Source organism: Pyrus communis, chromosome 8, assembly GCF_963583255.1.
Source record: "Pyrus communis chromosome 8, drPyrComm1.1, whole genome shotgun sequence".
Classification (NCBI taxonomy): Eukaryota; Viridiplantae; Streptophyta; class Magnoliopsida; order Rosales; family Rosaceae; genus Pyrus; species Pyrus communis.
This window is the reverse complement of record NC_084810.1, coordinates 10,279,687-10,351,775: the sequence shown is the minus strand read 5'-3', so window position 1 is coordinate 10,351,775 and position 72,089 is coordinate 10,279,687. Positions and strand designations below refer to the sequence as shown.

The window sequence follows — 72,089 nt, the reverse complement described above, 5'->3', positions numbered from 1 at the left end:
ACAACACTAATTAACTCTCAGATTTTCCTAAGTTCATTGAAGTGGACTCAGCGACGCAACCAAATTATTCTTCTCAAGTTCCCTAACTATGAAAAGCATGATAGAGATACATCTCAAAGATCATTAAGTTTTGTGAAAATCATAAGCATTGACAAAGTATTTGTAACTTTGAAAAGCATGATACTCCTGCCAATAATTTACTTAACTCAATCATGACTAGCGACTTTTACTACTTACAAATATAAGTTCATAACGATTAGGTGAAATTCCTTTATATTCTAGCATCAAATCCTTGCATGCAAACTAAGTATGCATCCTTAATAAACATACATGAATAAGTTCTCTATAAAGCAGATAAGTAAATCGCATTCATCTCTTGTGAAACAATAACTAGATGTAATCAATTCATATAAAACATATGATCATGGCTTTGAATTCACCTCTAGCTATAAAAAAAAACATAGTTACACATGTTAATCATAACTGAAAAACAATCTAAAATAAATTGAAACTTAAAAAAAAAAAGATAGAGAGAACTCTGAAAATTCCAGCAACTTCAGTGGATGAATGGTAGGTGCGGTACACCCTAAATCACTGCAGGAATTTCATATATATAGGGGGAATGGTTGAATCCAAGGAGAAAAGGGATTAGGTGTTTTGAGTTATTTTAGGACTCTAAGAATCAGGTAGAAAGTGTTTGAATGTGATTAGGATTCTTCTTTGCAGCTGGAAATAAAATAAGATAATGTAGGATAAGATAAGATAGGATAAGATAGGATAAGATAATGTTCCTCTCCAACTAGGATTCCTCTTTCTTGTGTAATTCTTTGTCTTCCAAGCCTCAACTTTAATTTCTCCAGAGTTTAGCACGTGTCTAACACCATTTAAACACCAAAAATGTCCGCCCATATTCTATCCACGCAAGCTATCCAATCCAAGTCCAAAACTGCTCCAAAATGCTCCATTTTGCCATTTATTATCATCTTTACCAACTGGACCTTCAATAATATGAAAATAGCTTAAATTACTACAATAAATGGAGATTAACTAAGTAAATGCAAAGAAATAAGATAACAAAGTCGCATAAATATGCTTCTATCAAATTCCCCCACACTTAGCTTTTGCTAATCCCCGAGCAAAACAAAGAAAACAAAACAAAACCTAAACCTTCCAACAATTGTCTCAAGGATTTCTAATGAAACATGATATGTTAAAAACCACTACTCACATAGATTTTAGCCATCCTTACTCTTGAGCTTATACCTAATTGCAGTAACCACTCACTAGCTCTAATTTAATCAATTAAAACAACATTTGAAAGTAGTAACATGCCTTAGAGAATTCACTCAATTCCTCACTGGATATACTCTTTATTTTCACACAGATTTTCTAACTACACTCCTTATACTAAGTATATGTGAGAAGATTGATGTAAACATGTAAACTAGCACTCACATATGTTATAACAAAGAAGACACTTTTTGGAATTATTAATACACACATGTATATGATCTGATGAACCGAATGCCACTACTTAGAAGCGAGAACCAGGGATTCTATATGCTCATACCAATTTCAAACTCCACATATTAAAACAAATAACAATCAAGATAAAAGTCTAAGAGTTATAATGGGGCTAAGGTATTGGCTAACAAACAAAGGTTAAGGATAAACAAAGGTTCTTAAAGTGATAGTAAGCAAAGTAATGAAATCAACACTTCGAATTCAATTTTTGATTGTAGCACCCAACTTTAAACACAAAGGGAAGATTCGTACAACTTTAGGGTCAGATTCATAATTTTGAACCCTTCTTCAACAACCAACACTTATGAACTCATTCTCACTTCTTTTCAACCTTTTTTTTTTTTTTTCTTTTCTCAACTCTTTTTTTGCCTTTCTTTTTTTTCTTTTTCTTTTTCTTTTCTGTTTTTTTGAAACATAAAAGATAAGCACTACTTCACTGGATTCAAAAGAACAAATTCTTCCCCCACACTTGTTTTTCTGCAAATCATAGATCAAAATGAATTCCCAATAAGTCCACTATTCTTTAAGAACAAGGGTATGAATATTCCTATATTAGGCTAGGTAGAGATAATGCACGCTAACAAAGAAAATAACCTAAATAAGGCTCAAAGGTTAAACCTACAATACATATGCAAGGGATAAGGCTTTTTGGCTCTGGTGGTAACTAAACAACTTCATCTTGTTATTTTTCATGCAAACAATTTTATGCTTTGAATGAAACGGGCATAAGTTCTAGTATTTGGAACTAAAAAGATGAAAAAGCATTCTAAGTAGCAACCAAGCAAAGAAATAATGAGATCATGCAACGACTTTAGAAAACAAGAATATCATAGATTAATAACTTTCCAAACAAAGAATAGGCTCAAGTCTCACAGGGTTGTAGTGTTAGTTTGAGTTTCTTCCTTCAAGCATGTTACAAAAACTGATTTTTTTCTCTTTGTGATTACATGTGAATACGTAAATGACAACTACAACTAACTATTAACCAAATAGCATATCAAACTTCCACCCATATTTGTAACTTTCTTTAACAGTCATGCAATCATTGTGTTGGAAGGTACCCTAAGACACAAACAAGCAACAAAAATGACTCTTTTTGGTTTTTTCTCAAGCTTTTTCGTTTTTTTTTTTCAAATTTTTTTGTAACACAATAAAACACTTTAAAACAGTGAATAACAATATTAGTAGTGATAGGTGGTGAAATAAGAAGAGAAATCATGAAAAACAATATGTTTACACCCCCTCCCCCCAACCACTTAAACAAACATTGTCTTCAATGTTTCAAAAATAAACTTAAACAAGAAAGCAATAAAAGATAACTAGCTAATAAGACAATCATGGAAAAGTAAAAATAATAAAGAGAAGGGTAAAAGAAAGCCAATCTGGTTGTAGGAGTCGGAAATTCCAATGTCTCTTTGTTTGAACACATGGGTTGCCTTCCAAGAAGCGTTTGATTTAATGTCTTCTTGCCGGATGATACCTCCATTTAATCCTCACTAAGACCAGCGGCATGGAGTTGATCTTTGAATTGAAAGTGATACTTGAAATGTTTCGGTAATGGTTTAAATTCTAGAGTAGGTGCTTGAATCATTGAAATCAACATGTTAGTAGAAACCTTGAGGAGGCGGCTTACCTATGTGTTGTGACAAGAACTCAAGAACAAACACTACTTCGAAAGTTTCAGGAATGTTGCACTCATCCAGATTTGGTATGAGGGCAGTAACTTGTCCCGTGTTATAAAATTCAACTTCTTTGGGGATGGTTGCCTCCAGTACATCCTCTTTGATGAATTCTAGATATTCCCTAGCCACTTCTTCTCTTGAATCTTTGGAAAGGTTTCGAAGATGTCTTTCTTTCCCTTTTTTATCTTGGATTGCAAAAACCTGCGAGGAAAAGGTACATTTGGTGGAATGGGGTTAGAAAGGCTTGAATTTGGAACAACCTTACTTGAATTGGGTAGTGGTGGAGCTAGGGTAGCTGCGACAATAGGATTAGATCGATTATTGGGTGTTGTGACAAGGCTTCTTCTAAGTTTGCATGGCTAAGTCTTCCTCCTCCTCTTCGGACAACAACTTTTTGTCCACTTCTAGGCTATGTTTGGACATCTTTGGTTCAGCTCCAACCTCCATACCATTTCCCAAAGTGATAGCTTCAGTGGTTTCAAAATCTCCCTTTGGATTGACAATAGCTGAGTTGGAGAGTTTGCTTTGTTCTTGAATTTGTCCCATGAATTCTGCGATTTGTCCAAGTTGATTTTTCAATTCGACCATCTCTTTAGCTTGGTTTTCTAAGTCCTGAGTCAAAGAAGCACAAGAAGTATTTAGTGTTTGAAGAATTTTAACATGATCTATGGACATACTTGAATTTGGTTGGAATTGTTGTGGGGGAGATTGTGGTGGCTGCATAGGTCTTGAATAGAACTCCTTAGATGGCTGCCAATATCTTTCTTGTTGAACTTGTTGAGTTTCCCTCCACATAAAATTTGAATGATCTCTCCCACTTGGATTGTAAGTGTTGGAAAACAAATTGTTCATTGATTGATTATGGCCTTGATAACCCCAAGCATTGACACTATCCCAACCTCCATTCTCAATTAATTGAGGATGTTGATTAGTTTGATATCCTTTCCTATAGGACATATCAAATGTAGCCACACTTTGCATTGTGGACCTTTCGAGCTTGAAGATTAGCAATAGCCATGTCTTACTTCTCTAGTACATGAAATCAAAGAAATAAAACTAAATCAAATATCAAAAGAAAAAGAAAAAAAATGAAAAACATAGAGCGATTAGCAATTTTACTAATCCAGGGCAATGGCGCCAAAATTTTGATGTGGTAAAAACTAACACACAAATTAAACCCTTTAATTATGCAATCATAGTATGAGTAAATAGGGATCATTTTATTTCGGGATTAGAAGGGATGCTAATCAACACAAATTAAACTTATAAAATTGAAACCTAAGTTAAACTAACAACAAAACAATGATTAGAGGGATTTTGGACGAATTTAATTAAAACAAAAGTAAAGTGCAGCAAGTAAATTAAGTTGTGAATGAAATATGGATGAAAGGATAGCTAAAGGATTCTTCTTCACACATGAATCATATGCATACAAATCAATTTCCAGTTATTCTTCCTATAAACCATGAATGACAATGCCCTAAATTAACTGTGAACTGCACTAATTAACTCTCAGATTTTCCTAAGTTCATTGAATTGGACTCAGCGGTGCAACCAAATTATTCTTCTCAAGTTCCCTAACTATGAAAAGCATGATACTCCTGCCAAGAATTTACTTAACTCAATCATAACTAGTGACTTTTACTACTTACAAATATAAGTTCATAACGATTAGGTGAAATTCCCTTATATTCTAGCATCAAATCCCTGTATGCAAACTAAGTATGCATCCTTAATAAACATACATGAATAATTTCTCTATAAAGCAGATAAGTAAATCGTATTCATGTCTTATGAAACAATAATTAGATGTAATCAATTCATATAAAACATATGATCATGGCTTTGAATTCACCTCTAACTAAAAAGAAACATAGTTACACATGTTAATCATAACTAAAAAACAATCTAAAATAAACATTGAAACTTAAAATAAAGATATAAAGAACTTTGAAAATTCCAGCAATTTCAGTGGATAAATGGTAGGCGCGGCACACCCTAAATCACTGCAGGAATTTCATATATATATATATATATATAGGGGGAACAACTGAATCCAAGGAGAAAAGGGATTAAGTGTTTTGAGTTATTTTAGGACTCTAAGAATCAGGTAGAAAGTGTTTGAATGTGATTAGGATTCCTCTTTGCAACTGGAGATAAAATAAGATAATGTAGGATAAGATAAGATATGATAAGATAGGATAAGACAATGTTTCTCTCCAACTAGTATTCCTCTTTCTTGTGTAATTCCTTGTTTTCCAAGCCTCAACTTTAATTTCTCCAGAGTTTAGCACATGTCTAACACCATTTAAACACAAAAAATGTCCATCCCATATGCTATCCACGCATGCTATCCAATCCAAGTCCAAAACTGCTCCAAAATGCTCCATTTTGCCATTTATTATCATCTTTATCAACTGGACCTTCAATAATATGAAAATAGCTTAAATTACTACAATAAATGGAAATTAACTAAGTAAATGCAAAGAAATAAGATAACAAAGTCACATAAATATGCTCCTATCATGTCATCCATGCTACTTGCCTAATCACTGTCACAAAATCCAACTAGTTTTGGCTTAACATTTCTCTCATACAGAATGCCAAAATCTAGCGAACCTTGAATGTATCTCAGCATTCTCTTAGCAGTCCCAAGATGAATCTCAATTGGTTTACTCTAAAACCTAGATAACCGTAAACTTGCATACATAATATTTGGTCTTGTAGCAATTAAATACATCAAGCTTCCGACAATGCTTCTAGAGTATGAAACATCTACCTCATCACTTCCATCTTCTTTTTGCAGCTTCTCATTAGCAACAAGAGAGGGTGTAGATATAGACTTACATCCTCTCCTTCCATACTTTTCAAGGAGATTCTTAGCATACTTTTCTTGTGAGATAAAAATGCTATCATTGGTTTGGCACACACCAATTCCCAAAATGATGCAACACGCGTAAATCACTCATTTCATACTTGCTCATCATATCTCTCTTGAAATTAGAAATCATTTTTCCACAACTTCCAGTAAGCACCAAATCATCAACATAGATGGAGACAATAAGGATTTTGAATTACCGTCAGTTTTGGTGTACAAAGTAGCCTCATTCTTGCTCCTTTCAAAGCTATTCTTGATGAAGTAAACATCAATCTCCCCATACCATGCACGAGGTGATTGCTTCAACCCATGGAGAGCTTTCATTTCTTTATTTTCCATAACAAAGCCTTCCAGTTGATCAACATAGACTTCTTCTTTTAGAACCCCATTCAAGAATGCTGACTTGACATCTAGCTTATGCAAATATCAACCCTTTTGAGCAACCAAAACAATTTGGATCCGAATAGCCTCAAGTATTGCCAATGGTGCAAAAGTATCATGGAAATCTACTCCAAGTTTTTGTGAGTAGCCCTTTGCAACTAGCCTTGCCTTGTCCTTTTGGATTGAACTATCCAAATTCAACTTTGCCTTGTAAATCCACTTGACATCTATGACATCTTTGTCACTAGGTCTATCCACCAATTCCCATGTAGAATTCTTCTCAATCACTAAGATTTCTTCCTCCATAGCTTTTTACCAAGCTACATCTTGCATAGCCTCTTCAAAACTTTCCGGTTCAATGACATAGAAATTACAACTTGCATACACATCACCAAGTCGTCTCATCCTAGTAGGAGATAAACTAGGTGTAGACACTTGAAATTAAGACGGTGAACGACTTGCTCGTGATTGTGGTGATGAAGAGCTTGCTTCTTGAGGAAGAGATTGTGGTGGATCTCTATTTTCAATTTAAACTTCATTCTTTTCATTTTCGTTGCTATCATCAACTTGAAGTGAAGAATTTTTGGTGGATTGGTTCATCCAACCCCAAGATGCTTTTTCATAAAAAATATCTCTTGAAATGATTTTTTTTTTCTTCAAATCAAAGAGCCTATAACCCTTTGTATGACCATTGTACCCCACAAAGATACACTTCTCACTGTTTTCTTCAAGTTTATGCCTGAGGTTCTTGGGAACATGAGCATATAAAATTGACCCAAACACCCTAAAATGATTTACAGATGATTTTTGACAACTGTATATGGTGTCTTGTCATTCAATGCTTTAGTAGGAGACCTATTAGTTAGGTAGACAGTAGTATATACAACTACCCCTTCCCCAAAATTCACAAGGCATCCCCTTTTCATGCAACATTGACTTTGTCATTTCAACAATAGTCATGTTCTTCCTCTCAGCTACACCATTTTGTTGTGGTGAATAAGATGCAGTAAGTTGTCTTTCAAGTTGCATATCCTCATAGAATCTTCCAGACTCATTTGAGTTGTACTCACCACCTCTATCACTTCTAAGAGTTTTAATTTTCAAACCTTTTTTTATTTTACACTATAGATTTGGACTTCTTAAACACAGAGAATACTTATGATTTATGCCTCAAGAAATAAAGCCATGTCATTCTTGAAAAATCATCTACAAAAATCAGAAAGTATTTGTTACTTTTATGTGTGGCAGCTTTTATTGGTCCACAAGCATCCAAGTGGATGAGCTCCAAAGGTTTAGATGCTCTCCATGCTCATTCTCTAGAAAATGAGTATCGGTATTGTTTTTCTATAACACAACCCTCACATGCTTCTTGTGATTCATGTATTGTAGGGAGCCCATATACCATGACATATTGTTGAAGACGTTTCAAACTTTAGAAATTGAGATGTCCCAACCTCCTATGCCAAATCCATGATGAATCAGTTACATCTACCTTCATTGCCACCAAATTAGAATACTTCAATGTCAATGGAAAACTTACGTTCTCAGTCATTCTAACCCTTGCAATAGCTTCTTGTTTGTTACTATCGTTGCTTTCGAAAAAAAAAAAAAACAAAGAAAAAAGAAAAAGAAAAAGAAACTTCTCGTTTGTTTTCCTTATCAAATATCTCACAAAAGTCATCACCAAATTGAGTATGTTGACTACTCTTTAACAGTTACCAACACTAAGCAAATTCTAATCAAATTTAGGTAGAAGCATCACATCCCTGATAAATCTTCTACCTTTTTTGGCATTTGTCTTTTTTGTTTCATCAAACTCCACAAAGAGATTCTTGTTGCTAGTCATGTGATTACTACATTTTACTATATCCACTATTAACAAACCAAATATCACCTTCTTTGTCTGCAGTCATAGTTGCATGACACGCATAGAAAAGACTAGCATTTTTGTCTTCTTTTTCTACATAGTTTTCAGCTTGGTTGACCTTCACAATACAATCCTTCTGTATATGGCCAAGAAACCACATCTCTGAAACTTTGGTTTCCCTTTGAACCTACAAGTATCCTCATAATGATTCTTTCCATTACTAAGAAGCATGTTTATTGCACTTCCCTCTCGTAATCGAGCAAAATGAGGTTTGTATCACAAATCTATTAAAGTATCTATTACAAAAGCAATTTTTGAACCGGTGAGAAGTCATCAGTGCTTTCTACAACTTCATAACAAGATGCATAAAAAAAACTCAAAACCAAATTGACAGTGCATGTAGGTTAAGGAAAAGAAGACCCAAATTTTTTGATAAAGTCCCAAATCAAAAGTTCTCGTACGCACTATCGATATGGCAGCAAAGACTCGAAAATTGAAAACTCACTTAGTGGTTCAACAATAAAAAGGAAAAGGTACTTGTATAGCATCCCAAATTTTTTTTTGTCCCAAATAGAGGGGATGAGGAGTGGGAGGCATAAGGAGTCCATCAATGTTGAACACATGTAGCCAAAGGAAATAGGGTAGAAGAAATGTAAGCCAAAAAGATAAAAATTAATAAGATAGGCAGTTTGAATGCACGACCTCATCCAATTGAGAAAAGGGATACTGTTGACCCTAAAAATTACAAAGCCTACGTGGCGCGCAGGCCGAGTAACTAATGACCTAACTACGTCATTCGGTTGAATGCGGGGTGTGCCAACTCATCGACCGTGCTCGATCGAGGAGTAAAATTTGTTGATGCTGCGTTGAATGCACTGCTTACTTCTTGATCTTGCGATTGCGGCCGAGGAAGGAACAAATCTCGGCCTTTGGATTCTCGAGCCTGAAGACAAGGCTGCTAATTCTACGAAGTTCACGAATCGTCGGCACCAGATTCGGTCACAGTGATTATATTCGTGAGAGTATAAGCATGCCAAATCAACACCAGAATATATGGACACAAGTACTCAAAAGAGATGTATGTCTTGATGGTAAATGTGGTTCGGCAGTCAGAATGTCGAACTCTGAAACTTACTTGTGAGTATCTAATCATAAAACCACTCGGCGTTCAATGCGCCGAATGTAATAACTTGTAACACCTTACTTTGCTGAGAAGGCTAATAAGATGACCTCTGCCAATAAGGATTTGGAAACCCTTCTCCACCGAGACTTAGATAGATAACAAATCGGCCTCGGCGCAGTGCTGTTTATCCAAACTAAAGGTGCTCATTAGTCAACTGATTCTACGGCAACAGTGCTATTTATCCAAATTGAAGATGTTCGCTGGTTGCCTTCACAGTGATGTTTATCTAAACTGAAGATGTGTTGGCGGAAAAAGAAAATAAAAAAAATCTCAAGATGTTTGAGAGGTTTTGCGCAGGGCAGTTGTGTGTTGAATTCGAGGGGTTGAATGATGCACTATGCTATCTATTTATAGCAACAAATCCTTTTTAAGGTCGAGTTAAAACCATACTCGGACTAGGACTCCTCACCCAATCTATCTTATCTTGGCCAATCTTCCTCCCATTAGGATTTTGAACTCAACCCTTTATCAGGCCACATTCACTTCCAAGTTTCAGTGTCCTTATCCAACATAAAATCCTTACTGTATTAATACTCAACTTCTTCATCCATCTGCTTCGCAATAAGGCCCACCACTTCCTATTCATCTGGAGTATTTTTCCAAAACATAACTTGGCCGACCTTAGTTAGGCGGCCCATGAACTGGCTGGTTTGTAACAATTCTCGAGCAGAGCTTCTGGGTCGAGAATAATTCCATACTTAGCCCAGCCCAATAATTTTAGGTCCAAACATTGCCCCCTCGCTTCTGAGGTCGTCGACCATCAATCCTTGTTCGAGTCTCGACCTTAAAGAAACGAAAATGTCATTTGCCATTAAACTTAACCGTCTCGATAATCACCACCATGTGCATTTATGAAATGTGATTGAATGATCTTTATTCTTCCCAATGTCCTGCCACGTGTCAATTCTCCAGTAAACCTAGCAGCCCTTAATCATGGCCGTCGAAAACGTGCGACAACCAAAACGTCATCTTCGCATTAAATCCGCTGTAACATGCAATCGTGCGTCCTTGAACCGCGAAAACCTTGATCATTTCCCCAAGATCCCTTAGATATCCATAATGATTAGGAATTTCCTAGTTGACTTCGCCTTAAATTTTGAAAATCGGATGCTTTTGAAGATCAAACGATTAACCTTTCTCTCAATACGCCTATAAATACCTAAAACCTTCCCATTCATACATTACGCTTCCAAAACCTGTAAATCTTTGTCATTCTGCTTTCAAAATCCCAGAAAACCCAAAGACTTCTATCCTAGAAAACTTTCCAAGCTCTCCAAAGTGGCTTCCAACACCTTTATTTCCAAACTCTCCGACGAATGTGCCAAATGTCGGGTTTTTACAGACCGGAGTACCATAAAAAACCTATGATTTGAAGGTGACTCAAGCGCCTTTCATCAAATCTTGGGGCTATTTTTCAAGGACAATGTTCCGGCGTCTATTACCAACCTTCTCAAGGATCACTACCTGACACCCCTGCGTCAAGGTTTCGATTGGTCAAAGTGGGAATCAACTAATCCCCAAGGGGCTTGGCCTTCAACCACCGTGACCTAGGTAGCATGGGTCGAAAAGATGGAGAAGTTCTTTAGCAAAGAATGGAGGGTTCTTGGTATCTGCGACGTCATTAGGCTCTCAACCATCGAGACTGTTATGGACAAGAAGCTTCTTTTGGCAGCTCTGAGCTTTTGGTGCTTGGCCACTAATACCATGGTCCTTTCACTCGGCCCCATTGGTTCTACCACTCTTGATATCTCAGCCATTCTCGGGACCTCTCATTTGGGTCTTCCGGTCGACGTTTCTCTCTCTGGGTGTCCATCTAATCTCGACCTCAAGACGCTCTTCGACGAATGTGCCGTCGAATCGTTGCGGAAGAAACACCAAGAGCCCCTAAAAGAAGAATTTCAGAAACTACACAAGAATTTTTTCAACTACAACACCCTTATTCAACACTTCGCTGGCCAAGGCGAAGAAAACCTCAAGAAATGGGAGCATGAAGCCTTCATTTTCTATTGGTACAACAAATTCATTTGTTGTACCAAATAAAACAAGTGTTTGGTCGAGAACATGCCGGTTGCTGAGGCATTAGCCAGTGGTCACATCCTGGCCCTTAGCTCGGCTGTTCTTGCCCAGCTTACCCGTTGTCTGGCAGAGGCAACGATAAACAAAATTGATCCACATCAGACTGGCCCACTCTGGGTTGCTCAACTCTGGCTGTAGGTCTATTTCACCATCCTCAGGCCAGAAACCCCAAACTTCGTACCCACCAAAGTCTTGGGTCTTTAATTAGGCTCTAGACCTGCCCCTCCTCACTCGGCCGAAGAAGTCTTCAAATACTTTTTTGGCCTAGAAGACCTTTTTGATGATGAATTCTTGATCTGCGGTCATCAAGAATGCCCATTTTCCATCAAGCTCCATTCCTCGGCATGGGATGAAGTAGAAGATGCTGACCTTCGAAAGAGCTGGGGGTCATTCATTCTGACCTGTGACCTTCCTTTTGGCTATGACGCCAAACGTGCAAGTTGGGAAGTTTACCAACCCTACTTCACCACACGGCAACTTAGGTATCTTCAAGGTTGCCCGTTGCCCTTACTATCATCCCGTTCTATCCTGAGCCAAGGACGTCTTTTTGGTTCTTAGGAAAGGGAATACAGGGAAGCCGATCAAGAATTTCAAGAAAGATGTAAGAAATTCCACGTTCGGCCAAACGTTCCTAAGACTCTCAATACTGCCACCTTCATCGACTGGTGGGCCGCATATACTCAAGATTTTTTCGACGCTCCCGTCGAAGACGTTATCGAGAAAATATTCGACGATCGCCTGAAGAAAACTTCCGCCTCCGCTCCCAAGCTCAAGGTATTCGTATATCCATCTTCGTTGTTCAACTACCTAACTCAACTTTGCTAACTTGCTTTGGTTTCCTTAGACGGTCAAATGCTAAAAAGGACGAACGTGATTGTCGCGGCCGCGGTCAAGAAGATGTTAGTGCCTTCTTCCAAGAAAACCAAAACCATCGCCCATGCCCTGCTGAGCAAACGACCCTACCAGGATGCTGAGACGGGAGGTGAAGCTCCTCGACGTCCAAAACGCGTTAAGAAATTGGCAAAAAAAGGGGAACAGGAGATTTACGTCATCTTTAGCCAGACCACGGGAGTGACCGACCCTAGTGTCTCTCCTCCCATTCCAGTTGTCTAGGCCTTGACGGAAAAACGGTAACGCCATCCCACCAACCAACCGAACCAATCCCTGGGGTCGTGGCTGGACCAACTGTCGCTCCATCTGCAACTTCGGAGCCAGCCGTTGCTCCTGTCTTGGACAAGATTGCCACACCCGTCCAGACAACTCCCAACAAACAACCAACGATCATTTTGGAAGAGGTATGATTCTGTTGCTGGTAACTCTTTTCGTCTCATTAAATTCGCAAGTATTGACGGCTTCTTATTTCAGGAAGACGAAAACGATGAGATCCCATTGATAAACCGCCCTTAACCAACCAAAACCCCTATTGTAAATCCCCCTCCTATGGTTGAGGCGGTCGCCCCAATCTTCCTTCCTGTAGTAGATCGTGGGAAGAGGCTACTTGTCGAGCCTGAAGCAACGGCAGATACGTCGATCCATTCGCAAGATCATAACCTCGACATTCCTCCCCAATAGGTCACTTCGACTTTTGTAAGGCTCGAACCTCTTCTCTCATTGATTTTACTATAAACAATCTGAACCGAGAAAATATTAAATGTCAGGTGCCTGATAATTCATTTCACCGACAATTTTACGCGCCGAATGGTGTTTTCTATATTTCTTGGCCACCTCAGTGGCTGTCGAACGTGGATAACCTCCATCGGCCGCGTGAGTTGAGGAGCAATCTTAAATACTGGGCTCGGCCATTGAGTTTTCTGGGTTCGAGCAATGAACCAAAAGACATGGTCGAGGTCTCCTCTTGGCAGGTTTCAAACAAACGCCCTCTGCTATTTTTCTTCTAATTTCTTCCTACAATTCTTTCTATGCAGCCTTCGTGGGAAGTCGAGCTTGACGCTCTTCTTCAGAGCACTACTAGCATGGCTGGTTCTTCTGCTGCTTTGGCTGAGCCTACGGAGACCTTGGCTTCGTCCCATGCTTTTGTCAAGCTGCAAGAACTGCTATCCCTTTCCGCCTCTCAGGTCCTTCAATGCAAGGGCCTCGACTCCGTAGAGGAGTGCCTGAACGACCTCGCAATTGGCGGTTTCTTAAGCATGGAGAATGTCGCCTATTTGTCTGATCTTCTGGAGTGGACTTGGCAACATTTTACCACTTTTGAACAAGCTCTCCGAGCCGAGGACAACCTGAAAACGGCAAAGATTGCACATGAAGCCAACCAGTCAAAGGTTGAGGCAATAAAAATGAAGAAGGCGCAACTGACCGGTTTTGATCGCCAAATTTCTGAGCTTCAGGGTCAAATCGCCGAGCTTCAACAACAAAGGTTAGTTGTTGCTTCAGAGCTTGAGAGGGATTTCGAGGCAAATAAGGCTCAATTGACGACTTTCACAGTCGGTATAAAGTAGATCCAGCAGCTTCAACTTAATAAGAAGACAAGGCAGGCCGAGATCATGCTGAGCGAAGTGAAGTGGCTGGAGTTGAAGGCCACTCTTGAAACCTTTCTTTCCTCGACCCCTTAGATTTGTAGGAGCTTTTTATAAATGTATCTGTACACCTTTCAATACAATGATATTCATTCTCATATCTCCCACGTGATTGGATAATATTTCTTTAAAAATTTTCGGTTAATTGGCAATTTGTGAACTAAACCAATTCGGTCTTTAAGGTGGTATGCCTCCTTACCAAGAACTTTGTGGACGATAAATGGTCCTTCCCAATTCGGCAACCATTTGCCAAATCTGGGGTCCTTAATCCCCATGGGCAACACAGTTTGCCAAACCAACTCTCTTTCGTCGAACGTTTTTTGTCTGACACGCTGATTATAAGCTCGTTCGACAATTTTCTTCTGTGCTACTAATAGATTACAAGCGGCAAGCCGAATTTCTTCCATGTCTTCTAACTCTTGTTTCATGGCTTGACTGTATTCGGAACTGACTAAACTATTTTGCTTGATCACTCGTAATGAGTTCATATTTAGCTCGACTGGTAACATAGCATCGTGTCCGTAAGTTAACACGTAAGGAATTGTTTCCATTGCTGATCGGGGTGAAGTTCGGTAGGCCCATAATGCTTCATTTAGCTTTAAATGCCACATCCCAGGTCTCTCTCTTACCATTTTTTCAAGAATGCCGATCAATACTTTATTGCTTGCTTCGACCTACCCATTCTCTTATGGGTAGTACGGCATAGACTGCTCAAGTCGAATATTTAGATTCGCCGTGTATTCCTTAAACATGTCGGCTGTGAAGATTGTGCCATTGTCGGTTATGATCGTTTCTGGCATGCCGAATCTAGTGACAATATTTTCCTCTACAAAATTGCAAAATTCTTTAGTTGTTAATTAGGCGTATGACTTTGCCTCGACCCACTTAGTGACGTAATCGGTTGCTACTAATATCCACGCGTGTTTTGCTACTCCAGAAGACGGCGTGATTTTGTCGATTACGTCCATTACCCATCCTCTGAACGGCCATGGTTTGGTAACTGAGTGGAGTAATTCGGTTGGGACTCTCTGTATAGGTCCGTGAATCTGAGAATGTATGCATTCTTGGGCGTATTCAATGCAATCCTTTAATATACTTGGCCAGAAGTAACCGTGTCGGCGAAGCAATTAACGCATTTTACGTCTGGGTTGGTGAGCTCCACAAATCCCTTCATGTACTTCGTCCATTGCTTGGGCAGCCTCCTATGTGCCGAGGCACAATAACAACAAGCCATCCTTACCCTTTTGATATAACTCATTCTGATATGACACGTAATTCGTGGCGTGAACTCTCGTCCTTTGGTCGTGTTTGTTGCTGGGGTTATCGAGATATCGTATAATCGCCTTTCTTCAATCGTTTGGTAGCATCTCGACAGCATATACTTCTATGTCGCTCTAGTAACAACGGTAAAGACATTACTCGTGTGCGTATCACTTGACTGCGCTGGAAATCTTGCTGATTAACTAAGGCTGAGTAAGACCGCCATTTTGTGGGTGTTGCCAGTCTTAACTTGCCCCTTGGGAGTTGTGCTCCGGAGGCGATTTGGGCGAGTTCATCTGCGTCTGTGTTTCGAATGCGCGAAATGTGCTCAAATGTAATTCTTTCAAATGACTCAGCCAAATAGGTGGCAACCATGTGATAGGGCACCAAAGTGCAACTCATTCAACGAAAAACATCGTTTAGTTGGTTTATCACCAGTTCAGAATCATTAAGGACGAGGACACGGGCTGCTCTTAAGTCGTGGAGGACGTGAAGGCTGATGATGAGAGCTTCATACTCAGCCTAATTATTCGTACAACTGAAATCTAACTTAAGAGAGAAATACCAACAACATTAGTCGCGAGATGGAATGACGATACCAATACCAGCCGAGGTTGAGGTGCTAGAACCATCAAAATGCATCGTCCAGTAATTTTCTCGTGTTTTGACTAGACTGATGTTGACTTCGTTACCTCCGAAACCATAAGGAGAGGGTGTTGGGCAAAAAAATCGGCTAGAGCTTGTCTTTTGACGGTCTTTTGGGGTACGTACTACAAACTGAACTCTGATAATGCCATTATCTATTTCCCAATTCGGCCTTTTACAATAAGCCGAGTAAGCATGTAAAGCATAACATCTGTTTAGGCAATGACCTGTGTAACTGATGAGAGCATGTAATGCCGAAGTTTTGATGCGGCAAAAAACAAAGCTAATCAGAGTTTCTCGACGGATGAATAATTGATCTCAGGCGAATTCAAATTCTAACTGAGATAAAAGATAGCTTGTTCACGCCCATCATCATTATCTTGCACGATGAGGCAACTGATGGACTCGTCGGCTGTCGAAATGTACAGTGTGAGAGGCCTACCGCTGCGAGACAGTACTAACACCGGTGACGTGGTAAGGGAGACCTTAATTTGCATGAAAGCTGCCTGATGTTTGTTGCGCTACACAAACTTATCTGAGTCCTTAAGTTTCAAGAGTGTAGAGAATGCTTTCATTTTGCCTACCAAATTAGCTATGAAACGGTGGAGAAAATTTATCTTCCCGAGCAAGGACTGGAGTTGCTTCTTGGTCGTCGAGGGTGGAGCGCTAATGATTGCGCATGCTTTATTTTCGTCGACCTCGATGCCACGATGGTGCACAAGAAAACCTAAGAAGTTACCGATCGATACACCAAAGACGTATTTGGCCGGGTTCATTTTGAGATTATGCTGACGCATACGAAGGAAAACTTGTCGAAGATCATCCAGATGCGACATCATCAATATATACTTCTACCGAATGGCATGTGACGCCGGCGTTCTTGAGGCCCGAATAAACCCGGCTTTCAAAAGTTGAACTAATTCATAGCTCGTTGGTATGTGGCGTCGGCGTTCTTGAGGCCGAATGGCATAACTACCCATTCGTATATGCTGAGTACCCTGGGCAACGGAAGGCGATCTTGTGAACGTCAGCTTCAGCGATAAAGATTTGGTTGTAGCCAACATGGCCGTCCATGAAGGACAACATTTCATGATTGGCTATGACATCAATTAATAAATCTGAGATCGGCATCGTGTATGCATCCTTAGGAGTTGCCGTATACAAATTACGAAAATTGATGCAGATGCGTAGGGCTCCATTTTTCTTTAACATCGGGACGATATTGGCTAACCACTCGACGTACTAAGAGGTCCGAATAAACCCAGCTTTCAAAAGTCGAATTAATTCATCCTTTATGCCGAGTTGTACTTCTATCGAGAACCGACGAGGGGTTTGTCAAAAAGGCTTACAACCAACTTTGATGCGTAACTCATGTTCGACGAGGTTTCGGTTAAGGCCTGGCATCTCATGATAATTCCACATGAAACAATCTTTAAACTCGTTGAGTAATTTACTAAGCTCGACCTTCATGGGGGGTGGCAACAACGCACTAATAAACAACTGCTGAGGCTCATCGGTTGTGCCAACATTTATCTCTTCCAATGGGTCATTGACTTGGGGCTGATTGTCTTCAAGTTCAGTCGATGCGGCCAGAACTTTGTCTAACGATAAAACTGGGCCGTTATCTCCTTCGGCCAAAAATTTGATTAAGTTTATGCCTGAGTGTGGTTGTTTGGTAATAACATACCAATGAGCCAGCAGACGTTCCATGGTGATGAAACTGCGGCCCGACGCCTTTCTTGCTTGGCGGCGTCAGTCATTGGTGTTGGTAATTAGATATGCTAAGTCGAGTCTCGCCGAATCCTGCTGTACAATCTTGGCGCCTACCTCGATGACTTTCTGAACTGAGATTCGAGTCAGCCGTCTGTCCTTGTTAAAACCCTATAGGGTAATGTAGCAAACATGATCATCATAATAACTAGCCTGAATCATGTTGGTCTCAAATGGGTGATTATCGGCTGGATGGACTACTACCGATTTGCCGTCCCCAAAGATGAGAACTTGGTATAGCGATGATGGAATGCAACTTGTTTGATGGATTTAATCGCGGCCGAGCAATGCATTATAGTTGGTCTTTGAGTCAATTATAAAGAATGCAGTCATGTGGTTGCGACCTGCAACGCTTACTTCTAACGGGAACATTCCTTTGGTTTGAGACTTGTCGTCGATGAAGCTACTTATCGGCCATAAGGCCAAAAAGGGACACAACCGAGAAGACTTCGAAATGATATCGCAGGTACTAAAGGTCTTCAAGTGAAAAAGGTAGCTCGACAGTGTCTATGTCTGTGTATGGGTCGACCTCAAAGCCGAGGACTCGAGCCTCACGTATGTGCTGGAACCTAACTTTTATTGCCGGATTGATGGTTTTCTGAATAATCTGTTCAGCATCAGGACAAGTTAGTGCTAAATCGATGGCCTCCTGACATGCCTTGGCTAGTCCATACAAGTCATTGGCGAGATTTTTCTTATGAAATTCTCGCATGTATTCCAAGGATTCACCCAGAAATGGAGGGTGCAGATTGCGTCATACTTTTATTAACGGTTATTGCGGTGGTAATGGGGGAAGCTTACTTTCGGCTTCTTATCTGAAATGATCGAGACGAGTTTTCATCTCTTCGGGTTGAAGAATGAGCTTGATGCATTTTTCGGACTCTTCAATGGTGGTTTCAAAGTCGCGATCAACTGCATTTTTCTCATTAAGTAATTCAGCCTTAATGGTCGGGGTAGGTCGGTCGTCACCGCTTCCTGCTGCCTTTTTTGGCTACCATCGAGTGGTCGAATTAGCTTGTGCTTCTTATCGTTGGGCCATGCAGTTTATCCACTGGCAACGACGTTTTTGAGACTTGGATAACGCTGTATACATGCTAGTCGGAGAATTGTAACTGTACTAACATTGGTTACATGGCTTAAAGGTTTTTTTGACCCACCAATGAACTCGAACTGTTGGAGTTACATGAGTAATAATCCTCATTATAGAATGGTGCGTCGAAGTCAAGATGCCGCTTGACTAGGGTTGGATCTTTTGTTTGTACTGTGGGCCAAACCACTAGAACACCTGCCGGCGTTGGCCGATACCGAGTTCCTTCAGAGGTTTTGCTGCGGCCGTGGACAGCTGACATGAAGTTGGAGCTGGAGGTGTTGTCTCTCTTTAGGTTTGGTTAGGGCCATTCGTGTTTTACAGCAGGTGCACAAAACCATTGATTCATCAGTTTCTTCGAAACTAGAACTTGACATAGGTTTAACAATGGCCAGCTTTGAAGACTCCGTGGGTGGTCCATTTGAAAATAAATTAATCTTTAGTCTCGGCTGACCACTTTGCTTACGGACATGTTGTACTGGGACGAATTCGGCCTTCCCTTTTCCTTTGTTTTTAGGGAGATGAGCATCCACCATGCCAATTGTCGTCGATGGGAAGGGATTGGCGTCAACCGCCATCTGTTTCTCAGGAAATTTTAACTTGCCCTTCTCAATCCAACTTTGAATCGCATCACGGAACACGACGCAATTATTGGTAGCATGCTTGTTCGAATTATGGTACTTGCAGTACATTTTGCCTTTCAATTCTTCGGCCTCAGGAATGTTGTGTCCTAGCCGAAGTTTTATGATCTTTGCTAACAGCAACTGGTCGAAAATTGCATCGGCCTTGGTGATATCGAAAGTGTAAACTTTTGATGTTTTAATCATCTCTTCAAAGGCCGAGCGGGTTTGGCATCCTTGGGACTGATTTGAGTTAATGCCTTGCAAACGTATGGTTTTTCTATTCCTATTTTAGCTGTGTCCACACTGACGTATTGAGGATACTCGCTTTCGGTCAATGCGTAGCTAACCATGGGATTCTTGTATATCGTTCCCCGGGATCGGGACTTGAGATTTTTTCCTCCTAGAGCAAATAATCATACTACTCAACGTGCTAAGCCAGTTCGTACATATCTCGGATATTTGCCCCTAGGAATTTCTTTTTGTATTCCACGTCCAGATCGTTTAAAGCGATTCTGACGAATTCAACTTTAGGGAGAGGTACTCGGCACCAATTCCTGGCCGACTTGAATCTTGTTAAGTATTCCATTGGCGATTCGTTTGAAGCTTGAGCCATTCTAGCTAATGATGAAACAGACATTTCCATCCCTGGTCGATATAATAGTTCATGGAATTTCTTGACCAATTCCTCCCAACTCTGGATAGAGTTCGGTGGGAGGTTAATATACCAAGCAAAGGCTGAACCCATTAATGAGAAGTTGAATAGTCGTAGTTTATGGAAGTCGCTATTAATGTCTACACATTATGCAGTGAACCGAGCTACATGTTCTAGCGAAGATAAGGACGATTCTCCGACGAAAAGACTGAAGTCCGGGATCTTGAAGCCTTTAGGATATTCAAACCTTTCTACATAAGCCGGGTACGGATGGATGAACTTTGGGAAATTCGGCCCTTTGTTTAAGGTCGAATTGATCATCCTTTGGACCTCAGTCATATTGACGGATATTGCTTCCACTCCCTGGTCAGGCTTATCGGATCTACTACTTGATCCTCCTCTTTTTTCCACGTCAATTGGTTGGAGCCGAGCAGATCATTTCTCAACTTGTAATGTTCTTAAAGGGAAGCTGTTGAGGTTGGCCGACGTGGCCATCTTTGAAGGCTTTACTGACCAATAGTTTAAGCAACATGGTATGTGTATTACTATTGCTTTGTATTGCTTTAAGAAAATTATTCATTTTCCGACCAATCGACTGCTCGACCTGCCGAGATTGTTCATCAAGTCGTCTTCGAAGAAACGACCTAGTTGGGGGATCAGAATTTTCCCCACCATCTTCGTCGCAATCTTTCACTATTTTTTCGACGAAAACGCCTGCGATTTGGTTGGGAATTTCTGGGTTGCGAGGCTGTCCGCCGAGACAAATTCCTTCATTCGGTGTGTCACACTTATAGCCTCTAGTGGCATAACAATGAAGGGATTTTGTACCTGAGACAAATCTTGTCCAAGGCCTTGTACTGGTAAGTCGGTTGTTGACTTGCCCATGATTGTTTTCTTCTTTACGGACCATGTCTCAATGGTCATGAACTCCGAAGGTCTAGCACAAGGTCCCACTAGGCATGCTAAAATGTTGACCCTAAAAATTATAGCCTACGTGGTGCGCAAGCCGAGTAACTAATGAGCTAACTACGTCATTCGGTTGAATGCGGGGCATGCCAACTCGTCGGCCTTGCTCAGTCGAGGAGTAAAATTTGTTGATGCTGCATTGAATACGCTGCTGACTTCTTGATCTTGCGATTGTCGCCGAGGAAGGAACAAATCTCGGCCTTTGGATTCTCAAACCTGAAGACAAGGCTGCTAATTCTGCGAAGTTCATGAATCGTCGGCGAAGGTCACAATGATTATATTCATGAGAGTATAAGCACGCCGAATTAACTCCAGACGATATGGACACAAGTACTCAAAGGAGATGTATGTCTCGATGGTAAATGTGGTTAGGCCGTCAGAATGCCGAACTCTGAAACTTACTTGTGAGTATCCAATCATAAAACCACTCGGCATTTAATGCGCCGAATGTAATAACTTGTGACACCTTACTTCGCCGAGAAGGCTAATAAGATGACTTCTGCCAATAAGGATTCAGAAACCCTTCTTGACCGAGACTTGGATAGGTAACCAATTGGCCTCGGCACTGTGCTGTTTATCCAAACTGAAAGTGCTCATTGGTCAGCTGATTCTATGGTAATAGTGTTGTTTATCCAAACTGAAGATGTGTTGGCGGAAAAAGAAAATAAAAAAAAATCTCAAGATGTTTGAGAGGTTTTACGCAGGGCAGTTGTGTGTTGAATTTGAGGGGCTTGAATAATGCACTCTGTTCTCTATTTATAGCAACAAATCCTCCTTAAGGTCGAGTTAAACCATACTTGGACTAGGGTTCCTCACCCCAATCTATCTTATCTTGGCCAATCCTCCTCCCATTAGGATTTTGAACTTAACCCTTTATCAGGCCACATTCACTTCTAAGTTTCAGCGTCCTTATCCAGCCAAGAATCCTTACTGTATCAGGACTCAACTTCTTCATCCATCCGCTTCGCAATAGGGCCCATCACTTCCTATTCATCTGGAGTATTTTTCCAAAACAGAACTTGGCCGACCTTAGTTAGGCTGCCCATGAATCGGCTGGTTTGTAGCAATCCTCGAGCAGAGCTTCTGGGTTGAGAACAATTCCATACTCGACCCAACCCATTAATTTTAGGTCGAAACAGATACTAATAGATCAATAACTAGTTGGTAAGCTCGGACGTCCATCTGAGTTGTTAATCCACGACCAAGTTTATTCTGCGTTCTTCTGAAATTTATTGTCTCACACTATCATTGTTTGAATAAATAAGTACTCAACTTATAAGTCGTATAATGTAGTGAAATTTGATAATGTTTTGTATAAAAATAACCAAATTGCAAAACTTGTTTATGTAAAATAAAAAAATTTAGAACATTATGAATACCGTTTGTTAAATTGTCAATATGGTGTCACACAATTTACTTAACCAGTATTTACAATTGTGGTATATTTATGTAGCAGGTTAGACTATGTAACAACAAAAGAGTTAATTGACAAAAAATAAAAATAAAAAAAAAAATGAAAGGGAAAGAGAATATCCAATCAAATTAAAGAATGTGATTTGGTTTTTTATAAGCGGTATTGGGGGATGAGGGATTCAAACTCAAATATTTAATAAAAGGGTGAATACTTGTAACCAACTGAAATGCAAGTTTTTACGAATTATGTGACTTTCAACTATTTTTCTCTATTAAGCATGGCTTGGGTTTTCTAATCATGTCACTTGTGAAAAATTAGAAATTAAACCTAGTTTATGGTCCGAAACCCGAAACAAAAACTGAATTGCTTATGATATTGATTAACAATATCTCTTAGACTCTTGTACACATTGTTTATGATATTGTGAAACCCAAAAAGATATGTTATGGATATTAGTTGTTAAGTAATGTGTAGTGAGATAAAGCTAAGGTGCACAACTTATACAAAGCTCGTTTGAAGATGCATTCAAATAACTAAAAACGTCTTTTATAAAAATATTTTTGAAACAAAAAATATTTGTAAAAATGAGCACTTGAACATTGAAATTTTCATTAAAAAAATCAAGACTTTTTTAAATTTATATATATATGTAAAACATACTTATGCACAAAGGACTCAATCATTCATTAAGCCATCTGCCAGTGCTATCAAATGTCTGCCTTTTACTGATATCATTCATACACCAATAGATCAGCAAGCAAATACCTCTGTACTTGAAAATATTACGCCTTGTTTGGCCTCATTCCACCCCATCACCATTAGGCAAACAACATGAAATCACTTAGTTGTTCAGCAAAAAAAAGACACATCTAAAATCATGAATTCAATGATTTTACGCACACTATTGATTTGGTAGTAAAGACTCAAAAAATTGAAATCTCACTTAGTAAATGAAACAAAAAAACAATTGAATAACCTAGAAAAAATAATACTTACCCCTCTCAAGCATCAGGATCTGCATCTGATCAAAATAAACTTAATCAATGAATCTAACAAAAAACCTAATTAATGATTCGACACTTACTCAACGTTGATGTTGCAGAACTTGTGAATATGTGTCAGTTTATTCAAAGTCATCCACACTCCTACGACTAAGGGCGATATGATGACATTTTATACGAACGTCGAATCTTTCTTTGTGGTTTGAGAGTGCCGAAAATCTTGACCTCCCGGTGCGTTTAGAAAGCACCCTATGCCACGCTCCACATTAGCCACAAATAGTGCGTACGCAGCCCTCGGAAATGCCTGAACCCTTCTTTTATGGGTAACAAAGATACATTACTCAAATCTCCCACAGTCAATCCGTCAATTGGATTCGAAGAGATGACGAGTCAACAGTGGAGATGAGGCCAATCGGGATTCTCCCAACAAAGTCCACCACGACGTTCAACTATTTTCGGTTCTTGATTGAGATGAAGAGGTTGTCTTTGACTTGCATGGAAGGAGGCTCTATTGATCTCATCTACATCACATGCTCGTCATTTCTACGAATCCATTTTGACGAATCGACTGCTGGAGATTTCAGTAATGCGTTGCTCTAAATTTGGTGGAACAATTGGATTCACTAGATAGCTCTTGTTACCCAAATAAGACGGGTTTAGGCATTTGTGGTTAATGTGGAGCGAGTTACAGGGTCTTTTTTCGAACGTGCCGGGAGACGAAGATTCTTGGCACTTTCAAAGCACAGGAGAAGATTACGACAACCGAATTGAATGTCGTCATATCGCCCTTAGACGCACGAGTGTGGATGGCTTTGAATAAAACTTAACAGGCCTACAAGTATTGGAAGAATTAGCCGTCCTACAGCCGTCAAGCCGTCCTACAGCCGTCCTACCTTGTCCTACCTACACACTAGCCGTCCTACAGCCGTCAAGCCGTCCTACAGCCGTCCTACCTTGTCCTACCTTGTCCTACCTACACACTAGGACGGCTACCTTGTCCTACCTACACACTTGTATCATGTATATATATCCTTGTAATCTTGTAGAGAAATATAATGAGAAAAATCATTCTCTTCCATATTTTCCACAAAGCATTCTCTTCCATATTTTCCACATGGTATCAGAGCCGGAACCTTAACCGGCCTGACTCCATTGTTGTCCCTTCTCTTCTTCTGCACATTCGTTTCGATAATGGCAGAAGATAATCTTTTTGTCTCAGAAGCTGAAAGCTTCACAGCTCCTCGCCCTAGTTTTCCAGAAGCTGAAGTCAACCCAAACCAACGTTTGTGTTCTGTGTTGTTAAATGAGTTTAACTATCTTCCATGGTCCATATCAATATCTCTTGCCCTTGGAGGAAGATCCAAACTTGGATTCATCAATGGAAGTATTGAAGCACCTGACGTCGCATCGCCGGAGTATGAAGCATGGCTGTGCAAAGACCAGCTGGTCATGTCGTGGCTCCTCAACTCCATGGATCCTAAGCTATCTGAAATTTTCAGTTTTTCAGAATCCTCTAGTGCTCTTTGGAAGGCAGTCAAGGACATGTATGGAAATCAAAACAATGCTGCTCGAGTGTTCCAGCTTAAGAGGAATCTTGCAAGTCTTCAACAAGGTGATAAATCCTTTGTTCATCATCTCGGTTGCATGAAAAACATGTGGAACGAACTAGAAATGTATCGACCACACACTATCGATGCTGCCGTACTGTTAAAAAGGTCCGAGGAAGACAAAATCTTTCATTTGCTTACAAGTTTGGGTTCTGAATATGAAGATCTTAGAAGCCATATTCTAATGAATCCCGAACTTCCATCATTTGCAAGTGTTTGCACTACTATCCAGCGAGAAGAAGTACGCAGAAAAGTCATGAATGTTGACGTAAAACCTAGTGTGTCTGAGGCTAGAGCTTTTGTGACAAATCACAAGTCATTTGGAGATAAAGTATACAAGGGAAAAAGGCCAGATCTGAAGTGTCTACATTGTAATAATGTTGGACATCTAATAGATCGATGCTGGATATTGCACCCTGAGTTGAAGCCAAGGTTTGAGAACAAGCCTTTAAGAGATCATAAGGGCTCACACGCTAGACCACATATAAACAAGTACCATGCTGCTGCTGCTACATCCATCGGTGGGTCGATGAACTTTACAGCCAATCTGGCTGACTTGTTGAATGAGTTCTCAACCTACCTTCAAACCAGAAAAGGAAGCACAGGTGAAACGTCGACTGGGGAAAGTCAAACTGCTCTTCTTGGACAGTTTGCAGGGTTCTTAGCTGAATCTGGTCATGTACCTCAAGGAGACATTCCAGGTATCATGTGTGCTCTTTCAACTGCTCTAAATGTTAGTCACTCTCATGATTTTTGGATTATAGACTCAGGTGCCACAAATCACATGACAAATCAATATTCTAAGCTATACGATTTTGAAAGCCACACTAAACCATCACTAGTTTCTGTAGCAAATGGTAGAGGTGTGCCAGTTCTAGGTATAGGGAAAGTTAAACTGATCTCAGAAACTGTTGAGTCCACAGCGTTATATGTTCCATCTTTTCCTTTTCAATTATTGTCCGTAGGAAAGATTACAAACTCTCTAAACTGTCGTGCAATTTTTTCCCCCCACAATGTTGTTTTTCAGGATCTAGCCACCAAGAAGCTGATTGGTGAAGGTCACTACCTAAATGGGCTGTACTATTTTTCAGAGGACCTCAATGTTCCAAAGGGGTTCCAAGTCAGCTCAAACCTAGAACATCGGTTGTGGCATCAACGCCTAGCACATCCCTCAGAATTTGTGTTGTCTACGTTGTTCCCTAGTTTATGCAAATCCTCCCTTGTATGTGAAATTTGTCATTTGTCAAAATCTACTAGACTCCCATTCAATTCTTCCATGTCTAGGACTAGCAAGTTGTTTGAGATGGTGCACTCCGATGTTTGGGGACCTGCACCTCTAGAGTCTTTTGATGGTTATAGGTACTACGTTATCTTTGTTGATGATTTCTCAAGAGCCACTTGGTTGTACCTCCTAAAATTCAAAAGTGAAGTTATGGATGCTTTCAAGGATTTTCATAATCTTGTCATGAACCATTTTTCGTCCCAAATCCACATACTAAGGTCTGATAATGGCACTGAATATACATCCAAAAATATGACTAACTATTTGAGCACCCATGGAATTATACATCAAACAAGTTGTGTAGGTACTCCTCAGCAAAATGGAATTGCCGAAAGGAAGAATCGGGACCTACTTGAAAAAACCAGGGCGCTAATGTTGCAAATGAATGTGCCTAAGAGGTTTTGGTCTCAAGGAGTTCTTGCAGCCACCTACCTTATCAACAAACTGCCTAGTCGTGTTCTGGATACAAAATCACCATCTGAGGTTATGCAAAACAAAAAAAATTAATCTTTCCCATCTGAGAATCTTTGGATGTACCTGTTATGTTCATATTCAATCCCATCACCGAGACAAGCTTGATCCCAAAGCTGTCAAGTGTGTTTTCATGGGATACTCCTCCACCCAAAAAGGGTACAAATGCTACAATCCGTGCTCCAGGAAGATGTTTGTCTCAAGAGATGTACGGTTTGATGAAAACCAACCATATTTCAACAAATCATCAGATCAAAATCGTCAGGGGGAGCATTTCCTAGATCTCTTCCCATTGCCAAATTCAGTCGAACCAAGTGATTGTGTCCATTCACTACCTCACAACCGGGATTCTCATGCAACTCTTAATGACAACCTGCTTATTGGAGATGACACTGAAGCCTCAGAAGCACAAGTAGTTCCCCATGACCATAACACAACATTTATACAAGAGAGTGGAGCTGAACCTATTGTGATCCCAGGTAAAACCTGCAGGAATCCGACTCGAGATCGACATCCACCATCAAGGCTGCAAGACTATGAAACTTACCATGCCAGGTACCCTATTCACAAGTTTGTAAATTACTCCAAAGTCTCTCACTCTCATGTAGTTTTCCTCAGTAAACTGTCCTATGAAAGTGAACCAAGGAACTTTCAAGAAGCCAATCGTCAAGTTGTGTGGAGTCTAGCCATGGAAGAAGAACTCAAAGCCTTGAATGAAAATAAAACCTGGAGTGTAGTTCAACTTCCCAAAGGCAAGAAGGTGGTAGGCAGTCGATGGGTCTATAAAATCAAGTTTAATTCTGATGGCTCAATTGAACGACACAAGGCAAGATTGGTGGCTCGCGGTTTTACTCAAACTTTTGGAGTGGACTATAAGGAGACATTTGCTCCCGTGGCTAAGATGAGCACAATAAGGGTTTTGTTATCTGTTGCAGTGAACCATGAATGGCCATTGTACCAAATGGATGTAAAAAATGCTTTTTTACATGGAGACCTCAAAGAGGAAGTCTACATGCAACTACCCCCGGGTCATCCACAAGCACAGAATTCAGGTATGGCTTGCAAGCTTCATAAGTCAATCTATGGCTTGAAACAATCTCCTCGTGCCTGGTATGCCAAACTGAGCTCGGTTCTTGAAAATTTTGGGTTCAAGAGAAGTCATGCTGATTCCTCCCTGTTTGTTCGAATAGGATCAGTTGGCAAATTAGTTGTACTAATCTATGTTGATGATATCATCATCACAGGTGATAACATTGATGAGATTCACACTCTTAAACATTCTCTTCATCAACAATTTGCCATTAAAGACTTAGGAGTTTTAAAATACTTCTTTGGGATTGAACTGGCCACTTCCCCCAAGGGACTTTTTTTGAGTCAAAGGAAATATGTGATTGACTTACTTCAAGAAGTGAAGATGATGGATTGCAAACCAACTCGTACTCCTCTTGATAGCAAATTGAAGTTGGACTTGACAGGAGAACCTCTCAGTGATATCAGTTACTACCAACGATTGGTGGGTAAGCTTATATATCTCACCATCACCAGACCGGATATAACTTACGCCGTTAGTCTTGTAAGCCAATTCATGCATGCACCCACTGAAGCTCATTTAAATGTTGTTAAAAGAATTCTCAGATACCTCAAAGGCTCCATTGGTCGGGGAATCGTCATGAAAAACAATGGTCATACTCAAATCATTGCCTACATCGATGCTGACTGGGCAGGGAATGCTATTGATAGAAAATCCACTACTGGATACTGCACGTTGGTTGGAGGAAACCTCGTGACATGGAAGAGCAAAAAACAAAATGTAATTGCTCGCTCAAGTGCCGAAGCTGAGTATAGAGCCATGGCTTCCACTGCATGTGAACTCATTTGGCTCAAGGGCCTTCTCTCGGACTTGAGGTTCCCAATCAACACACCTATGTCTCTTTTCTGTGACAATCAAGCAGCTATGCATATTGCCTCCAATCCGGTGTTCCATGAACGCACCAAACACATTGAAGTTGACTGTCACTACGTTCGGGAACAAGTCCAGTCCAAGGTAATTCAAACCACATTCACTCGAAGCCAAGATCAACTTGCTGATATTTTCACGAAGTCTCTTGCTTCTCCTCAGTTTCAAAGTCTGCTCTCCAAGCTTGGATCAATTAACCTCCTTGATCCAGCTTGAGGGGAGTATTGGAAGAATTAGCCGTCCTACAGCCGTCAAGCCGTCCTACAACCGTCCTACAGCCGTCCTACCTTGTCCTACCTACACACTAGTCGTCCTACAGCCGTCCTACCTTGTCCTACCTACACACTAGGACGGCTACCTTGTCCTACCTACACACTTGTATCATGTATATATATCCTTGTAATCTTGTAGAGAAATATAATGAGAAAAAGCATTCTCTTCCATATTTTCCACAACAAGTTCATCAACATCAACGTTGAGTAAGTGTCAAATCGTTAATTAGGGTTTTTATTAGATTCGTTGATTAAGTTTATTTTGATAAATTGTTGATTATGTTTTGTTCAGATAAATGCAGATCCAAATGCAGGGAGGAGTTCAGACATGGTTGCGGCCGTGTATCTTTGATTTTTGGAAATTTTGGAAAATCTGTTGGAGGTTTTGAGACTCATAGTCCCACATTGGTAAAAGCATGGTTCACAATGACCTATATATAGGTCTAGTCCTTTATACTAGTACTTAGGATTTGAACTATTTGGAAAAGGATTGAAGGCTTGGTCCTTATGATTGTGTGGATTAGGCTTATGTAATATAGCCTAACAAAATTAATATTAATTAATCAAGGCAAGGGCCTTGGAAGTTAAAATTAATCAGAGTTCATTAATTTTAATTTCGAATTGAATTTTAAATTAACATATTAATTAAAAATTGTTTTGATTAAGAGATGCAACTTTTAGAAAGAGTTGTGCATTTTCAAATACGTTCAACAGGTATTTGAAGGGGTATGAAACAAACTATGTAATTACATTCTCAGTTTCCAAATAGAATCTTCTTTTTCATTCTTCTTTCTCTTCCGTTCAAAATCTCAAAGAGTAAACATACAAAGCAATTCGCCAGAATTCTATAATCCAGTGCGGGTTGTAGAATTAGATAGTTGTATCCTGATCAAGTAGAAGTCGTAGAACCACAAGCACAAGAGTCGGACGGAAATATTGTTTGAAGGACATAACTTTTGCGCTAGCCTCTATCTATGATTCAATCAAGTTAGTATCATTTTAATTCCTGTAATGATTTCATTTATTTCATTCTGTATTGTAAGTATTTTTCATTAATAAAGAATCAGTATTTATGTCATTTTTATTTATTTTCTGAATTATTCTCCAACAAAATCTGGTTCTGTAATAGTCGATTTGTTCTCTCTTTTTATTTGTGGAGGATAAACAAAACAAAAAAAAAATCAAAATACAAAATCCCCCATTGAGAGTTTTCTTATTTGAACCGTTTGAATTGCCACACTGGTGATCCTGGCTTTTTAGTGTGTGACCTGGCTTTAGTGAAACTTAACCCCACCGAAGCCTTTCGGCTTTCACGCGGATTGCCAGTGAAACGTCGGTTCATTAAATCCGTTTCTCTTTCTTTCCCACGATAATTAGCTCCAATCCAAACAAGGGTGTCAAATATTAAATTCTCGCCAATTTTTTTTTTGCAACTTTATGACAGTTTTTGTATCCATTTAGGTTCCTTTGCCAGGCACCAGTTGATTTGTTTGCTTGGGAAACTGAGATTTTAATTTAATTTTGGTTTTTATCACACTAGTCTTTTTATGTATTGCATGCACAGTTTTGGCCCGTCCTCGATATTTCACCTTACACATCAATTTCATCCTTATCGTTAGATATTTTGTATTTATGATCATGTGGCACAAATGTAGGGCCAACAAAACCAATCAAATTGTGCCACATAGATTAAAAAAATAGAAAATTAAAAACCATAAAAGAAAAGGAAATAAATACTATTAATTATAAAATTGGCTGTCATTTTTGTGGGGCCAAAGTGGGGAAATTCTTCCTCCTTGATCAGCCTAATCTCCTCTATAGGTTGCAGTTTGGCTATTTTCTTATGAAATGACTGAGTAGCCAACGCCATTCACGATACTTAGCTGGAATGCCCATGGCAACATGGTCCTTTTTCACGTCAGGCTTAGTCTTTGGAGTTGAGCCAAACTTTTGCACATGAAAGAAGATATTTAATACCAAAGCCAAGAGCAGCTCACTACTAGACTTCAAGCATGCAAGGAATAAAGCAATTCACTTACCTCCAATAAGCTTCACTGGGACGCATAGCTCAGCTGAAGAGTTGGACTCTCATTCACCACAGATCTTCTGAGTGGCTTTGGCCTATTCGTGGTCCCCCCCTACTTGAAAAATCAAAGAGCTTACAACACATAGACCTTAGCTGCCCCACGCCATCTTAATGACCAATTTCAAAGAACTATCAGAATTTGTTAACGGTTAAATGTGGATCAAAGAACCTACTCATGTTACAAAATTTCACCATCACACAAATTGCATTGGGAGAACACTACGCACAACACACTTCATAGAGCATATCACCTCTTTGTAGAAGCACAACATGGAAAGGTGAATCCCAACACAAAATAGTTTGAACAAAATTGATAGCTCTCCTCCATGTTTCAAGCAACTTTAGTTCATAGTTCATGATTACCTCTGCCTTTCAAGCGCCTCACATGAACTCCAGATGGGATTACATGCCTAAATTACTCTAGAAAATCCGAGAACAGCTCATCAGGGCCAATTACTTAAGAGTTTATTCATACTTAATAAAAGTATGAATAAACTCTTAAGTGTTAGTAAATCTATCGTTTTGATGGTATACGCATCCTATGAAATTAATTTCAACAATCGAACCATCAAAATTGTTTGTATATGCTTCGAGATTGCATACACTAAAAATCACAAAAACCAAACATTCAGAGATCAAGTAACGAAACAAAACTTTTCGACGATTATTAATGAAAAATCACGATTTAACAGTTATTTTAACTCCGATTTTGATGATTTTTTACGGCTACACTCCTTGATCCTATATGAATACAATGAATGAACTCAATCTTCAATTAAAATATTTACACTAGTGGATACCACAAAATCTTATGTTATACTTAATGAATGAAAGTATGAATAAACTCTAAAGTGTTAGTGAATCTATTGTTTTGATGAGATACACATTCTACAAAACTAGTTTTAATGATCCAACCGTCAAACATGTTTGTATATACTTCAAGACGCATACGCCAAAAATTGCAAAAAACAAACATTCAAAGATCAAGTAATGGGACAAAACTTTTCGACAGTTATTGACGAAAAATCACGATTTAACGGTTATTTTAACTCTAATTTTGATGATTTTTTACAGCTACACTCCTTGACCCTATATGAATACAATGAATGAATTCGATCTTCAATTTAAAATATTCACCCTAGTGGATACCATAAAATCTTATGTTATACTTAATGAAAGTATAAATAAACTCTTAAGTGTTAGCGAATCTATCATTTTGATGGGATACGCATTGTACGAAAATAATTTCAATGATCCAACCACCAAAATTATTCGTATATACTTCAAGATCGCATATGCCAAAAATCGCAAAAAACAAACATTCAGAGATCAAGTAACGAGACAAAACTTTTTAACGGTTATCAACAAAAAATCACGATTTAACGGTTATTTTAACCCCGATATTGATGATTTTTTACAGGTACACTCCTTGACCCTATATTAATACAATGAATGAACTCGATCTTCAATTAAAATATTTACACTAGTGGATACCGCAAAATCTTATGTTATACTTAATGAAGGTATGAATAAACTCTAAAGTGTTAGTGAATCTATTGTTTTGATGGGATACACATTCTACGAAACTAGTTTCAATGATCCAACCGTCAAACATGTTTGTATATACTTCAAGATCGCATATGCCAAAAATTGCAAAAAACAGACATTCAGAGATCAAGTAATGGGACAAAACTTTTTGACGGTTATCAACAAAAAATCACGATTTAACGGTTATTTTAACTCTAATTTTGATGATTTTTTACAGCTACACTCCTTGACCCTATATGAATACAATGAATGAATTCGATCTTCAATTTAAAATATTTACCCTAGTGGATACCACAAAATCTTATGTTATACTTAATAAAAATATAAATAAACTCTTGAGTGTTAGTGAATCTATCATTTTGATGGGATACGCATTCTACGAAAATAATTTCAATGATCCAACCATCAAACTTATTCGTATATGCTTCAAGATCGCATACGCCAAAAATCGCAAAAAACAAACATTCAGAGATCAAGTAACGAGACAAAACTTTTCAACGGTTATCAACAAAAAATCACGATTTAACGGTTATTTTAACTCCGATTTTGATGATTTTTTACAGGTACACTCCTTGACCCTATATGAATACAATGAATGAATTCGATCTTCAATTTAAAATATTTACACTGGTGGATACCACAAAATCTTATGTCATGATGATCGATGAAAATTGAAGATTTTGTAAAAGGAATAATATGCAAGCTTGGAGTTCCATTGGCAAGGTTTAAACTTTTGAGAAAGGCTTCACAACCTTGAAAACAAAAACTCTTTCATTTTGCATATCCTTGCACATTTAATATTTTGTAATAGACTAGTAGTGTATGGATGTTTGTTTATTAGGCTCTTATTTTCAAGTGTAGATGTAGTACTTAAACGACAAATGTGTTTTAATGTTTTAGAGTAATATTTATGTGGCAATGTGTGGTATGTGAAAATTTAAGAAAAAAATACATTTTTCTTAATGGGTCATAGCGGGTCATAACGGGTCGGGTCACTTTACCCGTTTAGTACGCCCCGTTGGGTAAAGTGACCCGACCTGTTAAGGACCCGTTAAGATAACGGGTGTGACACGATACGACCCGTTAAGATAACAGGTGTTACACGAAAATGACAAGAACACGACAGACACGACCCGTTTACCAGGCCTAAGCAGGGAGCAGCCTCATTCACCATGCACAACTGAGGTAGAGCAAACAGAGATCAACAACTGCTCAAGGCACCCCTGCTCGTAGGAAAAGTCAAAGGTATTTATGGTAGAATAATCCCTTATTCTTATCATAAATACATTCATAATCAAAGAAGACTTATTTTAAGTAAGTAATCCTAATCCCATCTATTTAGGATATTTACCTAATTACTCCAAGATATTTATTTGCACAAATATCTCGGAATATTCCCACTTAAACACAAGCCTAGGGCCGGCCACCCCTAAACCTTAGAAGGCCGGCCCATCTCCTCCATTTCTCCTATAAATACACCATTTATCTCCAAAGTTCAAGAGGCTTTTTGCTACCCACAAACACTCAAACACATTCTTTTCATAATTCTAACTTTGGCATTCGAGATTCTTCGGCCAAAGCACCCCAACCCCAATTCATTGTGGGCGCGTGAGGCTTTTGGCCTTAATCTTATGTGTTATTATTTTGCAGGTGCATTTTTTGTCAAAGGAAGAGACTGCGGAAATTTGCATGTGTTGTGTACGCACCATTTATGGCTGATGTGGACTGTTGCGGATGATGTTTTTCTAAACACGCCGAGAGGTCAAGATTCTTGGCACTCTCAAACCGCAAGAGTGTGGACGACTTTGAATAAAATCGCACATACTCACAAGTTCAGCAATGTTGAGTAAGTGTCGAATCGTTAATTAGGTTTTTTGCTAGATTTGTTGATCAAGTTTGTTTTGATAAATTGTTGATTAGGTTTTGTTCACACAGATTCATATCTTGATGCTTGAGAGGTATGTATTACTGTTTCTAGGTTATTCAATTGTTTTTTGCTTCATTTACCAAGTGATATTTCAAATTTTAAGTCTTTGCCGCCATATCAATAGTGTGCGTAAAATCAATGCATTCATGATTTGGGATGTGTCACTAATACGTCCACGTAGAATTCCATTTAGTATAACAGATGTTTTGCGCTGCAAATATAAACGCATCATAACTACGAGATACGAATAGGAAATGTAGATGCAAATAGTGAAATTAGGGGATGAGATTACACATGGGGAGGGCTCCCAAACCGATTCGGTTGTAACACAAATTTATGAACAGACTATAGTGGACATAGCCCTATTTATGGAAGAACCACTTTATATCATTGTGTCCATTTCATTTCAGTTCATATACCAAGCCCCCCATGGGTTCATTGTTCTAGTTTGTTAACCTTACAATTTTGAGCATTAACAGTTCACATTTTTCATTCCTAATTTTTCTTTCAGGTATGTATAAAAGGGTGTAATAGTAATTTAATTGGCAAGAAAAATACAGTCCACAGTACAAAATAAGTCTTACTACTTCATGTACCCTACTTTTAGTAGTTAGATGGTTTAGATTAGATGTATCTAAAAGTGGTACGTGGGGTCACTTAGTATTACGGTATAATGATATTCATCTTCACTTGTAAGTGAGAGGTCTTAAGTTTGATTCTCACCAAATGCGAGTTTGAACCACATTATTGATAATTCATTGTGAGACTAAGCTCATCCGATAATATCGTTTGTTCAAAAAAAAAAAAAAAAAAAAAAAAAAAAAAAGGATACACGTGGGAAATAGCAATCTGGGAAACCTGTTTTCCTTTTAATTAATGGACTTGGACAAACCGAACAAGACTAACTTGTTATACCTCTCTCCTTTTGAACTGGGGGGTTCGATGTATTTGTATTGGTATATATTTTGGTTTCTTTGTTGTTAATGAATACAGAAAACTATTCAACCACTGCCTGCAGTACTGTCACAGTTTTCTAAGAACATCTTCAACCAGGAGACAACCCCAACCGCTTGATTTGGGGTATTACTGTTTTCTCTTCTTTTCTTTCCGAGTCATTCAAGCGTGATTGGATTTTTGTGTTTTGGAGATAAATTTATTCTCTGGAATTTTGTTTGGGCCACTTTCAATTCCCTCCGCCTCGTGACTAGGCGGAACTTTTTATTCGTATCAATAAAATTCTCTTGTACCGCCCGCCAACGGAGGTTTGAATTACTTGCACTAGGCATAGACCATATCTTGGTTTGAATTATTTGTAGTCAGAAAGATTATTAAGAGGGAAGAAACGTTGCCCTGCCAGATCTGATGACTAAAAGGGTGCGCCCAGCCTCTCAATTGGCAGCCAAAAACAAGGTACGCTCTTTTTTTTTTTTTTTTTCCTCTTTTTTCTGGTTCCTAGATATCTATTTATTCATCCTTGAAATTCCGTAATCTTAACCGTTCAATTTCTCGCTATCTGTATTCATGGATCATCCTCTGAAAAAATCATTCGAGTCGAAGGTCATTTAGTCATTCTGATGTATAGAAAAAAACCTTGCGCTGCAGTTACCACGTCTAACCGTCCATTTATTTGATACATTTTGAATTGTGGATGACTAAACCATCTCCGTCAATTTGAAAGATTTATCGTCACAGTGATCTTTATATGATGATTAAGATATTGAACGGTTATAGGATTATGAAGTTTTGTAAGATGAAAATACCTTGTTTGCAAGGGTGGTATGCGTGCATCCTACTCGGGCTCGGGCTCGGGCTCGGCCTCGGGGGATGGAAGTATTATTAATAGTTAATAGTTATTTCCATGGAATCATGTATTTGAACGCCTCCTTGTATCACTCATTAGTCCTCACTTGGTCCGTTGTTGTTGTTTTTCCTTTGGGGGTGCCTGTTGTTCTATTAGAAAGATGAGCACAACTTTGGGAAGGCAACAAGAAGAGGAAAACACTTTGGGGAAAAACAAGCGCAACTGCAACGCGGTGGACAAAATCACTCGCTCTCCACATAAACTTGTATTCTCACTTTTTCGTGCTAAAGGGAGCGGCCTCTGCTAGTACTAGGAACCTTTTAAAAGGACAAAAGAAAAACTTGGGAAGAAAACAGAAAATTAAGGGCGAGAACAACTTGGTGGATAGAATTAGTGAGTTGCCTGATGAAATCCTTTCTAGTATACGTCGGTTCATTAAATTCGTTTCTCTTTTTTTTTCCGTATTAATTAGCACCAATCCAAACAAGGCGTCAAATATTAAATTTTCGCCAATTTTGTTTGCAAATTTATGGTCTTTGTATTGATTTAGGTTCCTTTTCCAGACATCACTTTGGTTTGTTTGTTTGGAAAACTGAGGTTTTAATTTAATTTTGGTTTTTATCACACTAGTCTTTTTATGTATTGCATACAGAGTTTTGGTCTGTCCTCGATATATTACCTTGCACATCAATTTATTCCTTATCGTTAGGCATTTTGTGTGTATAACAATGTGGCCCAAATGTGGGGCCAACAAAATCAATCAAATTGTACCGCTTGAATTTAAAAAATTAAAAACCATAAAAAGAAGGAAATAAATACTAAATAAATAAAAATTATAGCAATTGGCTGTCATTTTTTGTGGGAGCCAAAGTGGGGAAATGATTCCTCCTTGATCAGCCTCATCTCCTCTCTAGGTGGCAGTCCGACTTTTTTCTTATGAAGGGATTGAGCAACCAACACCATTCACAATACTTGGCCAGAATGCCCATGGCAATATGGTCCTTCTTCATGTCATGCTTAGTCTTTGGAGTTGAGCCAAACTTCTACACATGAAAGAAGATATTCAATACCAAAGTCAAGAGTATCTCACTACTAGACTTCAAGCAGGCAAATAATAGAGCAGTTTGCTTACCTTTAATAAACTACATTTGGACACGCAGCTCAGCCAAACAGTCGGACTCCCACTCCCCATTGGTCTTCTGAGTGTCTTTGGCCAATTTTTGGTCCCCCATGCTTGAAGAATCAAAGAGCTTATGACACGTAGACCTTAGATGCCCCACGCCATCCTTATGACCAATTTCGAACAACTACCAAAATTTGTTAACGGTCAAATCCAACTCAAAGAACCTACTCAGGTTAGAAAATTCCACCATCACACAAATTGCATTGGGAGAACATTGCGCTGAGCACACTTCATAGAGCATATCACCTCTTGGTAGAAGCGCAACATAGGAAAGGTAAATCTCACCATAAAATAGTATGAATGAAATTGATAGCTATCCTCCATGCTTGAAGCAGCTTCGGTTCATAGTTCACGTACATCCGTCTTTCACTCGCCTCACATAAACTCTGGATGGGATTACATGCTTAAATTTCTCTAGAAAATCCAAGAACAATTCATCGGAGCCAATCTTGGCTTGTACAGTTCTAAAATATCCTACACCATACGAGTAAATAAATACTCGTGACATCTTTTATCTCACACCATATGAGTAAATAATTACCAATTGCAACAACAGGAAATTGGAGCTAGATCCCTCCTACTTGTAAAGTTGTCACTTGCGTCCTTCGGTCAACGTCCGCTGGTTTTTCATTCATTTTCAGGGGCAAACGGTTCTACTCACACCATATATTGTTACCAAGTCCCTGAGTCTCCATTTTCTTCTCTTGTTTCTACTTCAATTTCGGATGACTTGAGAAGAAAATGACAGGTACGAGGTTAGGGAAGCAAACAACATGACTGAACATGTTTACATATTTTGTAAGAAAAACAACCATGACGGAATGACCAAATTGACACATAATTAACTGATGGAGGACTACAGACTTAAACAACCCTTATTTAAACTGTTTAGTCATACAAGGAAAGGAATAGAGGCAAAGTCAAACTCTCAATTAATCACAATGTTGTACAAGGCTCGCCTCAAGGCGCACCTAGGCACCCATGAGGCTAGGCTTGAGGATTGCCGCCTTTGTTTTGAGAAAGTGGGCGGAAGGCGCCGCCGGAACTGCCTAGGTGCACCTTAGGGGATTTTTTTTTTTTTTTTTTTTTTTTTTTTTTTTTTTTTAACTCCTAAACCTAAATTTTGGGTAGGTTTAACTGTCTCATACCAATTCCTTACACTATCATCTCTCTGCCCCCTTCTTTGCCTACATGCATTGTTATATGTGTGCTTTCATCCTCTATTTTATATATATAATATAATATATGTATATATATGTGTGTTCTCAAAGTAATTATTGATTAATAATCTTCTTTTCTTTTAATATAATATGTGTGTACTCTCAAGTATATATTAAAAAATTTAGGTTCCGTAAGGCTTTGCCTCACGTCTAGGCTGGACTATCCCTCGGACTCCTCACTCATGCTTTTAATACATTGATTAATCAGCACGAAAAGTAGAAGAAATTATAGTCAGATGAGCAGTCAGCCAGTTGATCACAAAATAGAGTCATGACCACAACAAAAAATGACCGGACATACCTGCGATTTCAGCACTGAAAGACTTTAATCAGTTGGGCTCTCACCCCTGCAAAGATGTAATCAGTTCAACACAGACCAAAACATCAAGCAACCACATCCGAAAATTGGGTCCGCAGTAATAAAGTTGGAAAATTGGGGAAACTTAATTGTCATCCAAAAGAGGTTGGTTACATTAGAGAGAAATTCATATTAATTGTGTTAACGTGTACATAACAAGCTGCAATCCTGCTGCACAACCTGAGAGTAGTTTCACATCAACTGGTTTAAAATTCAAATTTACTAGTTTACTTGCCAGCAAGCAGAGAGCGCTAACGATAAATTACATCCAGCTTACTGTGACAGACTAAATAGTACATGCAGCATTAACTTTAAGTAAAAAAAGCAAAAAACAAAGACAAATAGCTATTACTATGTCCATGCAGTCATGTTCCCTCTAATTGGTCAGGCTTCGACCTCCCCTTCCTTAGCAGTCTGGGTTTCGTCTTTCTCTGCATCCCCTTCTTCTTCGTCTTCTTCATCTGCCTCATCAGCCAATTTAGTAAGCTCTTCCTGGATCATGAGCTTTATGGCTGACTTTCTCAGGCTGAGATCTGCATCAAATTGCCCGGCTGAAAAAGAACGACAGGCAGGAAGGCAATAAGAGTTCATGAGTATTTATCTGATCAGGCACTACGTTTCAAAATGATAGCTAATCATTTCTTCAATCCTGCAGCAGATGAATGTTCACAATTTTTCTAGCCAAATTTCTTTGAAGAACCCATTTACAAGCTGAGACCAAATTAGTACCATTGGATTCACTAATATTTAAAAAGGCCATTTAAATTTTCAATAAAACAAAAGAAACGAGAGTGCATACCAAGTTGCTTCAGAATGTCCGTGAAAGTAGCCTGCAAAATATAGAGAACGCAACTTGTAAGTGTATGAGAACAACCATCACGTAATATAAAGTATAAACAATAAAATATGATGGTCTCGGATACTTCTTCTTTTGATTGCTGATCGGTATAATGTTCTCAGTATATATATGCAAACACCCTTTACAGCCAAGTTTACCAGTTCATTCAAGAATATGCCGCTACAACCATGTTTACCGGGCAGACAACTGGTACTCTAAGCTTACCGTATTGAAGTCAACTTCTTTAAGAATTTGACATATTGCATCTCTCAAATTGTCATCAGTTGGCCTCAATTTTTCTTCCTTGGTCTTGTCCTTACCTTTAGCAACTTTTTTCCCTTCAAATAAAGAATAGTATTATCAACAAGGATGAAACGACAGCTCCAATTCTTGCCAAAAAAAATCCAAAACAATCAATTGTTTATGAGCAATATGTATTAGACAACATTATCAAATCGTGAAAAAAAAAAATTGACCAGATAAATCAGTCCCTCAATATCTAAATAAGACGAGAAGACAACAAAGATGTACAATACACAGCACACAAATCTATAAGCTAAAGAAACAAAAACAAGGGAGGAGAAAAAAAAAAAAAAAACTAAAGCTATAATCTTTGAAGAAGTAAAAACAACAAAACTGAAACCAAAATTCCAAAAGAAAATTGTTTTCAAGAATATTTGCAACAATAAAGCAATGAACTTTCTGAGAGAAACAAATGGAGCAAAAAAATTTAGTAAAAAAAAAAAATAGAATTAAGTACTAGTATTTCAAAATCAAAAGTTATTAAAGAAAATGTATTTTAACCAAGATGGTGATGATGGTGATGATGGTAATGATAATAACAATAATCATGAGAGTATCAAATGGAACAAGAGATTTCAATTTATACCAGTTTTTTCCTTTGAGGCAGATTTTTTTGGAGTTGATGCTTTGGACACTTTCACATTTTTCTTCTTCCTTGAGGATACCTTTGGACTCGTATCACTGTCATCATCAACTGGAGTGCGTTTTAATGATGACTTCTTTTGTCTTTTACTAGGTGGTGGAGTAGACTTAGCAGAAACTGGAGATTTTTTTGTTCTAGCTTTTCCAGAAGATTCCTTCTTTCTGGATGACAATGATTTTGACCGTGGCTTCCTTTTTATCACTTCTTTGTCAGTATCATCGGAAGAATCATGTTTCTCCTCACTTTCTGAATGCTCAGGCATCACATCCTCTGACTTCTCTGGAATGCCATTTTCATTTTCGTCTTCATCATTTTCTTCTTCTTCTTTTACATCTTCCACCGACTCATCTTCTGTATCTGGTGTACTCTTGTCCTCCAATTTTGAATCATCATCATTCTTTCTACGACTCTGGAAAATTACAGAACAAATGTTCTTTTACATATACATAAGATAAAGAACAATAAATGGTAGAAAGCCATCAATAAATGGTACGAAGCCCTCTAAACAGACTGAAGTGCTAAAATCTAATGCAGGTTGCAAGCATGTTTCTTCTCTAGATAAATTCTCATGGTACTTTTTAAATCTCTTGAAATTGCAGTAAAATTTACAATCAGTAAAAGCCTCGGCAACAGTGTATATATAGATGCTCTTATCTTAAGATCCACCAATGCTACATAAACTGGAAAGAATTATGAAGCTACATTCTATACACACTGAAGCCATGGAATAGTACATCCATCACTAGCAAGTTTGACAAAGGAACAGATAACATTCATTAGAAGACACAAGTTATACCAAAATGGCGAGACAAATAGTTGTCCAAGTGCAAAAGATATATACACTACAAACGAATACAAGAACACCTACCTCTGCTGAAGTAGAACCTTTTACAGTTACAGCAAGACGACACAAAAAATTATTCGCCAATTAAGCTATTATACTAATGCTGATGTCACAACTTTATTTATGATATTAGAGGATGAGAAAATAGCACCTTTGCCGAGCGCTTTGAACTTGTGCCCCCAGAGGTTGAAGGACTTCCTTTGGTTGCCCTCTTGCGCTTTTTGCCCTTAGTTGGCTGACATTCAAACAAGAAACAGAAAGTTGTTAACATACTGTGCAAGAAAACAAATTTCTCCAATAGTGAAAAATTTGCAAGTAAACAAACCGTCTCTTTTTCTGCGAGGAGGACATCACTTGTAGCATGAGGAGCCACCAAAAACTCGATAAGCTTTGCAACTATATCCTCCTGCATCATTTTCCAGCTCATTTAAGCAACTGTCCTCTCAAATTTGACAATAACAAAATTTGATTTTTAAATTAGGCCGAAAATTCATTTCTGATATGCCTCGCCTGCTCTCAAATGAGAAACAAAACCAGTGTTTCCAATAATCCCAGGATGCGTCAACCCTTATTTTCTAGAGAAAACAAAATCAGATACACTGTTGCATCTGAGGTCCATTCACAGTTAGATTATCAATTCATGTGGAATATGAGGGCATACAATTTAAGTCTGGACTGAACAATGTGTATAATGTTAGTTAATCAACCAGTAAAAAACATCCCAACTATGAGATAGTTGCTACTTTAGTCAGTTAGTGATCAAATAATAGATTCGCCACAATGAACAGAAAGATTTGGGGACAAATTTCCAAACCAAAAAAGTAGCTGCGGCAGTAATAAGTTAGCAAACCTTCCTAGTAGTAGCTTTGGAAACTGATACATTGAGCAGATCACAGAAGTCCAATAACTTCTCTTTATTGCACTTGTCAAGTTTTTCTTTTACTTTAGTATTTTGCTTGTCCTGCAACAATGACAACATTTGAACCTCACTATCGTATCACAAGTAAATGCACGCTGTTAAAACCTTAGTGAACACCACCCTCAAAGCACTAAAACATGTCAAATGCATGCATCAAAGATAATGCATCTTTTACCTCATTTCCACGCCACACAAATCCAGAGAACCTGGATATATTACTCTTGACCTCAAGTGCCTGCAAAATTAAAGGAGAGCCAAATAGACACAACACCTCAATACTCAAAGACTACATATGAAGAATACTAGCTTTGAAATCTCCAGAGAGATTTTATTCATGCAGTTTAATTTTGCAGTAAGTACATTCTTGTCACCAAGTTAGCAGTAAATGAATTACCTTTCCTCTCCTTCCAAAAAGAATGGTATGAAGTAGCTTTAAGTTATCATCGATTTTCCTTCTTGACAACTTGAAAGCCACTGAACAAGACAAACATCAATAATTTGCATTGCCATAATTAAAAACTCACCAATTGCAATATCAGACTGTTATAAATCAAAGGGATAGTAATTTAGTATACACATTGATGTATATAATTAAAAGAATAAGGAAGAGAAGACCTAAATTCTTTGTTAATAATAAATTCGATCACATACAATGCATCACTTGGAAGAGTTCAATATGAATTTCTTGTAAGCAACTGGTCAAACAAGAATGTACTTGCATGTGATTCCTAATACGACTCCTAAAACCCTATTAGTGTAACCGGAGTTTCTTTCTTAACTTTCATTTTTATGAGCCCAGCTTCTCCTTATCTACCAACAATTTACATAACCAAAAAGCCCAAAACAGTATTTCCATATTTTGCTCCTTGTCCTGTATCAGGTTGTCCATATCATGTCAAAATATGAATAGTTAGACTAATTGTAGAGTACGGAGATTTTGACTACAATTCACCTGAAGTTAATACTTTCATTTATAAATGGTGGAGATTTTATGTCCGAGTATTAATGGTCAATACATGGACATAAAATCTCCACCATTTATAAATGAAATTATTAGTTGCAGGTGAATTGTAGTCAAAATCTCCGCGCTCTACAATTAGTCTAACTATTCATATTTTGACATGATATGGACAACCTGGACAAGGAGCAAAATGTGGAAATACAATTTTGGGCTTTTTGGTTATGTAAATTGTTGGTACATAAGGAAAAGCTGGACTCATTAAAATGAAAGCCCCAGTCACACAAACAGGGTTCTAGGAGTTGCCTTAGGAATCACAGATAGGTTTCATCACACAGTCCTAAAGAGAAAAATATGCTGCGCACTCACTGGAAAGGTCTCTAAATTCATTAATTTCATTGAATGAAAAAGGGCTTACAAGCCTTTTATAGAGTTGTACTAGGTTAGATACTGCATGTAATCCATGTTGAACCCATGGATACAGTGAACCAATATTAATTACTAAATGTATGAATCCTAGACACCACACTAACTCTGAACCAACATTAGTTACTATAGGACTACATATTACCCCAACACATGAGGTACAAACTTAGAACACTCTTCCCTGTTGCAGTAAAGACCCTATAACAGTAGCTCACATTCACTGGCTTGACCAAATAAGATTCCAGATAGGAATAGCATCATGATTATATCCTTCCAGATTCATAACCACCAGATACTTCACGCATCAAACAGAATGTGAAAATATCTTACCAAACAAAAGTGACCAATGAAAGCTTTGACCCCTTCACAACCCTATGAAGCTAAAAATATTTCAATGTAATTACTACTGATTGGAGTTTAAAACAGGAAAAGAATGTGTAAGTGGATTACCGGACTGATATAATGTCCATTTAAAAGAATTTAAAATGCAGAAGATTAACTTTCACAGAGAAAACCGAAGTGAGGTTCATTAACAGTAGTATAAAAAAGAAGAGAATAGGGCAGGAACCGTACCATAAAATGTAGAAGATTAACTTTCACAGAGAAAACCAAAGTGAGGTTCATTAACAGTAGGATAAAAAAGAAGAGAATAGGGCAGGAACCGTACCATTAGGTATGTCTTTCAATGGTGTACCGCGTCCCTACAATGTTTAAGGTAAAACAATAAACAAAATAATCCTCAGTAAGACATAACCAGAAACTGATATCTATAGAACAGAAAACAAATAAAAAGAAGACCTTCTCTATATGGAATTCCCTGGCATTATCCTTTTCAATAGTTGCCACCAGCCTTTCAACTGATTTCCGCTCACGAACAGGGCGATCAATAGCGGGAGTCCTTTGCTCTGGCTCCTTCTTTTCTGCAACTTTCCTTTTCTTCTCTTTGGTTTTCTCCGCACTTTTTCCTTTTCCACGCTTCCTCGACCCTTTCTCCATCTTAGCTTCTTCTTCTTTCTCTTCTTCCATCTCTTCTTCCTTCTCTTCTTCCTTATCCTCTTCCTTCTCTTCTTCCTTATCTTCTTCCTTGTCTTCTACCTTCACTTTTTCCTTCTCTTCCTCCACCTGAAGCCCATCCACCTTCTCTTCTTCCACTTCAATTTGCTTCTTTTCTTCAGTCTCCACCTTTTCATTTGGAGCAGTTTCTTCTTCTTTTTCCTCAACTTTGGGTTCCTCTGTTTCTTTCACCTTTTCACCTTTGCTTCCATTCTCAACTAGAGCATTCTCATCATCTTTCTTAACTTCATTTGGACCAATTTCCTCTTTTATTTCCCCAACCTTGGGTTCCTCTGCTTTTTCTTTCACTTTTTCATCTTTGCTTCCATCGGTCTCTTGGCCTTCATTCTTTTTCTCTGCTTCATCTTTCTCATCACCTTTCTTATATACATCTATTTCTTTTACCTCAACCTTTTCGTCCCCTTTTTTCAAAGTCGCATCTTTGCTGGTTTTCCCTAACTGGCTAGTCCCATTTGCCACTATTTCAGTGTCATTGGCCACCGTGTCTTCTTCACCCATGATCAATTAATCTAAAACAGATTATGGCCGTGGCAAAGTTGATTGGAAAAACTCCTGAAACAAATGTAGTATTCACTTAGGGGTGCACAATGTCGCATGCAAAAGAAACTCTCATAGAAACTTAGGGGTTACCACCATAATTTCAAACAAATAAAATGCCATAAGTTTGGAAATATTCAAATATAAATCATCAAGCTTGAAAACTCTGCAGCTACCGCTGATTTTCTCAAACAAAAAAGAATCCAAAGAGCAATAACAGAATCTAGTAGAAAAATGCATGACAACTAGAAAAATTAGAGTCCCCAGAAAAATGAAATTCCAAACTAAATCTGGACCAAGTATGTAACATGCAGAGCCCAACAGACAAATTTTGAATCTTCAGCTTCTACACTGCTTTAACAAAAGCAAGAACCTCAGTTTTTCACCATACAACGTCAATAGAACAAAAAATCAAAGAAAATCTGTTAATTCAGTTTGGGACCAAAAGACAAGCGAAATTCAAACTACAAATTAAACTCAAATTTTCAACTTTCTCGGCAACCAAACAGTAGCAAGAAAAAAATTCCAATTTTGCACAGTAATCAGTAAAAATCAAGCAAAATTCACGTTTGAAGACTGTAACAACCAGTTGGAATCCCTAAGCTCTGCACCTCAATTATCCCCAACTCCATAGCCAAAAATAACAAACTTTACAGAAAAAAAGAATAATTGGTAATTAAAACTGAATAAAAATTGATTTAGGTATGAAACTTACAGAGATTTGAGTTTTGTGTTGGTTGATTTGGAGCTCGGAAAAGTCTTCGAGTCCCACTCTCACTGCTTCTCTCTCTTACACACAATTATTATTATGCTTCGAATTTCTATTTTTGGTTTTGTTTTTTTAATTTTATTTGTGCTGTGGATATATACGTAGTCCGGACTTCAAACCCGGATTCAAAGTGCAGTTAAATACCACGTCAGTTTGAGTTCTAACGCGAAAGTGTCTCCACGGCCCAGATCTGGTTTGGGATGGCACCTAGCGAATCGACAGCCGTTGATTGATATTCATTCTTCTTTTTTTTTATTTTTTTTTTTTTATATATCAAGAAAGAAATTTATTAAAATTTGAAACCTTGAATATTAGGGATGGCTTTTTTGAGAAGTATTTATCAAATATTAGCTCTTAATTTTAAAAATGTCAGCTTTTAGAAAATTTATAAATATATTTAAAATATCACTTAATTTTTTCTCATCAAGGGTTTCTTTTTCTTTTTTAATTTATTTCATGTTTCAATCGGTATCTTTCTTTGGTTCTTTGATTTTGTTGATTTTTTGGAAAAAATAATATAGATAATACTTAAACTTGGTTTCGCTGATTTATGATTTTTTGCTATCAGTCTATATGTATTTGTCTCTGTAATTGTGGTGATTTGCCTAGGTACAAAAGATGAAGACATAATGCAATGGGAAAAAAATTAGAGTGATAAAAATTGTCAACATTTCACAATATCATTAAACAATTTCTTATTTATTCAAAGTAACAACATAATCACTTTTTGACTTATGTATTATCTTGGCAATATTATACATGGTCACAGGTTTTAATTAAGGTTCTAAAAAAAAACTAGGCGCTAGTCGGGCGACTAACTAGCACTAGCGCCTAGGCGGATTTACATAAATTTACATTATATATTATAAAATATGAACAAAACAAAATATAGATGAAAAAAAACAAAACAAATAAAAATAAAAACATAAAGTGGAGATGTGAAGGAAATATTTGTGAAAACAAGTTCATTTGAGCAACATCTATGCATGCTATTAACAATTAAAAGGCGGAATCATACTTGTAAGCACTCAAAAATAAAACTTTACCCATAAAATTCAAAGCCTAGTAGTTGGGTGAACCAAGACTCAACTCAAGAACAAAATGAGTTGAGAAATACTATACCTTTGTTGATTCCTCTTTGCATAAGCAAAAGCTAATCACCCAAGAGATAAGGCCTTCATTCCTTACTTCTTAGCTCCATGGATTTCTTGGATGAGGATGGTTGAAAGGATTCTCCAAGTTCCCAAAATTGAGAACCTCTAATTCTTCCACACCAAGGAGAGCTTTGATGAGGAGATGAGTGACCTAGGAAGATTTAGATGCTAGTAAAACCTTCCTAGGGTGGCCGGCCTCTTACAGAGAAAAGGGAGCTTGTGTTCTCATCTTTTCTCCAAAAGAAACCCTAAGAATGAAATGGCTATAAAGTTGCATTTATACCACCTCACAATGTAGTGGCAAACTTGCAACTAAAACAAGTTCACTACCCTTTCTCTATATGGCCGGCCTTAAGGGTTTATAGGGCTTTCAAGCCTTTTGTGTTTTCAAGTTGTCATACAACTTGAGTTATTAGACTTGACATTCAAGTCCAATTGGGCCTTGCGGCCCAAAACTAACCCTAGGTCTGAAACGAACTTATTCGTTTGATTAATCATCATATTAATTAATCCTTGCCATAAATAATTAAACCATTTAATTATCCTTACTCATCTTCGTTATTTCTTCAATCTCTACCTTACACGTTGTACGATCCATTAGGTTCCTTTTAGCGAGATAGTAGGCGATTATAACTCTTTATATCGATTATGAATTGAAACTTACTTTCAATTCTCCCTTTAGTGATTATACACATTTAGGGCTTCCACAAACCATGAGTGACAGCTAGCAGTATGTCATGGTTACCCAAGCTAATCAGAAGAGGTGGAGAACCTATTCAATTTAGGATTACAATGCAATAACGTCTTTCTCTAATACAATACTCTTGACCACATTGTTTGGTTTGATAGTTTATTCATGTCTACTATCCAATGTAATTCTTTTACTTATATGATTACCTTGAATGTGATTTGGAACGACTTCCTAAATCTCATTCATACTCTGGTTAGAGATTCTTAATCATATCATAGAGTATTCTCCCTTAAACAATTTGAAGGTTAGAGATCCCTTGTTGCGCATTCACTTGCCTCCATGGCTAAGTGGCTTAACCCCAACTATGTCGTGGACACCCTTTAATGGAGTGACTTTGACATAGTCAAAGCTCAAGGACTTAACCACAAGACAACTATGATGCCTCAGGTCAAAGGACTACTCTGCATTATCCCAACCATGAGTTCTCATGTGACATGAGTATAAGAACTCCTCGTTGATCGTGTTCAGTGGACTCATTCTCTATTGAGCACCTACATGCTTGTCTTGGTGTCAGTCACACCAATGACTCGAGACCAGCCACTCTCCCTAAGAGAAGACATAGCACGTACTGATCTTAATGGACTGTCAATGCCCAATTGGCAATCCTATGATCAGGAACGTTTAGGATATGTATACAAAAGAGAATGGTATCATGTATCTAACTTCTTTATATCACATTCTCCCAGTTGCATATTCCTTGGACTTATTGTTTAAGCATATAAAATTTATATGAGACGGCTTAAAAGAATAATCTTTACCTTTTATATTAAACTAGATTAGTTTAACATGTGAAATGTTCGTAAAGTATCATCATATTATTGGCTTTAGGGCACATTTCTAACAAGATGGACACGCCTGGGCTTATTTTAGAAATCATCATGAACACACCTGGAAGAACCTTTTGGGCTGAACCCAACCCCAAACTCAGGTCCAATAGCATACAAAAACCAATGGGATGGATTGTAATGGGATGCAGTTGGCATGTTATTGTTAATATATTGTTTGCTGGTTCCCTTTGTCTCAACCCTAAAGATGCCATCTCTTTTCTTTATTCCCTTGAGCCCAGAGCCGAATGGCTCTCTATCTTGCCATATCTCTCCCATTTCTCTCATTTCTAATTATGTTAAGAATCCTTAGGCCACTCTCTTTAGAAAATTAGAAATGTCTCATTTCTTTCAACCCTCTTTCTTAAACAACACACATCCTCGCTTTCACTCTTAGACGCTTATCCACCGTCTATATTTCTCCGACAACATACATCCTCACATTGTCTCTCTCTCTCTTTCTTCAACAGATCCCCTTCCCTCTCTACAGTAAAACCCAGATCCCCTTCTCTCTTTGCAATAAAACCCAACGAACGGATTATGTGTATTGTACATCCATGTATATTCTCAATCTACTTGGGTTCATGGATTGATGTTGGGTGCAAGGGCCCAGGTTTGAAGATTTAGGTTATGGGTGGTGGATCGTGCGGATGCGAAGGGAGATTTGCAGAGAGAATCAGTTGCATCGACTGCCGCCTAGCACCGCCTAGGCCGCCTTGAGCACCTAGAGACGTCTAGGCCGCCTTGAGCCCCTAGAGACGCCTAGGTGGCCGCCTAAATCATTCCCACCTTACTTGAACCATTTAGCCCAAATTGAATCGGGACTCCACCGTTGAGCGTCTAGGCTGATTTTTAGAATGTTGGTTTTAATTGGAACATCGGTGATTGCTATTGTTTGAGTAAATTAACAGAAAACCAATCTAATATCATGTATATTCTTTGCCTGTTATTTACGTATCTTATTAGTAGGATGTTAGTTCCCATTTTTTTTTACTAAAAAATTAAAATTAAGAAACCTGTGGTCTTCGTTTGACAAAGAAAATTAAAAAAAAAATGAGAAAAATATAGGTGAGAGCAACACTTGATTATAGCACAAGAATCTTTTAATCAACAACTAATTATTCACATAAATTAAGGGTATTTGTGTCTATTTAAGTGAGATGTAATGTTTTAATCAACAACTAATTATTCACATAAATTAAGGGTATTTGTGTCTATTTAAGTGAGATTTTAGATATGATTGAAAGTTTTATAATAAAAAAATAAAAAAACAAAGATATTTTCGAAATTAAAAGTGAATTTTTCGCATAAATACTCATTTTTTTAGTAAACCGCCAAACCCGTCAAAGCCACCCGTGACATAATGGGTTGGATCGTTTTGAAATTTATTTTATTGAGTTCCAAACTACGACCCGCCCGTCCGAGAATGAAATAGTTAAAGCATGGTTTGTAAAATTCCAACCCGTAGTGGACCAAAACGAAAAATTATTAGATAGTATTATACTACCACGTCATTCGTGATACTTCCATTTAAAATTAGCTGAACTTATATTTTAGAAAATTAAAAATAAATTAAATACTTGAAAAAGAAAATACAGCTAGTTTCTCCGCTAGTGGGTAAGACAATTGAAAGTGAGTTTTTTTTTTTCTTATTTCTTTGATTTTTTTAAGTAGCCAAATGAAGTATGTGATTTTTATTTGATGACATTTGAAAGCGAAAATAATACACATGTCAAATCCCCTTCCCAGTTCTCCAACCCATGACTCCAACCCCTTGCCTGCCATTGGTTTCCATCGCTGTGGACTATCTGCAATTTCCAATGGTGAGAGACTAGTAGTGTAAACTCCCAATAGATTAATCATATTGGTGCTTTGTGGCTTTCAATGGGTTTTGACAAGGAACACACATTGTATATTATATAGTTGAGTTTTAGCACTGCTCAGCAATGGTAAAAGGGCGGATTTGTTCTTCACTAGCAGAACATTGAGAAATAGAAAGTTGGAGGACTGGATGAACAAGTATTAACCCATTTTAAAAGAAAAGGTAAACCATGAAAATCCCAAAGTGATATCCCATGACCTACAACTATTTTCTTATCGATCAAAGCATTATTGGAAGCCTACTCGGAGTCTCCATCTCTTGGAAGGTATTTCTTTAGTTGTTATTAATTTTTGTGAATCATTTGATATGGGCTTTGTTTATTTGTGGGGTTAGATACATATTTATTGAAAACTTGATTTTAGGAATTGATTGATATGTTTGGTTTCTGGATTCTCTTTCTTTGTTAAAATTTTGATGTGGGTTTTATTTATTGATTGCAGTGTTGTATTAACTTGCGTTTTGTTTATTGATTGCAGAGTTGTATTAATTTGCGTTTGATTGAAAGTGTTGCAAAGATTTGATTCAAATTGGTGGATTTGGGTAAGAAAGAAACCTAAATCTTTTCTTTCGGTTTTAAGAGCTGAATGGACATGCTCTGTTTGAAATAAGCGTTTAGATTTACAAAATTTTCTTAACATGCATGCTTCAATGGTAGAATAGAGTGGACAGAACATGTACATCTAGCTTTTAGATCTTAATTTTCGGTTAAATAGTTATTTTCTTATATATCTTAATGGTACAGGGTCAACTTTAATAATTGTTAATCCCATTGGCTATATTATCTGGTAGAAACACTATCAAATTGTACATGCAGAGTCTGTTGCTGTAGAAGGAGGTTGGAAAGGCATTCTTTAGCAAAATTGTTTGTATAATTGGGCATATACATGACCCTTTTTTTAATATAGCCTTTTGTCGAATGAGCTTTCCAATTTATGATGGCTGCCTTTAGAGTTAGATTGGTTTAGTTAGCTATTCTCAGAGCTATGACAACAATATGCATCAGTTGAGTGGAATTCTGCTCTTCTTGAACATTTCATGCTTTATAGTCTTTGTACTTTGGTTGATAACTCTTCACAACTTTTGTCCTTCTCCTTAGTTTTCTTCAGAGATAGTGTCTGTGTTAGTGTAATTAGAGTTAATCATCTGATACCAACAAGCTAAAATTCTATGTTTGGAATGTTTGGATTGTGTAACAGTCACTCAATTCTGTGAATGCTGTATTTACTGGTTTTGTACTGCGATGATTAGTTGATATCCATGTTCGTTTCAGTGGTTCTGTTTTCTTTTGTAAATGAGTATATTGTATGTAAAATTTTTTTTAACGTTTTCTATGTAAATTTTAGTAATATTCTATGACACAATTTTTCATACAATTTTTAATCCCACAAATTCATAGTACTTGACATTGGTAGGTTCTTGAACTGTTTTCCCATTTCATTTAGTTATACTTCTGATCATCAATTTTGAAGTTGATTTTTTTATTTAGATGGGTGATTGAAAAAGGAAGTTTTTATAGTCAGAATGACTCACAATTTGCTATGAACTAAATGAGTTTTTCTTTATGCAGGTCAACATGACTGAACATATTAGCAGACTTGCAGTCATTGCATACATGGAATACAAGGAGGTTTGCAATTGAGCTTTGGTTTTAGTGACTTCTTAAATTTGGTCACGACTAACCCTTTTTTTTAACTCTACTTAAATGGTTTTCGGGGAACCGGTCATTTGTGTTGTTTCTTCTCTCAACTCTTGGCTTTTAGTTGTCTAACTGTTGGAGTATGGATCTTGATTGAATTGATTATTTTAGTCTAAACTATTGGTAGTGATCTTTTATTTAATTTATCATATTATTGAAAGAATCGCTTAGTACAATCAGGTTTAAAAAAATAACTTAATATCATTACTGTTTTGGATTGTGTAGTGTTGAGTATTAGTTGTTGATTCCGCTGTGCATTGTGATCAAATCCTTAATCACGGTCTCCGTTTCAGTTTGTTGAGAATATGAATCTTGATTAAATTGATTGTTTTAATCTAGACCATTTGATACAATTTTCAATTCTGCAGCAATGCGCAGACATAAATCTCTAATTATTATCCAAAACCAAAGTCCATCGTCTACCCACAAACCCGCCCAACCCACCCAAAAACATATTGGGTTGGGTGAGTCACAAGTATATTTGGTAGGTGACAAGTTGGTCAAATGATGGCCCGACCATCATGAGTCGGCTTACGGTTTAAGTGTCAATCCCGCCCAATCCGAACCCATGCCAACCCGATCAAATTTAAGGGCCTCCACAGCCGAATTTGGTAAACAAAACTCCCAGAAATATGGGTTTTGTTACGGTAAGGCCCAAGGGAGCTTAAAACATCGGGCACAAAGTTTGCTTTCTTAAACATGTGGTTCCATCTTATGCAAAGAAGGCCAGCCATGTGGTTCCATCTTATGCAAAGAAATTCAGAGGCCAGCCATCTAATATTCTTCACAATTGACTTAAAGTGCCAAGGAATATCCGAGCGCCTTAATTTTACTAAATAATACTTTGGAATAAAATATCGTGATACTCAATTTGCTAAAAAGTAAACAATATTTTCGTTTCCACGTTAGCTTGAGATACTGAAGAAATTTTTTCTATGTGCTAGAAACAATGCACGGTACACCAAGTGTTTCATATATGTGGTTGAAATTTTTTTGTAATATCCAACCACTTGTACTAAAGCATAGAATATTCGGATTCATAAAGGAATGTTGTCTGCAATGGGAGATCCTTATAATATAATCCCTAAATCTTAGGACTAAAATATTAAAAAATCATTGTTCATTTTGTTGGAGTATGGCCATCGATAAAAACTAAAAAGTTGTCTCTACTGTTGATTTCCCAACGTTTCAAAAATAGGGGAAGTTGTATGAATGACTAAGCATTCATGTATATGGGTTCAAAAAAACAAGGGAAAAAAACCTAAAAAGAGAAGTTGATGTGCAACATTCAACATGAGTGTCCACTAAAAATCAATAGTGGGTTCATTCTTCAAGTCCTTATATACATTCTTCTCATTTTATGGTTTTTTTAAAAGATCTGACAAGTCTCTATATATTAAGATACATTGAGAACTCCTACTTTGGGCCATTAAATGCCTTTTGTCGCTCTATTTGACTTTAGAGACTAGACTTCCTTCAGTATCCTATTAAAAATGCTCTAATGACCACTATTCTAAAAATCCATGCCTAGGCGCTAGGCGTTATGCACATGACCACTGTCCCGATTAATGACTAGGCGTTTGAAAATTAAGAAAAGATGCCTAGCCTGCTAAGGCGCTGCCTAAACCGCTTAGACCCCAGCACGATGCCCGATTAACGCCTAACGTCTTTTAAAACCTACTTGTCTACTGAATGGTTTGTCCAGCACATGAAAATTCTCTCGAGCCATAGATCGCAATGCTGCTGCGGCGCACGTCGTACACGACGGACACGGATCAAACACAGCAAACGGTTTGACGTCGGACTTTTGGATCTCGTATTGATCCAACAATTCATCCACTTGGATCGGATCAGAATTGTGCTTGTCGGTGAGAGCACGCATTCGCACAACCTCCTCTTTCCAAAAGTAAAAAGTACGCGCACAGAACAAAAACAAAATATTAATAAATTTAAGTAAGAAAATTAGTAATGGGACTGAGACTAGCGATTGAAATGTTCCGGACCTTTCCAACAAGTCTGAGTTGGCTCAACTGAGGAAACCAAAATCCCGACATGCTTATTCTGGTCAGTTCTCTGTTTTGTTTGCTGGTTGTTGTTTTTTCCATGTTCTGATTCTAGAGAGAGAGTGCGTGCGTGATCATTCTGTTAAGTTAGTTATTTCAGTTAATCCGAAAGCAATCCTCATTCCTCAGCTTGATTAAGCTTGTTTTCATTTCACTTGCGCTTCTACTACTGATTTTGTTTGTTTGTTTCATTATAGCAGTTAGAATATAGGTCATTGAAATAAATCCCTAGTAGTTCTAGAGCTAATATGTGCACTTGATCTGATATCCTAGTGGATAGGATTTCGGATTTCGTACTGGTTATGGGTTCTAAACTCTCCATTCCCCAAATTATCGTAATAGTTTCCAACACTTTTCCTCCTCCTAATAACAGTAAATTTCAAGTAAATAAAAAAGTTATTGAAGTAAATCAGATTCATGCCTACTTCTCTGTCTAACTCTCTTGATTTGACCTTTCCAAAAGGTTTGGAAAATATATCTCTTGCTCTTGATGAATCTACATTTGGGTATTTATACGTGTTTTAAGAAGATAAAAAAAATGAAGCTTACTTACAATCTGATTGAGTTGCCAAGAGGAAGTTGTTTACAAACAATGCTCCAGAAATGGTAATATGCTTGTTGGTAAACAATTGTATAAGCTAATCAATTAAAGATTGAAACCTAAAAGCTCAAAAAAAGCCGTCGAAGTGCAGGTGAAGCCTTCTCTCCACCTGCTCGACGAAATGTCCCAAAAACACTGTGTGTTGTGCTGCTACCTTGTGACACACACGGTCGCCCAAATTGAAGTACGTATGAGCGAGAATGTTGAGTATATATGGAAAGTCTAGTTGTGCTACATATGACATGGAAGAGACTAATCTAATAGTTTTGGTATGGGGGACTGAGAAATCAGAGAGAGAGAGAGAGAGAGAGAGAGAAGAAGAAGAAGAGGGTTGGGGGGGGGGGGGGGGGGGATACTAATCTAATAGTTTAATGTCAGAAATTTAGAATTCAGTGTCTGAGGAAGTATTTGTACAAAACTAGCAAGCAGAGCTTGGTTTCTGAGAAAATCTTCCATTATATAACACCTATGCTAACTTGGTTCAAACTTCATTGGGATAAGGCTTCCAGTCCCGCCTGATCTGACGTAGCATCTTCTTCATAATCAAGTCGGGTCTCCATTGTCTTCATAGAAATATAAACTAAAAACCAGCTAGGTTTTATTTCTTAGGCACTGCAACAATTACCAACATTTCAGAAAGAAAAATTTAATCATCTTTATTTTGAACATCCATCATCCATCATCAAGTTTGACTCTGTCATTTTTAAAGCTATTGCCCACTTCTACTAGGGCATTATCATGGTAAAAGAAACATGCACATGTAAACCAAATTAAACCAAAGTTCGTGTTTAATTAACACAACGAGTTAAAAAATTATTGCGTATGAAATCTTTAACAAGAAAAGACTCCTTATTACTTGCTTATATAGGTTATAAGGTGTGCAAACAACAGAAGCACTCAAAAGCATCTGTAATGGTGGAGCCGTTGACATTGCATGTAATATAGAAAAACATTTGAGAGCTTTCACACGTTGACTTGCCAGGAAAAAAAAATCCTGATTCCACCACTGGAGCCTGCAGTAGTTATTTCAGTTGATCTGAAATTAACCCCCAGCTTAAGGTTTTCATTTCACTGCACTGCAACTACTGAGTTTGTTTCTATCAGTACACTTACTTATAAGCTTGATCCTTTGTGCATTCTTTACCAAATAAAATATGATCAAAGGAATTGGTGGATTGTGATTTAAAGGTTTCATATTTCCTTTATAAGCTAATTGTTTAAAGAATAAAGATTGAAACTTGAAATGTCGAAAACTGTTGTCGAATGGAGGTACATCTGTCACGACTTGGCTAAAAGTGTCTAGCTACTTATTCCTATGCAGGTCTTCTAGTTTTCTGAATCATAGTAATGGCCTCGAATGAGGTTAGATCCTTGGTTTCAGGACTAATAGATCCTTTGTCTCAAACAAATAAAAGGAATGCTCTGAAGGGTAGAAGAATTCGCCGTTGTAGAAGTGCTCCTCTTTCAGAGTATATAAGGTTAGAGGCAGGCTTTGCCTCAGGTCCACGTACTGAATCCTTTTGTGGAAATATACACCCGAACTTTCTCTTTGTAGCTGCATTCTTGACTGTCTACTTAGGCATAGGAACTTTATGTTTCTACCTCGTCAGGCACCAGCTCAAGGGAGAGAAGACAAATGGATTTCTTGATGCTGTTTATTTCTGTGTTGTGACAATGACCACTGTCGGATACGGAGACCTTGTGCCAAACAGTGTTCTTTCAAAACTACTGGCTTGTGCTTTCGTCTTTTCAGGAATGGCTCTTGTTGGGATGATCTTGAGCAAAGCAGCTGACTATTTGGTAGAGAAGCAGGAATTATTGCTTGTTAAAGCCTTGCATTTGAGTAAAAAAGTTGGGCATTTTGAAATTCTTGAAGATATCGAGACTAACAGTCTGAGGTACAAATGTATTGTGGTCTTCATCTTTCTTTTGCTGCTCATAATTGGTGGCACAATCTTCCTAGCTACTGTTGAGGAATTGAGCCTTGTGGATGCATTCTATTGCGTTTGTTGTACCATAACAACTCTGGGTTATGGAGATAAGAGCTTTTCTACTCAAGCAGGGCGTGTTTTTGCAGTATTCTGGATATTGACAGGTACCATTTGTTTAGCTCAGTTTTACCTCTACATTGCCGACCTAAATGCCCAGAGCAGACAACGGGCGTTAGTAAAGTTGATTCTTACTAGTAGGATGACCAATGTAGATTTGGAGGCAGCTGATCTTGACGATGATGGCTCTGTTCGGTATGTGAATTTTTTCTTCAAAAACGTTTGTGTATTATGGGATTATTATTTCTGAATTCTTATCTGCTGAGATGGTTTAATATCTAAATTTTGACATGCTTCCTCCTCCTTCCTTTTACGTAGGGCTGCTGAATTTGTCATATACAAGCTCAAAGAGATGGGGAAGATTAGCCAGGAAGATATTAGACTTGTAATGGAGGAGTTTGAAGATCTTGATGTTGATCAGTCAGGAACGTTGTCAACATCAGATGTAATGCTTTCGCAATAACCTCAAATCGAGAAGTAACTCTGGCATCATGCTCTGAGTATTCTGAGAGGTGTCTTTGTAAGTTCGTGATTTGTATGATTGCTGACCCTTTCTGTGATGTGAATTTCTTTACTATGTCCAACATATCTCTTCCTATATAAAGACTAGGTTAAAATGGTTAGACTGCTTCTATGTTAGAGATCATTGTTGATTATTGTCCTACCTCGATGTTAGTCTCATCTGTCAATATTTCTCTTCTTTACCGTGGTTTACAGGGTTAATACAGTTTGTCTAATTAAATTGTACGATGACAGTCATGGACATAAAAGCATTTTATAGCCAAATACTTGGTTCATGGCTTCTAAAGTGTTTTATTTACATGGGGTTACAGTGAGCAAACAAACTTTGCTCCTCCATCAGATTGAAAAATGGGACTGCTTAGGTCCTGATTTCAAGAATATCATCAAATGTAGTTCAATTTTTTTGCATTAGGATAGATTTGGGGGCTGTGCGTACGCGATGCGCGTGTGGTGTGGTGAGGACTAGTGGGAGCAGAAAAGGTTAAATGTCGTTTAAGTATACATTATGACATATGTTGGTTAAAATATGGGTTTACTTCTGCAAATATTATCTGCTTCTGCATTGATACTTATCAGCATATGTGCAATGTTCATGTTGTAGCATGTAGACATTTATCTTTTGTTTCGTTTGAATAATGCATTTCTTTGTACCTTTTTTTGGGAGAGAGGCAATACGCCACTGTGGAATCTGAAACGAGCAAACACTACAGGACATGAGAAATTTAGTTTTTTCGGAAATGGCAAGATCTTTGGCGCAAGGAGTTGACCTGTATCCTCTTGACTTGGTTCTTTCTTGTTCGACAGAAACTCATTGATATACAATAACCGGATTGTAGCGGGTATAGTTTAGGGAGCTGAATTCTTTCCCCTCTTTTTTTTTCTCCCCTTCTCTCCCCTCCTATTTGAACGGTTAAGCCACATCAACATCTTATGTTAATTTTTTATAGAAAGAGAAAGGCAAAATAAAGAATTTGAGAGGAAGGGATGAAGGAGATGGAAAGAGGAGATGAGAGAATCCTAGTCCATAGTTTAGTGGTAACAATGTGATTCTTCACATGAAATCCTAGTACTCGTTTAAAATGTCAAAGTGGCGTACTGAGAGCGTAAGTCAGGTCCATTTTTGGGTTCTTTGAGTTGTGCCAGGCAATAGCAATCCAAATTTTGGATTGTGATTTTGGATCTGAGCCCAGGAAAACTCCGCAAGGCAGCTGGAAAACGCCAATGATATCAGAAACTGAAATGATTGTGGGGCCCACCATCATGTGGTCCCCACACATTTGGATGATCGTGCAATTTCTTGAAATCTTTCAGGTCGGCCAGATGGGAGATAATTCAAAGGATGGATCCACAATTAGGTACCATCACACCACAGGCATCCAATGCTCACTTAAAAGGAAAGGGACTCTCTCTTTCACCTAATCATTATCATTAAACAATTCTGATTTTTAAAATTTGATCCAACGGTTAAAGTTATTGTAACTTTTAGAGTGGGCCCTTGTTTTTAGCCGTTTGATCAAATTTCAAGGGTTCAGATTATTTGATGAGAAGGATTAGGTGGAAGAGATCCGGAGATGATTTATTTCCCACTTAAAATGCATGACATGTCCGGAAAAGGAGCCGGATCCTTTTCCTAGGGATCATGTAATCGTGTCCGTTCATCGTACATCATGCAGTCAGAAATCATTCAAAATTTAAAATTTAAAATTCAAATATAAATAGTACCTAACGAAAACTGACCGTACGATGTACGGACACGATTGCGGGATTCCTAGGATCCATAGGATCCTTTTCCGACATGTCCCACATTACACTTTAAAAACAATAATTATTATTAAGGAAGAGAAAAGAGTTCGAAAATTGAGGGGTTTCGATTTCGAGACTCAACACCCTATCTACTAGAATATTAAATTACATGCATAACTTACATTACACTTGATAGAATATAGAGTATACTATACAGAAAATGATTTTAACTCACTGTTTACTTTAATGAAAAACCACATTTTTACACTAAAAAATCAATCATGGTACTATTAATTTTACTCTTTATTTTGTCCTTAACATTAAAACTTAAAGTTTTCAAATCATTTTTATTAGTTTTTCTAATGTTTAATCTTCACTATTAGTGTTCTTTTTTTATCATGGCTATCATCGAAGCAAGATGTTGGAAAAAATACCTCAAAAGAGGCCGATGCATGGTAAGGAACCAACTGAGAAAAAAAGCGGGTTCGGCCTTTATTTTGCTTATAAAATAAAAATTTCTTGAATATGTCATTACACGTGAATAACTGGTACTCATACTCTATACCTGAGTGAAGTAGCACCATTGAAAGGAATGAAATAGCAAAAACTCAAAATCTTATACCTGAATATTGTAATGGCCCCTACTAGCAGTGATGCAGCGACCAAAATGCGAATTGGTTGATTGATAAATCCGGATGCCAATCCTTAAATGGAGAACTGATGTTAAAACAAAAATACACAAATTTCGTAACTTTTCCTTGTGGATTCGTTGATTGTCAAGGACAATACCAAACTTCACAAGTTCTAAACCTCTTGTTGATTCACGAAGAATGCCAAGAAGTTTACCACACACTTTGTTGATTCTTTGAACGAGAATAGCCAATGATCGTTGGGGTGTCTATACCTCGTTAATGCCGTTAGGATATCCGAGTGGATAGAACAAAAACAAGAATGAAAAAGCTCCCTCAAACTGCACTCAGCTTACAACTCAATTCATCGTAATCTTCCTCCTCCTTCTAGAACACAAAATACTCAATTTATAAAAGGGTAATGCTAAAGAGACTAAATTTTCAGAGTAAATGATGTGTCACCAATAAGAATAAGCACATTTATCAACATTTAAGTAATAAATCAATCATCAATTTTTATGTTCTTTAGTTTTTAAAACTTTGTCTACAAATTTAGTCTTCCTAACATTACCTTTTATAAAAACTCTAACTTCCTCTTAATATTACTCATAATTAATGCATCATTACCAGAATGAATAAACTCATTAAATTAACCCCACTTAATCTACCCACTAACATATATTTATTACATTAAATAAAGATTGAGTCATACTAAATCAAGTAGATTAATACAACAAAAACCTTTTGTCGGTGTTAATGCGCTTGTAACTATTCAGGAATATATGCAAAGTACACTGGTTTAAGGCTTATCTTATCTGTAACTGCAAGATTACAACAAAAACGAAGATAATAAAATGGCATTAAGTCCAGGTACAACCTTGGAGAAGCTCCTCACTCCATCAGACACAATTCAATCACCCCATCAATCACAACAATTTTTAATTGCACTGGTTCACGATTATCGTAACATTTCTTGTCAATAATACAAGCAGTTAAAAAATTAATAACATATGATTTTATCTATACTATTATTAAGAAAACCTTCTTTGTAAACCTTTATTTATTTATTTATTCTATTTTGTTAGCACTTTTGATACACACTATTGACAAAAAGGAGGGCAAAATAGTAATTTGAACATTTTGACAAAATGACAATCATATTCCTATTTTTCTTATTTTATCTTTTTTTTTTTTTTTTTGAGATAATGACAATCATATTTTTCCAATTTTACTCTCAATTTTGATGCACAATATTTAAATAAGAAAGACAAAACAGTAATTATGTAATATTAAAAAAAATATGCACTTATTAAGAAAAATTGTTCAAATATATATAAAATATATGCTCTCGGCTAGTATTATTTAACACAAAGCTTTTTATATTTGTGCCATATAATTTTTTTTTTTTTTCCAAAAATGCCACATTGCCACCAAATCAAAGATTCCCAGCCTTTTTTTTCCCATCTTTTCTTTCCTCTTTTGAATAACAATGGCATATCTTCTCCTCATCAATGCCGCAATGCCACCAAATCAAAACATTCCCAGCCTTTAGTTTCTCTCTTTTGAATAACCATGGCAGGTAAAAAGATGATTTTTGCAAATCTTTTTATTTCGCACACTTTTATTTATTTTTGTTTATTATTATTTTTATTTATTTAATTTGAAGACTAAAAACGAAAGATGCTGAGAGAGAAAAGGATGTGTGAAAATTACGTTTTAATTTTGTTTGTTAAGCCAATCAGCCAGACATTCTGACATTGTTGGCACGAAGATAATATGATGAGCAAAGGAGAAAATAAGTGTACAGATATTACTTTTTCAAATTTTTATGGTAAACCGATTTAACTCTTTCTACACTCAAATTCGAATCGCTTTAATATGTTACAGTTTTGTCTTGTCAATTATACCCAATATCAAAAGATTAAATTCCTTTGAAACTGCTTGATATATCTAGATTAAACCCAATTTCAGGTGAAAATTCACTCATAAGATAAATAGTTGGATCCAAAAAATAAATTTAGCTAATAATAAATTAAGAATGCAAAATTGAAAGCGACCCATATCTCATTGACCACATTATTCTTCCCAGAATTTTACAGGTCACATTTTTGTCAACCACAAACCAAAGAGGAGTTAGAAATTACAGAGATAATAAAAAATAAAAACAAAGATTACATTTCTGGTTCTTTCTCCTCAACTACTTTACTGCTGTGCAGCAACTCGGATTTGTAACTTTCTACGACATGGTCTGGTTGCCCGGCTACATAATCCAGGAGGCCTTCACCGGGTTTGTCACCGGAAGCGTCGGAACCCGGTATCGTGGTCTTCCCGAAGACGACGACGGCGAAGAGGAAGAGCGCGGTGGAGAGAAAGAGGGGCCAGAAGTAGGCCAAAAGGGTTAGAAATCTGGGAGCTATTAGGGTTAGAGAGTAAAGGGCAAAGCAGAAAAGGAGTGCAAAGAGGAAGTGGAACTTGAACTTGACAAGCTTTTCTGGGATCTCCATGAGTTGGGTTTTGAAGAGGAGATTGAAGGTTTGAGTTCGATTATGTAGAGAGAGAGAGAGAGAGAGAGAGAGAGGAGAGAGAGATTGTGGGGAGGTTATCTATCTCTCACAGTGCAGAGATTCTCTGAAGGGAAAATGCTTCGTCCTCTGAGCTTTTGTTTTGGAGTGAGTAAAATTGTTTATTTTTCCACAAAGGGTAAATAATCCTTTCATATTTTTATGGTAATTACCTTGCACCTTGTTTACCAAAATGCCCATCAAGTTTCAAATTCTTTTTCTACCTATTTTACCTAAAATGCTCTTAAAGCATCTTTATAGGAGGAGGGGCAGTCAAAAAGTTCACGTTAACAATAAAAGTGAAAAATACAACGTTTTCCAACTCAATTGTCAAATTTTTACATGGGATGACATGGATTGAAATCAAGGGTGGATTAACATCTATTTTTAGTGATTAATAAAAGCTTTTTACTATTTTTAAAGCAATAAATAATAGTTTAAATTTGACATATAAGGTGAAGAGTAAAATTAAAAAAAAAAAAAAAATCAAAGTGCCACATAAGATTTCAATTTAAATTTTTGGTGTAAAATTTGACACCTTCTTTAAAAATGTTATTTTTTCTTTGGGTTAAACTATTAATTGCAGTTTGCACCATATGGTTTGAGACCATTAACAGTTTGACTTTAGTCTTTTGAAAGTTAACAATATACATTATCCACCATTAAAGTTCATGTTACAACGTGTTACACCATTTGTTAATGTATCTGTGTGAATATCAAATTAACTACTATTGTCAGATATTGCAATCGGTGAACTCATTCTGTATTTACAGACATTACATTGCTATCACGTGGATTCATAGATACCCTCGACAGTAAATTAGAAATTCCGATACATATCAAGTGATGAAAAATTACACATGCGACACCAATCCAATGTTCATTTTAGATAAATCAAACCTCATCTATGATCACATACAAAAATTGAGAAGAAAAAGATGGAGGATCTCCGAATTTGAGTGCAGAAAGAAGCACATTGCTAGCTTTGGCCAGCTTAGTTAAATCCAATTCTGAATGTATGACATTATTTTGTTTGCAATAAACAAGGGATGTTAGGGGTTATTCATAGGGGTGGAACTTGGGTTAGGTCCAACCCAAATCCATCCATGTCCAACCTGGTTCCAAACAACTTGCCCAACCCTACCCAACCTCAACCCAATCAATTTATTGGGTGGGCTGGGAATGCTTGTCTGCCCATTTCAACCCAAACGCAACCTAATTTCTAGTCTGAATTCTCTCATGCACATATTACCTGTCCCACTTCATATTATATAAGCAAGGTACAAGTTTATGGATGACTATGAATGATAATGTTGCTTGTATGTTTAATTTTGTTGAAACTTTGGTATTCTCCTAAAATTTTATTTCAACTTCACATGGTTGACACATTACTGTTTAATTTAACTTTGTGCGGACGATGATGTAAAATTGAAGTTTATAATATATGTTGGTGTTGTTTGGTACAATACTTGTAAGATTGAACTTGATAAAATTGGGCAAACTCAAACCCAATCCCAATCCAAGTACCTGAACTCAATTTAAACTCAAACTTGAATAAACCCGCATGGACCCGAATCGAACCCAAACGAGAATAGTGAACGTTGAGTTAGAGTTGAGTTAACTATCTAACCCACCCAATCCGTCCAAGTTGCTCCCCTAGTCACTCGTCTTGTAATCGGGCAAGTGTGAATGCAGACTCTTCCTCCCGAAGCTCAATCAGCAAGTTTTAGGATTCATCTTTTCATATTATTGGTTTCTTATGAAAGTAAAAAAATAACAAAGGGTATTAGGGTCATTTTGGATGAAAACTAAGCGTATGGGTGTTGTTTTTCACAAATGGACAAATTGTTGTGCTGCTTGTTTTGAACCGAAGTCTTTGTTTGTTTCTGTGAAAGTTAAGATCTAACACATGACTCGGTGGGCACAAAAGTTTTTCAAAAAGACAATAATTATTCTCTACCTTTTGAAATTCGTTCTAACAGTAACAGTAACATGGATTAAATATTGAGAACTTTAACAAAAAAAAATCATCGGTACTGTTTATTTTAACGAAAAATCATATTTTTAAATTAAAAAATCAATTCTGATACTATTCATTTTACGTTTTATTTTGTTTTTATCGTTAAATTCAAAATTTTTAGATCATTTTCATTAGTTTTCTTTTAAATATTAGGAAATCCATTTCAACCTTCCTTTCTTTTCATGGTGCTGACTGTGTCAAACAAAAACGGGTCAAGAAAAAGTTCGTTTAATTTTCTACATTTTTATTAGCATTAGAATTGAAGGGACACAGTTTTTGACACACTTTCTTTGAAAAACTACAAGAAACTAAGGCTCTGTTTAGTATTTTTCTTTTCCATCAAAATTTACTTCACTTTAAATTTAACAATTAAAAAGTATTTGGTAAAAATAAAATATCATTCTTATTTTAAAAGTAATGACCTTCAAACATCAGCTTTTAAAAAGAGTATGTATGTTGCTTTAAAAGATGCATTAATGCAGAGTGATGCATTTAATAAATATTTTCAATTGTTGTAACATCTTCATTAATTTTTTGAAAATGATATATTTACCCTTCCACACACATTTTTATCTCTTAGAGAATAAAGTGATTGCTACCACCTCCGACCACCATTGTTGCTTCTACCACCACCATAACCACAACCTCCGCTACTGTGACCACAACAACAACCGTCACTATGACCATTGCCACATCATCATTACCACCACCACCGCCATGTCCACCATAACGATAACCACCATCACTATCACCACAACCATAACCTCCACTACCACCATTGTCACCACCATCATTGCCGCCATCGCCACCGTTGCCACCAAAACCATAGCTACACCACCGGCGCTACTATTGCCCCTACCGCCATTGTTACCTCTGCACCCCAACCATCACATCCCACTATTAGCACCACCACCGTTCTTCCACCATTGCTGCTACCATCACCACCATTGCAACCACCACCATTGTCCCCGCCATTGCTATCGTCACTCTTACTCTAAACGCTTTTACACTGCTTTTAAAACTCACAATACTTTTAAAATACAATTAATCAAACACTCATTTATTTTACTTTATAACTGATTATTTATAAAGCATAACATAAGCAATTATTATAATTTTTTTTAAATACAGCAATCCCAAACTGACCCTAACACTCGGATGCAATTTGAAGAGATGCATTTGTTGACTCTTTAATAAAAAGACTAGACGAGGTTGAAAACCAGGTATAGGAAGCAAGCACAGGGACAATCCTTTTCATCAAATGAAAATCTGTGCTCTCGTTTCGGCCCCCAGTCAACCGGTCCAGTCCAACTTTGCTATTTTCCTAATGCTCATGTGGTCGATTAGAAACGCGCATGCAGCTGTGGAATGGTAAAAGCGGGATGCTTGATAAGAGCCGGCAAAAGCACCCAGCCCAGAGACTAGGAAATTAGCCATGTTAACGACGCAAGTACGTACAGCAGCATTACAGACGACGATTCTCACTATATAGGCCAAAAGAAAGGACGGCTACTTAATGTGCATGGACATATATGGCCGTTCTGCATTGTTTACACAGCTTCACCTAGAAAACAAAAAACAAAAATGATGAGTTAGCTACATACCATTTGTGATAAAAGTGCATAGACAATAATGGAAAACTTAACGGAATTGAACGGTATGGAGATAAACATAAACAACGACTTTGATATATCGAATGGCATAGGAAGGAGGGGCAAGAGATGTCCAATAGTGAGAGGTATTTCTTATTTTTCGGTCAATAAATAGTGTGAGGGTTAGCGATGGCTGCCACGCACAAGTGTTTGATGTTGAAGATAAAACGGCCTTGTGTTTGCAATACAATGTGATTTGTTATAATTAAGATTAAGAAAACACTTCCAACACCCACCAAATAGCTTCTCTCTCTACGTTTCTGCCCTTTCTCCTTACATTTTAGTGGCATCAGAAAATACAGAAATCGCCAGCTCCTACAACTTCTTGATCAGCATCAAACATGGCAATTCAAGGCTAATTAAGGTACGTACTTTGCTTAATTTTTCTCCAATTTCCGATGTTTTCTTTTATGTTCATCTCACCATTTCTTAGGCTTTTACCATTGTTGTGTCAAGGTTTTTCTCCACCATTTCATTGATTTTTAACTTTTTATTTTATAAAAAAATTTCTTGATGTGTACGATTGTCTCCAAGGTCGGCCCTGGAATTTTGAGAGTTTTGGGTGAAACTTAATAAAGACCTTCACATGATTTAACACAATTAAGAATAGTAGAATTTTTTTATCATGCATTATGAACGTTGTTTTTGTCTAAAAAATGTCGTATAATGATGGTTAAAAAAATTGTATATGCAACTTAATACGATTAGTATGATACACTAAGTTACAAGAAACATAATTTACACAAAACCATTATACATTTCCATATATAATATTTTTACATATATTTCCTAATTTTTCACTTTGATTTAGAACAAGGTTTTATTGAATTTTTTTGTAAGAACTTCACATCATCTGGCTAACTATTTTGAAGGATCCAAGGGATTGACCATGCAAATTTTTCTGTAATTTATTTACTTGGTTTCCGTTAAATTTTTATTTTAGTTGATGAAGGATGCTTTTTGTGAAACAGATCACCCTTGGAGCTTTGGGAGATGCAACAACAAAAAATGGAGCAACCAGAAGAGGAGTTGAAGAAGGTGAAGGCGCAATTGCAAGCAGTGGAGGTAGAAGGAGATGGAGCTGTTGATGAACATCGAGAGATGAAAAAAGTGGCAGACGAGGCCAACGTGAGGCTTAGTGAAGAGTTGGCAACTCAGAACGATGTCAGGAACGACTCAGAATTAAATTTGACGACGGAGTTGTTGTCGAATGCAAGGCAAGAACTGAAGAGCAAAGAGGAGATTATTGAGTCTTTGAAACTCGAGTTAGGGAAGGCCAAAGATTTGGAGCTCAAGTTGAGTGAGAAAGTAAAAAAGTTTGAAGCTCAAGCAAAGAGTTTAGTGTCTCAAAACGAAGAAAGAATTCGGGAGTTGGAGATCAAAGCAGACCATGCGAAAATCTCCGATGCTCATACGAAAGCTTTACTGTCCGAAAGTAAAAAAAGAATTCGCGAATTGGAGATGAAACTGGCGGAGAATATGAAGTCCACCGAGGCAGAAGCTCACACAAAGGCTTTGTTATTCACATGTGAAAAAAAAGTTCGTGATTTGGAGCTAAAACTGGCAGAGAAAACGGAAAACTCTGATCCTCACATGGAGGCTTTATTACTCAAAAGTGACGAAAGAATTCGGGAATTGGAGCTCAAACTGGCAGAGTATATGAAGTTTTCTAACGCAGAGGCACAGAATGCGGAAACCTCTGAGGCTCAAACGAAGGCTTTATTGCTCAAAAGTGACGAAAGAATTCAGGAATTGGAGCTCAAACTGGCAGAGAACGTGGAAAACTCTGGGGCTCATACAAAGGCTTTACTGTCAGAACGTGAAGGAAAAATTCAGGACTTGGAGCTCAAACTAGCAGAGAATGTTAGCGCCTCCGAGGCTCACACAAAGTCTTTATTGTCAGAAAGTCAAGGAAGAATTCAGGAATTGAAGCTCAAACTGGCAGAGAAGATGGAAACCTCGGAGGCTGACACGAAGGATTTATTGTCTGAAAGTGACGAGAGAATTCAAGAATTGGAAATGGAAATAGATAAAAGGAAGCAATCAGAAGCAAGAATTCTTGATTCATTGATCACCCAAACAAACCAACTTGAGCAGACCAAGGCTTTACTTGTAGAGGCAAAGTTTGAGATTGCCTCCTTTCACAAGAAATTGGATAAATGCGAAGATGAATCCGATGAAAGTAGTCAAGATAGTAGTGCATCTCAGCATCATGATCAGCCCGAATATAATATTTCCATGAAGGAGGAATTAGAGAGTCTCAAGTCTGAGCTTCAGATGACAAGGGAGAATCTGGTTGATGTCCAAAAAAAGGAGCAACTCTCTACCTCGAAGGTTGAGAAGTTACTTGACGAGATGAAAGTACTTAAACATGAATTAAAGTTGGCAACTGAAGCCGAAGAAAATGGGAAAACGGCGTTGGATGATCTGGCTTTTGCACTGAAAGAAGTTGCGACAGAAGCCAACCAGTTGAAAGATAAACTTTGCATGAGCCAAGCAGAGTTGGAGCACTCAAGAGCACAAGAAGAACATCTAAATGCGATGTTAAAAAGCAACGAGGAAAGTCATAAAATACTACTGGATGAAGCAAGGAAAGAAGCCGAAAGACACAAAAACATTGCTGCCAGGTTGAAAATAGAACATGAAGAGTCAGTTTTAGCATGGAGTGGGAAAGAAACCGGCTTTGTTAATTGTATTAGAAGAGCCGAAGAGGACAGATGTGCTGCACAACAAGAGAACTTTAGATTGCATGAGTTGGTTCTAGAGACAGATAATAGAGCCATGTTATCGAAGGAAGAAAATAGAAAGTTGCGCGATATACTTAAGCAGGCGTTAAATGAAGCAAATGTTGCAAAAGAAGCTACTGCCATTGCTCAAGCCGAAAATTCTCGACTCAAAGATATTCTGGCTGGAAAAGAGGAGGCCTTGAATTTCCTTACTCAAGAAAACGAAAATTATAGGGTAAATGAAATAGCAGCTCATGAAAATATTAAGGAGTTAAAACGGTTGCTTATTGAATCGTCAAAGAATGAGGAAAAAGAGAAAATACCAACAAAGGAAAATGATTGCAAGAAAGAGGAGAAAGAGAAAACGCTGTCAAAGGAGAAAGACTGCAAGAAAGAGGAGAAAGAGAAACCATTGTCAAAGGAGAAAGACTGCAAGAAAGAGGAGAAAGATAAAACGCCATCAAAAGAAAAGGAGTCGAAGAAGGAGGCTAAGGAGAAAACATCGTCATCAAAGGAGTTGAAGAAGGAGGTCAAGGAGAAAAAACCACCAAAGGATGTGAAAAAGGAGGATACGACGAGTAAAGAGAAACCGCCATTAGCGGGGGATGCAAAAAAGGAGGATAAAGAGAAAACATCGTCGAAGGATGAGAAGGACACTACAACATCTCAAAATGGAAGCATATTTGGCAAAGTTTTCAGTTTCAATCTTAAGGAGCTCAAAATTTCAAACACGCATGAAGAAGAAGTTGTTGACGGCGATGATGAGATTGAATTAGACGAGGCTCTCAAAGGGTCGATATTTGAGGTAGCCTCTCCGGGGTCAGCTACACATCACCGCAGAAACTCTTCTTCTACGTTCACAGACGATGGAGAAGGATTCCATTCAGATGATTGTGATCATCTAGATGGAACTCAAGGTGAAAATTCAAGGAAAAAGAAAGCATTGCTACGAAGATTCGGAGATCTTATAAAGAGAAGCACTACCTATAGTACCAAAAAGGAACCATCGCCGGATACGAAAAAGGAACCATCACCGGATACCAAAGAAGAAACATCACCAACCAAAAAGGAACCTTCACCAGAATAGTTAAAGCTGTATTTTTTTTGTATTGTTCTTCTAGTTTTGATACTCAGTAGTTTAATCTGATTCTTTCTGTAACATATACATCTAGAGTTTCGTTTAGATTTTCTGTACATATTCATCTAGTTTGTATTATTTGTACTTATAATTTGTTGTAATCATATAACGTATTTAGTTTTTTTTATCACAAAATATATAATTTTCTCTTTTCCACCACAATATTTTCTCTAACTTGAAGTGCATACAGGTCATTTTTGTTGTCTCTTAGAGAAATTGACTAACTATTATTCACAAGATTATACAGTGATACAATGATTCTTATCTACCAATGATTCAATTTTTAAGAGAAAGGCAACCATGTTTACGAAGAAATGGAGGAAATTAATAAAAAAATCTAAACCCTAAACCCTAAGTCCTAAACCATCTCAAATTGTGTGTCATTTCTTTGTCCGCATAAGAAATGATAAGGGAACTCTCTTAAAGTAAGATTCTTCAGGAACTCTCTATCATCTTACATTTTATGTCAATTTTCGTGTCAATAGGGTAAGACATTTGGCACAAGATGACATAGTGACAGAGAGTCCCGCTTTTGAAAGAGTCACTTTAATATTTTTCTTCTTTACACTCAAAAAGGAATCCGCTGTGAATATGTTGTGGAAGAAAGAAGTAGAGAAAGGAGGGGAGAGAATAAGAGCATTTCTAAAGGAGATGTTAAAACTATCCCATAGACATACAACAGTAGAAAATGATAGCAAACTCTCTCCAACCGAGCCTTCTATTTTTTGCATGGCGCTGAGTTAATCGAAGGCAAAACCTTTTGCTATCAAATTTGACGACAACTATTAAATTCATTCAATAATTTTTTAATGGATGTAATGCAATATATAATAAATGTTGTGTGTTTCAAGTATGGATCTGGATCCTCTCTAGACCAAAAGAAACTGAACCCACTCATCAAATGATTCGTGCTATTGAAATTTAATTTAACGGCTACAAACAGGAGTATAATAATTTTTGTTTTTAGTATCAAAAGCTGTCCGGATTCGAACGGCTACAAGAAAAATCGCCAGGTTTGAAGTGGTGTCTTTATGTTTTTAGTACCAAAACCTGTCCCGGTTCGAACCGCCAACAATGGCGCCTGAGAAGCACGGGCGCTATTGTGGCTGTAGTCTCAGTGTCTATGGCGTTGCTCTCTCTTTTTCTCTACAAGTCCAAGCCGTCCTCCAAAAAGACTGAACTATCCCTGCGCTCGAAGGAAAATCACAGAAATGGCCTCGTTGGTGCCATTGGCACACCCCTCTGATCCGCATCAACAGCCTCTCGGACGTCACCGGCTGTGAAGTAAGCAATAAGAAGCTTTTTCTCCATTTTTTTCTTTCTGGATTTTCATTTATTTCTTCAATTATTATTATTTTTTAATATTTGGGTTTGTTTAGATACTTGGAAAGTGCGGGTTTTTGAACCCAGGTGGGAGCGTGAAAGACAGAGTTGCTGTCAAGATTATTGAAGAGGTAAAAAAAACTTATTTGGTTGACAAATTTGACGGAAAATTTTAAAATTTTGCATTTCG

At 37.6% G+C, this 72,089-nt stretch overlaps 4 protein-coding genes and 1 long non-coding RNA gene across 6 annotated transcripts in view; 3 read left to right on the top strand and 2 right to left on the bottom strand.

The window, feature by feature from the left end:
* Positions 1–14,090: 14,090 nt before the first annotated feature.
* LOC137742931 (uncharacterized) lies at positions 14,091–14,676 on the bottom strand. Its single transcript, XM_068482867.1, has 2 exons — positions 14,325–14,676; positions 14,091–14,188 (listed from the first exon to the last, which is right to left on the bottom strand). Exons 1-2 carry the CDS (start codon positions 14,674–14,676, stop codon positions 14,091–14,093), a joined length of 450 nt encoding a protein of 149 aa, XP_068338968.1.
* A 24,689-nt stretch (positions 14,677–39,365) lies between these two features.
* LOC137741722 (DEK domain-containing chromatin-associated protein 4-like) lies at positions 39,366–46,648 on the bottom strand. The gene is made up of 12 exons (XM_068481436.1): positions 46,513–46,648; positions 44,985–45,812; positions 44,854–44,887; positions 43,197–43,276; positions 42,978–43,037; positions 42,734–42,844; positions 42,209–42,289; positions 42,035–42,118; positions 40,983–41,448; positions 40,319–40,431; positions 40,055–40,085; positions 39,366–39,806 (listed from the first exon to the last, which is right to left on the bottom strand). The coding sequence occupies exons 2-12, from the start codon at positions 45,756–45,758 to the stop codon at positions 39,640–39,642; spliced, it is 2,001 nt and encodes a 666-aa protein (XP_068337537.1). The 5' UTR covers positions 45,759–45,812; positions 46,513–46,648; the 3' UTR covers positions 39,366–39,639.
* Positions 46,649–54,699: 8,051 nt separating this feature from the next.
* On the top strand, positions 54,700–58,169 carry LOC137743531 (two-pore potassium channel 1-like). 2 transcript variants are annotated; one of them, XM_068483445.1, is made up of 4 exons: positions 54,700–54,937; positions 56,859–57,632; positions 57,741–57,780; positions 57,904–58,169. In XM_068483445.1, the coding sequence occupies exons 2-4, from the start codon at positions 56,885–56,887 to the stop codon at positions 58,046–58,048; spliced, it is 933 nt and encodes a 310-aa protein (XP_068339546.1). In that variant the 5' UTR covers positions 54,700–54,937; positions 56,859–56,884; the 3' UTR covers positions 58,049–58,169. The 2 variants fall into 2 exon arrangements, with proteins under 2 accessions (XP_068339546.1, XP_068339545.1); XM_068483444.1 differs by having other exon boundaries at positions 56,859–57,780.
* A 9,536-nt stretch (positions 58,170–67,705) lies between these two features.
* Positions 67,706–70,727, top strand: LOC137741465 (WEB family protein At3g02930, chloroplastic-like). The gene has a single exon (XM_068481170.1). It carries the CDS (start codon positions 67,706–67,708, stop codon positions 70,523–70,525), a length of 2,820 nt encoding a protein of 939 aa, XP_068337271.1. The 3' UTR covers positions 70,526–70,727.
* An 844-nt stretch (positions 70,728–71,571) lies between these two features.
* The window catches only part of LOC137743297 (uncharacterized), a 1,278-nt gene continuing 760 nt past the window's right edge, over positions 71,572–72,089 (top strand). The window contains exons 1-2 of the long non-coding RNA XR_011069453.1: positions 71,572–71,860; positions 71,956–72,030. This is a non-coding gene — a long non-coding RNA (uncharacterized lncRNA). The remainder of the gene's footprint in view (positions 71,861–71,955; positions 72,031–72,089) is intronic.

Bases quoted from the DNA above. Each gene is read 5' to 3' on its own strand.
- LOC137742931 (XM_068482867.1), bottom strand. From the start codon at position 14,676: ATGGAAACAATTCCTTACGTGTTAACTTACGGACACGATGCTATGTTA. The intron at 14,189-14,324 runs GTAAGGAGGCAT...AAAGGTGTACAG, and splicing joins TATCGTCCACAAAGTTCTTG to ATACATTTATAAAAAGCTCC.
- LOC137741465 (XM_068481170.1), top strand. From the start codon at position 67,706: ATGCAACAACAAAAAATGGAGCAACCAGAAGAGGAGTTGAAGAAGGTG.
- LOC137741722 (XM_068481436.1), bottom strand. From the start codon at position 45,758: ATGGGTGAAGAAGACACGGTGGCCAATGACACTGAAATAGTGGCAAAT. The intron at 42,290-42,733 runs GTTTGCTAACTT...AAAATGATGCAG, and splicing joins CCAAAGCTACTACTAGGAAG to GAGGATATAGTTGCAAAGCT. The intron at 40,432-40,982 runs GTATAAATTGAA...CTTTATTTGAAG, and splicing joins TGCCTCAAAGGAAAAAACTG to GGAAAAAAGTTGCTAAAGGT.
- LOC137743531 (XM_068483444.1), top strand. From the start codon at position 56,885: ATGGCCTCGAATGAGGTTAGATCCTTGGTTTCAGGACTAATAGATCCT. The intron at 57,781-57,903 runs GTATGTGAATTT...CCTTTTACGTAG, and splicing joins GACGATGATGGCTCTGTTCG to GGCTGCTGAATTTGTCATAT.